This window comes from Saccopteryx bilineata, chromosome 3 (assembly GCF_036850765.1).
Source record: "Saccopteryx bilineata isolate mSacBil1 chromosome 3, mSacBil1_pri_phased_curated, whole genome shotgun sequence".
In the NCBI taxonomy this organism is placed as follows: Eukaryota; Metazoa; Chordata; class Mammalia; order Chiroptera; family Emballonuridae; genus Saccopteryx; species Saccopteryx bilineata.
Window position 1 is genome coordinate 316,386,196 of NC_089492.1, and position 72,089 is coordinate 316,458,284.

A 72,089-nucleotide genomic window follows, 5' to 3' on the forward strand; every position below is an offset into this window, starting at 1 on the left:
ACTTACCAGAGACAAATACTAACTAACTAGTACACATGTCTGAAAATGTGAATTCGGTGACATCGCATTGAAGGAACTGGTACGAGTTATTGGAGCAAAACAGACTGAGATCCGGAACTGGCACATGAAGTATTAACATGCTATACAACCTCTGTAATATGTGGAGCGGGACGGGGTGACTGCTGCACCTCAATTAATGACCACCAGAGGGCGGCAGAGCTACTCTGCAGCCGGACGCCTCTCGCGAGACCTGCCGACCGCCCGTCCCACTTAGCAGCACCCACAGCCCAGCAGGGTCTGACCCTCACCAGCTTCATTCAGTCCACAGGCTCCTTCCTTCTCCAAGTTGCCACGCTGGACACCGTCAGCTCCTCCATGCAACGAAGCAGCTGCTCACCTGGAGGCTGGCCCTCTGCAGAGAGCTCCGCCCCAACACCCTCCGTCTTAAACGGGGCACACGTCCACTGAGGCCCGCTCACACTTCAGGGGCAGCCAAGTGGATCCTTTCCCGGGACAGCTCTATATATGCTCCCACCACAGTAGGTGCTTCCCTTTACACTCCCTCATTATCATTAGCGAGGCTCTTCTATAACGATGCACTGCAGGCCTGGCTCCCTGCTCCAAGCACGGGACCACATCAGGCCTGCCTCTGTGGTGTCCCCAGGCCAAGCCCGGTTCAGACACAGAAGAAATGCTCAAGGTCGGAAAGAAACCCCTCAAGCACAAACAAGACCAAATGGACGGGACACTGGAAGACTCACAGGCACAGCACCATCAAGGGTTCTCCCGTGGACCTGGTCCTGGACCCCCCATGTCAGGAGTCTAGGTGTGCACAGGTGTGAGGGACGAGCTCATTCAGAACCAGGACGCTGACCACACCCATCCTCACCTCTCAGCTGTGAACACCTTCACTCCCCGCTGTGGGCTCCCCCGGCACACCTGTTCTTCCTCCTCTCACACAGGGTCCTGACCAGACCCGGGACCCTTGGCCCCAGATCCAAGGTGATGTCAGCACCCGGGAGGACTGAGCTCAGCCTGACTGCACAGTGAGTCAGGATGAGTGTCCCCTAGCCCAGCTGACCAACCACTGCAGGCGGCTCCTCCCAGGACACAGATTCCCACGTCTCACCTCTAGGAACATTCCTTCTGGGGCACCCAGGTCCTGACAGTCTGTCCCTGGGAGCTGTGGTCATGCTAGAGCCCCATAGAGATAAAATGTAGGTCCCTCTCAGCAGTCATCACCCAGCCTGACCCCTTCTCACCCCCAGAGTCATCTCTGTGACCTTCCTGCTGGGAGGGAGTCCAGCCTCCCCAGAGCATCTGAGAACACGGGATAGAGTTGGTGTGCCCACCTAGGTTTATGTGTCACAGACAGAAATAATCCCCTGGGTTTCAGAACGTCTAGGGTCTCTGTGTGGTGCAGATAGACCCAAGGCCAGGACACGGCAGAGGCCAGTGCTGGAATGGGTGGATGTCATCCTGTCAGGGAAAGGTCCCCACCACAGGCCAGTATGATCAGTGTCCCCTGAGAGCTTGTTAGATGTGGAGTCAATGGTCAAAATCTGCATTTTAACAATATTTTTAGACCCTCCCTGTGCACAGGGAAGGAAGGGCTGCCCCAGCCCTGGGGTCTCAGCCTGGTTGGGCATCCACCGTAGCTGGGCAGGTGCAAAAGCAGCGTTTCCAAAGTGTCATAATCTTTACAAAGTTTCACAGACAGCCCTGGCCAGTTGGCTCATTGGATAGACCATCAGCCCAGAGTGAGGACATCCCAAGATTGATCCCTCATCAGGGTACATGAGAAGCAACCATCTGCTTCTCTCCTCCTCCCATTCCCCTTCTCTCTCTCTTCCTCTCTCACAGCCAGTGGCTTAATTGGTAAGAGTGTCGGCCCCAGGCACTGAGGATAGCTCGATTGGTCCAAGCATCAGCCCCAGAGGAGTGTTGCAGGGTGGATCCCAGTCATAACACATGCAGAAGTCTATCTCTCTATCTCCCCTTCTCTCACTAATAAATAAATAAATAAATAAATAAATAAATAAATAAATATAAAGTTTCATAGGTGATCCAATGCACAGTGGTGGTACAGGCCTGTGACAAGAATTTCTGATGTAGCCCCAGGCACCTGCCCTGAAGGTAAAAACCAGATGAAGTTTGGAGGGGCTGGTAGGGGAGGTTCCTGTGCAGCTTGGAGGGAGCTATAAGGAGCACTCTGGACCCAGACACCTCAGGCTTGAGTTTTTCCAAACAGTGTGTATGTGTGTTTTTGTGTTTGTGTGTGTATGTGTGTGTATAGAGGCCTTAGCCATTCCCAGGGGATAGAAATGTAGGCCAAAGGTAAAGGGCAAGGAGGAGACAAGAGAGGCAGGAATGCAGGAGGGAAAGAGAGAGTCCTGGGCATAGTCCCTGCCCCACCCTACAGCTCATGTTACCATGGAGACCCTCCTGATTTAAGAGTACAGACAACAAGAAGGGATGAGTGACATCAGATCAAACACTTCTATACAGAAGTGCCTGTGAGCTTTACTGGAGAGAAAGCTCTTCTCACAGAGAGAGGGAGGAGCAGGCAGCAGACACCATGGAGTCCCCCCAGCCCACTCCTGCAGGGGAGCCCACCCCTGACAGGGGCTCCTACTGGCTGTAAGAAGAGCAGTCTCTGCGGTGGGTGAGAGGATGGGAGACGGTGACTGGCTGGGGACTCCTGAGGAGGACAACATTCTGAGAGGGATCGAGGGCTTTTGTTTGGGCCTCAGGGGAGAGGACAGGGGAGAGACTAGGGTGGGGGAGGGACTCAGCTACAGGAAAATCTCATGACCTGGCAGTCATGAGGGGCAGGAAGACCTCAATTATAGTAAGATTTACAAGTTATTCATCACTAAGCTATAATTTCTGAAAACTGATGATAATAACAATTTATAGCAAGATGACACAAGAAAAACTGAACTAAGGACACTAAACATTGTCCTTACCACTAACCTTAGAAATGGGCAAATACGTGCCTGACCAGGTGGTGGTGCAGTGGATAGTGCATCGACCTGGGACGCTGAGGACCCAGGTTCAAAACCCCGAGGTCGCCAGCTTGAGTGTGGGGTCGTCGGCTTGAGTGTGGTATCATAGACATGACCCCATGGTCACTGGCTGAGCCCAAGGTTACTGACTTGAGCAAGGGGTCACTCGCTCCACTGAGCCCCCTGGTCAAGGCACATATGAGAAAACAATCAATGAACAAGTGTGAGTTGATGCTTCTCATCTCTCTCCCTTCCTGTCTGTTTCTCTCTCTCTCTCTAGCTAAAGTTAAAAAAAAGAAAAGACGGCCTAGCGTGCGGAGGACCTGGGTTCAATTCCCGGCCAGGGCACACAGGAGAAGCGCCCATTTGCTTCTCCACCCCTCCGCCGCACTTTCCTCTCTGTCTCTCTCTTCCCCTCCCGCAGCCAAGGCTCCATTGGAGCAAAGATGGCCCGGGCGCTGGGGATGGCTCTGTGGCCTCTGCCTCAGGCACTAGAGTGGCTCTGGTCGCAACATGGCGACACCCAGGATGGGCAGAGCATCGCCCCCTGGTGGGCAGAGCGTCGCCCCTGGTTGGTGGGCGTGCCGGGTGGATCCCGGTCGGGCGCATGCGGGAGTCTGTCTGACTGTCTCTCCCTGTTTCCAGCTTCAGATAAATGAAAAAAAAAAAAAAGAAAAGAAAAGAAAAGAAAAAGAAATGGGTAGATGCACCCCCAGAGGTGCCGGGCCCTGGCACACTCCTCATTCACCCACAGGTGTGTGCAGCCTGCTGTGGGCCCTGGGCAACAACAGGAGCAGACAAGCCCCTCCCACATGGAGCTCCTGTTCTATGGGGGGGGAGGGGACAAGGAAAGATCTAGATGTGAGGTCAGCTACCCACCAGTGTCATAGAGGGAACAGAGCAGGGACAGTCAGAAACTGAAGACAGAGGAACTTTAGAGGAGGTGGTCAGCCAAGGTGTCTCCCAAGATGTCCCTGAGTGTCAGCAGGGGTCTGAGGGCAGTGAGGGGGTGAGCTGGGTGACACCTGGGGAAAGTATTCAAAATAAAAAATAACAAGTTTAGAGATGCTGAAGTGATGGTGGCCCTGACTCTTGACCTTGACCACAGGAGACACACTCACAGTCACACAGACACACACACACACACACACACACACACACCAAGGCTGAGCAATGAAGAGACCTGCTCAGGAGCCAGGGCCGCATTCTCCATCCCAATACATAGATCCCAGGATGGATCCATTTCTCTCTTCCCTCCTAGTGTCACTCTGCACCTTCTGGAGCACACCTACCACCATCCAACTCGCTATTGTGCCAGCCATTGCTGCCAAAGGGGAGGATGTGCTTCTCCTTGTCCGCAATCAGACTAAGGATTTTGCAGGCTATTCCTGGTACAAAGGGGAAGGTGTGGACAGCAACCATTTGATTGCATCGTATGCAGTAGCCACTGCAGAAAGTACCCCAGGGCCTGCATACAGCGGCCGAGAGACAATATATCCCAATGGATCCCTGCTGCTCCAGAATGTCACCCTAAAGGACACAGGATACTACACCCTAAATGCCATAAAGAAAATTTTTCAGAATGAAGAAGCAATTGGACAGCTCCGTGTTTACTGTGAGTGATTGCTCTCTGACCCCTGAGTGTCAGGTGGGGAGAATTCTACTTTAAACACAGGACGAACAGCCCTGGGCTCTGCCTCCACCGCCCTCTGCATCACGGCCCAGGTTGGGATTGGGCATTTAGTGCAGGATACACACAGTGGAGACAAACTTCCTAAGATCAGAATCCCCTTCCTGGGTTCCACCCCTGCAGACATTCACCGCAGAGAGAAGGGCCATTCTGACGGGAGTAACTCAGCAGAGGGAGACCAGGCTCATCCACACCCTGAAGACTCTCCCTATGACAATGACCCTGGGAAAGACCCTGCAGGGCTTGGTCAGGGCCTGACCTGTGGGTCCCCTGGGATCCTCACAGAGCTCAGAAAGTGCGGACCCTCTCCAGATCCCTGTTCCAGAGCTCCTGACTCCAGGGACTCTGGGTACCTTGTGTCAATTTGGATTTTACCTGCTGGGAAGGGCTGATTGCAATAAACAGATTCCCGGGTGCCCAAGTCCTGAGGCTCCTGAGCTGGTCACCAGCGGCAGAGCCTGGTTCTTCACTTGAGACTCTGTGTGGAAACCCCAGGTAGACAAGCTCCCTGGACCATTAGCCAGCAGCCCTGGGGGCCTCTGGAGACTCCAGAGGGACTCAGGTCCCCAGAGAGGAACAAGGACGATGCTCCTGGCAGCTCCTTGTCCACCAGGGATCATCCCAGAGGATTATCTCTCACACGGAGGCAAATAATGATTGTTGCCATTTATGTGAGCAGCCCCTCTGTACTGAGCTTTAGGTCAAGTATTTGTGGACATTTTAAGGTTAATTCACAGACACATGGTAATCCAGAATCCTTTTACTCCATTTTTTTCATTTATTCAATTTTTAATCAGGGGAAACTGAGGCACAGTATGATACAGTCATTGATCAGGATCACACAGTCCATGAGCAAATTAGTCACAGCAAGGTCCTTACAGCCAGAGTCCCGCCCTCTCCTCTACCCCAGGATCTTATTAGGTATCTGTGGACCCTGAGGCCAGCCGGGTCCTTTCTTAGGCATCCATAGTTCAGGGTAGATTTTCTTGTCTGAGGAATGAAAGCAAATGGAGAATTGATATGTTTTTACTCCAGAACCAAATTTCTTGCAATAACAATCAGAGTCGGTGCTGGGAGCGCCCAGGCCTCTCACTCAGGGGGCTGATCCATACCTCCCTGCCCTGGACTTGAATCCCTTCCTTCTGTGTTTCCTGCTGTGTGAGTGTCACTCCCACTGGACAGAAAGGAAAGGACTGTGTTTCTCACTCCCCACTCTCTACCTGCAACCAGCTCAAGGACAACACCCAACTGCTCTTTCATGAAGGGAGGGAGGGACAGAGGAAAGGAAAGAGGGAGGGAGGGAGGGAGGGAGGGAGGGAGGAAGGGAAAGAGGGAGGGAGGGAGAGGGAGGGAAGGAGGGAGGGAGGGAGGGAGGGAGGGAGGGAGGAATGATGGTGACTGAATGAATGAATGAATGAGTGAATGAATGATGTATAATCTCTACAGAGACGGGAACCTGGATACAGAGTCACGGGAGGTTTTGGCCACACCTGTTCCCTGTCCCTCCAGGGGCTGAGGCCCATGTTCCATCCTCTGAGCCTAATGCCCCTCCAGGAACCAAGTCCCATGGTGACTGTGGGCTGTTTGGCTGTGGGAGGGTTTTCCGGACTGCACTGGTCCTGCCCTGCAGCAGCCATGTGCTCTTGATCTGTGGGGTCTTTGAAGTCACCTGTAACCCTCACTTCTCACTACTAAGAATATTTCTGACTCTCTGCTCTTCTCATGTTCCTCATTGGCCTCCTTCAGTTCTGCCACACTGTCCTGCTCTGCTCTGCTTCCTCCACCCTGCAGTCTCCCTAGATTGTCCTACTAACATCTGAGTCCAATCCCACACTCCCGTGTGATAGGAAAGGACACAGAAATCAGTGGGAGCTGTAACCCCTGGCTCCATCACAAGCCAGCTTCCCAGGTCACCAGAAAAAAGAGCTTCTGCTGTGTCCCCATCCAGGGCTCCTTCCCTCTGTGAGGCCAACAAGAACAGACCATGTGACAGGGACATGTAAACCATTGATCTACTCTTCGAAACTTTCCCAAGGTGAGGTTGGTGACCCTGCACTATCTGACAGCCTTACTGCCTAGTTCACACACGAGTGTCCTCATGATGACACTTTCACCATAGGGCAAGATCCATTCAGACAGTGAGATCCACCAGCCCTGTCCCTTCTCTTAGATGCTGCCCAGTTTGAATGAGTTTGGGCAACCTCCATTCTGTACTCCTCCCCATTTGCCTGACTGTCCATAGAAATTGGTGACAGGGACCTTCTTCCTAAATTTACTAACGTAACACATCTTTTCAACCCATTTGCGATCATTCCTCCCTTTCTACAACAGACACACCTATACTTGCCCTCCGGTCCCTTCAGTCCTCTTAGCAGGACTCACGTGCTCTCCCCCCAGGGAGTCACTATTTCACACCCGCAGTGGCATCTCCTTTCGGTCACAGTGTGACCCTGGTTGGACTGCAGAACTTGGTCTATGCCCTTCGGGGGTCTCTAGACAGAGATTCCTCCAAAAGCTGGTCTTAGATATTTGGGGCACTATAATGATTTTCGTATGTTCTTTCACAATTTAACTCAAGTTTCTATCTCATAATTGCCAAACACAAACGGTCCGTGAGGGTCATGTTTTCAGCAAGTTCAAGTTCCCACACTTTACACATGTCACCCTTCCGCACCTGCTGTTGTCTGAGTATTTGAGGAGGGTCCCTGCCCTCTGCGGTGGGAGCCAAGACATGAAAGGTCAAGGGCAGAGAGCACAGCTCTGATGCCAAAGCCAGCGAGCTCCCACCACCCTCTCTCTTTTCCGAGTCATTCCTGAACTCTGCTCCCGCCTTCCTGGGGTCACTGTCTCACGCCAGTCACCAGGGAGCCCCTGGGCAGACCCCCCACCTCGTGGCCCTGCAGCCTGAGAACTGACTGACCGCTACACTTGCTTCTGGTCCCGCCCCCCGTGTTGTTCCTGCTCAAACCCCAGTTCCAGGCCGCACTGCTGGTCTCCTCGGGATGTGAGGACTCTGGGATGGGCCGTCACTGCTCCCCTCTGGGATGACCCAGGAATGTGAGGCCTCAGGGCAAACACATCCCCCCCCCCCCCCCCGCCCCTGGCAGACTAGGTCCGTGTGCTCGAAGGGACTCAGCCCCGCGCATTCCGGGTGAGATCCGGAGGTCGCTCAGGCAGTCAGCTGGTCCGAGAAGAACCAGGACCGGTGCTGAGTGCACTCTGATCCCGGTCCTATGTCTTTGTGTGATCAAACCCTGATACTTAATTGTCACCCGAGAAAGTCAGTGCTTTCCCCTGGACGTAGGGCTGGCAGGCTTACGGGCTCTGAGCGCTCAGACCCTCATGCGTTTGTCTTGAGATACACAGACCTAAGGACTCAAGTTAACTGAGAGGTGAGAGGTGCCAACTCTGGTTGAAGGAGCCTTTGGAGGAACAAAGGCACCACACAGAGCAATGTTCTCTCTGTTATCTGCACAGCGGAGTTACCCACACCCAGCATCACAAGCAACAGCTCCAGCCCCGAGGAGCACAAGGACCCTGTCGTGCTAACGTGTGAACCTCATATCAAGACGCCACCTACCTGTGGCTGATCAACAGTCAGAGTCTGCCGGACAGCACCAGGCTGGAGCTGTCCGAGGACAACAGGACTCTCACTTTACTTCATGTCACAAGGAGTGACACGGGACCCTATGAGTGTGAAACCCGGAACCCAGTGAGTGTCAGCCGCAGTGACCCATTCTACCTGAATGTTCTCTGTGAGTAACTGTCCTTACCTGGCCCAAGCTGATGCCCAAATCCACACTCCCGAGGCCAGGCCACATTCGTCCCTCTCAGGGGTAACTTAATGGACCCTCACTCCGAACACCCAGGGTGGCCACGCCTCTGTCCCAGGCAAATCCAGGCAGGGCTCAGGGTTAGGACAAACAGATTTATGTCTCAGATTCAGGTTCAGTGAACACAGAGGGTGATCACTGGGACTTCTTTAAAGACTTTATTCATTGATTTTATGGGGGGGGGCAAGAAACATCAATTCCTGCTGCTTCACTTGAGTGGTTCATTGATTGCTTGCTACATGTGCCTTGACCGGGCAAACCCAGGGCCTCGAACCAGTGACCTCAACACTTCAGGTTGACGCTCTAGCCACTGCACCACCACAGGCCAGACTGGTTGAGACTTTTTAAGACAAGGCTGAGACCTAGCTCAGAGGGACAATGTAGCACTTACACAGACAGGGAGTTTCCCCCTACCTCTGATGACATCACGTGTGGCTTTGTTCTGTTTGCTCCAGATGGCCCAGACACCCCCACCATTTCCCCCTCAGACTCCCATTACCTACCGGGAGCAAACCTCAGCCTCTCCTGCCACGCAGCCTCTAACCCACCCCCACAGTATTCCTGGTTTATCAATGGGAGGCCCCAGCAATCCACACAGGAGCTCTTTATCCCCAACCTCACTGCGAATGATAGTGGATCCTATACCTGCCTCGCCCATAACTCTGCCACTCGCCTCAACAGGACCACCATCAAGAATATCACTGTCTCTGGTAAGTGCCTCCTGGACCATTGGCTCCGAGCTCTGGGGTGGAGGTCTGCCTGGTTTTCAAAAACCCCCTAGACGTTATCTCCCATCCTCTGGCCTCGGACACAAGGAAATCACAAATTCTCCCCCTGAACCCCCCACTGCATCCCTGTGGACTCCTCCCCTTGCTCTTCTGGTTTCTAACCACAGAGCTGGGGCCCAGCTCTGTGGAAAAAGAGGAAAGGGTCTTTTCCTCCTTGGAAAGCGAGGAAGGGGTCTCTCAGCCACAGAGAGCCCCATTTGGTGGAAGGGTCTTCACAGAGGGTTAGAAACAAACACCCTCAAGGTCAAGTTGCTTCTGTCACTAACACATTTCATCTATCATCTCTTTTCTGCTACCTACTCCATGTGCTACAGCAACATGCAAGGCTTTTGTTGGGCAGATAAAATATATTATGCTCACTTTGTAAAGATGGCGCTGCCCACGTGGAAGCCCATCTCCCAGGTGATGATATTAGTTACCCTTATGCTTGGAATGGACATAATTACATTAATGTGTGTTGGGGGTGGGCTATGAGCAGGCAGGATCCTTGTAGCCTAGGGTTTGGTTTTAGGACTAAGCCTTTCTCATCCTTTTTGATGTGGGGTGGTGCAATCCCATCATGCCTCAGATAAGTGACTTTGTGTTAGAGACTTCCCTATTTTGTATATTGGATTAAAGGTTTTGATTTCTACACTATAAAATGGGGGCAGACTGGGAGCTTGCTCTCTTGGTTCCTGAGATTAGCATTAGAGAGCAGAGAAAGGCCACGTGGAGGAGAGGAGAAGCAGCCAAGATGGCAGAGTGCTGAAGGAAAAGCCAGTTTGTGCAGAGAGAAGGAGAGGGGAACAGAGGTGAATAAGTCCGGTAAGCTAGAAACCTTTGATTCTAAGAAACTCGGATAAAGTCAGTAGCTTTGTGAGCACTGTATGAGTGGGTTTTGGAGCCCGGTGTGTGTTTTTACTTGCCTGCCGGGTGCAAGCTAGGATTAAAGCTAATGGCCCATCAGTTTTTGGCTCCACTGTTTCTTTACTGACTGTCTGAATCCAATGCGAACCTGCATGTGAATGGCCCCGATGGCGGCTCCTGGCTCTACACTTTGAATCAAACTCACCTCTTTTTTTCCAAACAAGAGGATGAAAGCACCCCGGAGGTGGCGTGAGCAGGACAGACCCTGCTGTCTGCTCTGCTCCAGGCTCACCCGGTCACTGACTCTGCTCTGCTGCCATCTGTGCTGGGACAGGGGCCCATAGAGTAGTTGCACGGGTGGCCTGTCCTTAATCTGGCCACCACTGACACGAGAGCCTCCTCAGACCAGGCTGCACAGAGATGGGAAGAGAGCAAACCACAGGGTTTCTCTTCTGAGCTGGGTCCTGGCTCTGAAGCCTCCAGCTGCATAACGCTGTGCGTCACCAGCGTGTCCGATATTCCAGAGAGCGGTGAGCGAAGGTGCACACTCTGTGGTGGGATTCAGCCGGCTCACACCGGTTCGGCAGAACCGATACCTAATTTTTTGTTGAGTTTGGCAAACTGGTTCTTTTTTCTTAATTTTTATTAATTTTAATGGGGTGACATCAATAAATCAGGGTACATATATTCAAAGAAAACATGTCCAGGTTATATTGTCAATCAATTATGTTGCATACCCATCACCCAAAGTCAGATTGTCCTCCATCACCTTCTATCTAGTTTTCTTTGTGCCCCTCCCCCTCCTCCTCTCCTTCCCTCCCCCCACCAACCACCACACTCTTGTCCATGTCTTAGTCTCGTTTTTATGTCCCACCAATGTATGAAATCATGCAGTTCTTGGTTTTTTTCTGATTTACTTATTTCACTCCATATAATGTTTTTTTTTAATTTTTTTTAATTTTTATTTTATTTATTCATTTTAGAGAGAAGAGAGAGAGAGAGAGAGAGAGAGAGAGACAGGGGGGAGGAGCTGGAAGCATCAACTCCCACATATGCCTTGACCAGGCAAGCCCAGGGTTTCGAACCGGCGACCTCAGCATTTCCAGGTCAACGCTTTATCCACTGTGCCACCACAGGCCAGGCGTTATTTCACTCCATATAATGTTAACAAGATCCCACCATTTTGTTGTAGATGATCCGATGTCATCATTTCTTATGGCTGAGTAGTATACCATAGTGTATATGTGCCACATCTTCTTTATCCAGTCTTATATATATATATAGAGATAGATAGATATAAGGTCTACCGGAAAGTTCTGTTCATTTTTGGAATAAAACAAAATAAAAATTTTTCTTACCGTCAATAAACTTTATTAAATAATATAATTGCCATTATTATTAATGATTTCTTGCCAGCGTGAGGGCAATTTGTATATCCTATTTTTGAAAATTGTTTTATCTTTTGATGTGAAAAATTGAACCAGTGCTTGTCTGATATCTCCTTCATTTTTGAATTTTTTGCCCTTCAAAAAATTTTGTAAGGACAAAAACAAGTGATAGTCGGAGGGTGCTAAGTTCAGGGAATATGGTGGATGCAACAGACATGCTTCTGTAGCATTTCTTCCTTATTGAAATTCATAAAAATTACAGTGGCGTAAATGAACTTTATCAGTAGCCATGGGTACACTATGGCTTCACACATAAGACTAAAGTGAATCAACTTTGTTTTAGTTCATTTGCTACATCAATATGTATACATTAAGTGATAAAAATAGAGAGGCACACATGCACCAAATAAACATGTGCTTACATGTCAAAACTTGTGATAGAAACGGACAGAACTTTCCAGTACCCATATATATATATATATATATATATATATATATATATATATATATATAATTTTTTTTTTTTTTTTACTGTGACTAAAGCCTCTAAGCAAACTCTTGGCCAATACAGCAAGAATCCATAAAAGATTAGTGTCCTTAACATGTTCACCAAGTCCAAGTTGACACCAACACCATTCCAAATCCCTGCGAATGCAACCCAACCCCAGTTCAGTCTGTTAGGAGCTGTCACAAGGAGCAGGAGTCCAGAAAAAGTCCACATCCAGGAAAAGTCCACATGGCACTGGAATTGTTGTCACAATTCTATACTTTGCAGCTCATGTCCAAGTCCCAATGACCACTGCTTCTAGCTGGTAATGATTCAGGTAGACTGGAAAAGCCATGTGTGGAGCATGTGTGGAGATAGAGCCTCTGTTCTCCTCTGCCTGGAGAGATGAGATTGGGTGCTTTTCCCTGGAGCTCTGCGACTGTGGCTTGGTAAAGAGAACCTTGGGATACACTAAGCTGGGTGGCAAAGGTAAATTCACAATAGAAATTGGCAAAAGGGGGAGAGAGAGCTCTAAATTAGGAGTAGGTCCCAGCCTGAAATATGAGTGGGGCATTGAGGTAGGAGGAATAAAGGAAACACTATATGTTGAACAAAGCAGCAGAAAATAGGACTATCAACACCCACAACAGAGATCTTTGAGGGGAGAATAAAAAACCTGACTATTCAGGAAAGACATAGTTAAGTGGCCCTTGTGCAAATGAGATCAGTTTACCTGCTTCTTGGAATAAATACCCTAGGCTTGTCCACAGTGTCATAGCTGGGGCCAACGGCCCTGGGCACCTTCAGCCTTCAGTGGCAAACCTCAGCATTCTGGGCAAGGTTAGGTCACAGGTGGCTGGAGCAGGGCTGGAAGAGACTGAACCCTCCCTTAGAGGAGCGAGGGGGAAGCTTATCTTCCAGTGTCCCTTTTCCTCGCAGCAAAGGCATGTAAGCCTGGCAGGCTTTAGCTCAATGACCTTCCTTTTCACTACTGAAGCAGGACCCAGATGGATCCCTTCTTTGGGGCGTTGGAGCCTTTAAGGGCATATCCTCAAAGCTGGTAATTCACCTGATCTCTATTGGGATTTTTCTGCCTCTTGTTACTGTTGTTGTGAGTCGGGAGTGCAGAGAGAGAGATCAGCAGATGAAATCATTAAGAACTAGCAAAGGACCACCGCTCGCTCAGGCAAATGGCTCCGCGTTCACGTTGTGTCCTAATTTCATTCACAAGACTTCAAAAAGCTTGTTTACTGAGAAATTGGCATAACATCAAGTGTAACTTTTACTTAAAGATACATGGAGTGGGCCCTAGCCGGTTGGCTCAGCGGTAGAGCGTCGGCCTGGCGTGCAGGAGTCCCGGGTTCGATTCCTGGCCAGGGCACACAGGAGAGGTGCCCATCTGCTTCTCCACCCCTCCCCCTCTCCTTCCTCTCTGTCTCTCTCTTCCCCTCCCGCAGCCAAGGCTCCATTGGAGCAAAGATGGCCCAGGCACTGGGGATGGCTCTGTGGCCTCTGCCTCAGGTGCTAGAATGGCTCTGGATGCAACAGAGCGACACCCCAGAGGGGCAGAACATCGCCCCCTGGTGGGCATGCCAGGTGGATCCCGGTCGGGTGCATGCGGGAGTCTGTCTGACTGCCTCCCCGTTTCCAGCTTCAGAAAAATGAAAAAAAAAAAAAAAAAGATACATGGAGTGCACCTGCAAGATAGCTTAGTAACAACATAATATCAGAAGGCATTAATTGCTATTGCTTCTATGGATCCCATAACATTCCTCTCCTTATCTTAAGGGATAACCTTGGAAAGTACAGAAATCTTATGAGAATGTTTTACTGAGAAAAGCCCAGCAACTGCCTTCAGTCACATAGACCTGTTTCAGTGACTCACCTTCAAGTCACAAAACAATTTTCTTGGCAAAACATTCTTTTCTTGTTGGCTGTGTTCCCATTCAAGGCCATGCAATGAGTTATTTCACTACATTTCCCCCTTTTTGTTTATGCTGAATGTTATGAAGCACCACAGAAAACACAGCCTTCTGTCATTCATCCCTTATTTCTCTTGCTTTGATTTGTCAACAGACTACATATAAAAGAAAACATAGAATTAATACTATTATAAAAAGTCCTATAGTGGATCCCCAAAATCCTTTAATATATTCAATAGGATTTAATTGCGATAAATTATTCATTAATCCCTTCGATATAGGTTGACATGTTAAAATTTGTAATTTTCTTTGAAAAGCTTTATGAATGTCTTCGTAATTTAATGATTTCTTTAGTTACATTATCATGATTTAACAAATGCTTTTAAACATTTTCCTAAGAGAAATAAGTATGATTTTAAGAAATAGGGGTAACACAAAAAGTAGTTACATTCTAATTACATCTTAGCTTAATTTGTCTTTGCAGGCTAACAATTTGATCTCTTAACATAATCATAGTCTGTTCTAAATCAGAATTTAGAATCATAGTCTGTTCTAAATTAACTTTAGTATTAATGTTACTATTTATACATTATTGAGAAGTCCACAGTTGTTCAGAATCTTCATGCCATTTTTGCACAAAGTCCACGGTCTAAATACTTTGATGTAATCTAACTCTAGATATAGCAGCTGCGGTGGTTACAGCTATTGGTCCTATAATGATGGCGATGATCAGTCCAACCAGTCTCTTGGTTCGCTTCAAGGACTTAATAAGATGTTGTAACAGCATCATGGAAGGGGAACCCTGCCACATCCGATGCATCTGTACTGGAATCTAGACTCCTGTTTGGGTTCTTAAAATGTAAAGACTTTGACTATTTTATTAAAAAGAATAGAAGAGTTAATACATGTATAAAAAGCACACTTGTTGCAAGTTATTGAATAATTTTCAGCTGTCTATTTGGTTTCACCTATAACAAATATATAAAGCAATCTAACACAAGCAGATATGAAATGTGTTTCATTTTTCTTAAAGATTAACATAATATGATTAGAAGGATAATTTCTCCAGATTTTTCCTTTCTACACTGACATATGTTTAAGTGCCATGGCTACTTTCCACAAATGATATTGTGTAGGACCAAATTTTATATGAGGAGCTTGAGGTGACATCCCTCCTCTATGCTATATGATAGTATGATTACTTTGATTACCAGCTGTAATTAAACTATTGTTCTTATGCCATCTTAAATCAGCACCCTGTCCTTTAACTTGGGCAGAGCTAGCTATGAGGGCTTTAATCTATAATGTTTTATGTACACATGTATTATTTTTAAATTTATATCCTTGTAACAAACGTGTTTTTTTTTCTCTTTATTTTTGACAATAGAAAGCCAAGCTTGAGTTTCTGTTTTTAAAGAATGTGGCTCATGTCCTATACATATAGGTAATCCCTCAACTCCTGTTGTATAATTTTCTAATTTCATGCCTTCTTCTGAAGGTGCTAAGAGACCTCTATCATTAAACGGTCCTGGAAGCCAATTAGAGTCATTAACAAAAATAGGAAAGGCACTATTTTCCTAATGAATAGCTCTACTTAATGGAGGATTAGGGACATATGCCTAATAACTAAAATTTTCAGCTCTACTTACCGGAATTGTTACCAAAGCAATCATTGATAAAAACAAGTTAGTAGGCCCTGGCCGGTTGGCTCAGCGGTAGAGCGTCGGCCTGGCGTGCGGGGGACCCGGGTTCGATTCCCGGCCAGGGCACATAGGAGAAGTGCCCATTTGCTTCTCCACCCCCACCCCCTCCTTCCATTCTGTCTCTCTCCTCCCCTCCCGCAGCCAAGGCTCCATTGGAGCAAAGAAAGCCCGGGCGCTGGGGATGGCTCTTTGGCCTCTGCCCCAGGCGCTGGAGTGGCTCTGGTCGCCGCAGAGCGACGCCCCGGAGGGGCAGAGCATCGCCCCCTGGTGGGCAGAGCGTTGCCCCTGGTGGGCGTGCCGGGTGGATCCCAGTCGGGCGCATGCGGGAGTCTGTCTGACTGTCTCTCCCCGTTTCCAGCTTCAGGAGAAAAAAAAAAAAAAAAAAACGGTTAGTAGCATTTTTTTTTCTAGTAGCTTGTAGCATATTTTTACCATTAAAGATCAGCTTTTTAAGTTGAACCCAACTTGGTATTTTAGCCTTTTCAATACCAAGCAGCAGCACCTTTAAGATTCTTTTTTTGAAATTCATTTCTTCCATTTCGACAGTGGGCAGATATGGAAAGAATCTATTGTTCTTATTCATGTTGTTAGTTTAATTCTGCAAGCAGGACTCCAAAGGACTTCACTGGATTCTGCAATGACACAAGCAAACCCTCTTCCCCAATGTTGCACTACACTAGGTACCTATTGATTCAACTCACTTTTATAATGTATACGTTGATTAATCTTAGAACTGTTACTTTTCGTCTAATGTCTGCAGCAGTCGAATTATCTTCTCCTTTATTTAACAAATTTAAAGTAAATAAAGCTTTGTGTAACATAATTCTAGGGAATAAAACTCCTTTCTTCTCCCCCCTTTTGTTTAAGTAACATATTTTTCAGAGTACAATTACTGTATTCAATAATTGCTTGTTCTTGTGGATTATATGGAATTCTAGTAGTATGTTTAATATTCTAAAATGCTAAGAATTGTTGAAATTTAGTAGATGTATAGGCAGGACTATTGTCAGTTTTAATTGTTTTAGGAATGCCTATAACATTAAAAGCTTCAATAAGATGTTGAATGACACAATTAGCCTTTTCTCTAGGCAAAGGTGTGGCCTATCGAAAGGAAGAATAAATATTAATAAAACCATACATAAGATAGTTTTTTAAAAGAAGAAATATGAGCAATATCTTTTTGCTACAGGTTATTACTGTGTTGCCCTCTAGGATTCATTCCTCTTGGTAATGGAGGAGCATTTATAATAATATACTGAGGACAGTTTTTAACAATATTCCGAGCTTCTTGCCAGGTTATTTTAAATTTTTGCATAAAATATTTTCTATTTGTATGAGTCTTTGTATGAAATTTAGTAGTTATTTCTATTGATTTAATGAGTAATTGATTAATTTTATTATTTGTAGTAGACATAGGTCCTGGTAAAGCTGTATGAGAACCAATGTGAGTTATATAGACAGGCGAATTTCATTCCTACAATAAAAGTTGTAACTCTTGAAACAATTTGTGCAATCTAGTACTATTATTTGAAACATAAACAGTTTCTATAAGTTTAATTGTATGTTCTACAATATGTGAATCAGTAACAGTGTTAATAGGACAAGATGTTTGAATTTTGTCTTCAACTACAATCAAACTACACTGATTTAAGGTTTCAGAAGCATTTTTAAGGATGACTGAAAGTTCAGTATTATTTTTATAAGCTATTAATATGCCATTTATATAATGGATTATTAAAGATTGAGGATATTTTTGATGAATTTTTTTTTTTTTTTTTGTATTTTTCTGAAGCTGGAAACGGGGAGAGACAGTCAGACAGACTCCCGCATGCGCCCGACCGGGATCCACCCGGCACGCCCACCAGGGGCAAAGCTCTGCCCACCAGGGGGCGATGCTTTGCCCCTCCGGGGCATCGCTCTGCTGAGACCAGAGCCACTCTAGCGCCTGGGGCAGAGGCCAAGGAGCCATCCCCAGCGCCCAGGCCATCTTTGCTCCAACGGAGCCTTGGTTGCAGGAGGGGAAGAGAGAGACAGAGAGGAAGGAGGGGGGGTGGAGAAGCAAATGGGCGCTTCTCCTATGTGCCCTGGCCGGGAATCGAACCTGGGTCCCCCAGCACGCCAGGCCGACGCTCTACTGCTGAGCCAACCGGCCAGGGCTGATGAATTTTTTTAAAGGTTGATTTACATAATGTTGATACAGTGTCTGACTATTCAACATTGCTTATTTAAGTAATATAAACTTAGTAAGAATAGTTATGCTTATTGTTATAGACACAACAGCTAGCATTACTAGAAACAGAGTCAATGATGTTTTTTGAAGTCTTAGTCTTAATTTAAAATTTTTTTGCCTGCTAGGTAAGTTTATTTAATTGTCAAATTTCTCTTTTTTCTATTTCCAACTTATGCCGAGACTTTAATTTTCTGGAAGGTATCTACTAGCCCCGTATCTGTAGAGATAAGAGCAAATCCTCACCCCTATATTTTGTCTACATTGCTATTGTAAATTAGCAAACTGTCCATTTAAAAAGTTCATCTTGTATAATATTAATAAGATGGTTAGCATTAGCATTTTGATTAGCTTGAATACAAGCTTGATTTTCTTAAGTTATAAATTGTAACTTTTTCGCTTTTGAAAGAATAGTCCAAGCTAACATTTCTAAATTTTTTGAAATAAAATATTCAGAATCTATGAAGGAGGATAGCAGTTCCTGCATATAAAGACAGTTAGTTTTATACTGGGAGCAAGTCGTTCTTAACTTTTTAAGAGCTTTGACAGAAGTTTGGTCATAGTGAGTATAAAAAACTCCTTGTCAGAAAGTTTAGACTGTAATTTAAAAAGTTGCTCTTTTAATTATTTATAAGATAAATGTTTTTCTTTATTAGAGGCCAAATGACCCTTGTTATTTTTCTATTGTAAAATAAATTTTAGAGTTTTGTTAGGGACTTTTCCTAAGCCATGCAGCTTAGTGACTACTGCCTAAGTGGGCTAAAAAGAAAACTAATGTTGCTTAGTAATAAGAGATGAATTAGCTTCTATATCTAAAAGTCTTTTGTATTGTTAAGTCTATTATAGGGCATCAGAGGAACTAAATTCCCACTTTCCTCAGTGCCTCCTTTTTCAGGATGTTGCCTTACAAGCAGCCAACTGTCTGAAGCAGCTTGAGATAAATTCTTAAAATGACTTAATTTTACTTAATTCTTTAGTTTTACAAATTTGAGTATATTTTACACACAAATAAGACAATTTTCAACACAGAAACACAAGTATAATATATAACTTTAATTAATCCTAATACTTGAATTCTTATTTGATTTCAACTTTAAATATACCTTACAATGTATTAACCAAATTAGTAAGTCTTAAGGATTCATATTCTATTTAATTTAAATTTAAATGAGCGTTTCTTATAATTTCTCATTTTAAAGCAAAAAATATATGGATGAAACTTTTTTCAATATAAAAGCCGGCATTTTATTTTTTTTTTTTTTTGTATTTTTCTGAAGCTGGAAACGGGGAGAGACAGTCAGACAGACTCCCGCATGTGCCCGACCGGGATCCACCCGGCACGCCCACCAGGGGCAAAGCTCTGCCCACCAGGGGGCAATGCTCTGCCCCTCCGGGGCGTCGCTCTGTTGCGACCAGAGCCACTCTAGCGCCTGGGGCAGAGGCCAAGGAGCCATCCCTAGCGCCCGGGCCATCTTTGCTCCAATGGAGCCTTGGCTGCAGGAGGGGAAGAGAGAGACAGAGAGGAAGGAGGGGGGCAGGGTGGAGAAGCAAATGGGCGCTTCTCCTATGTGCCCTGGCCGGGAATCGAACCCGGGTCCCCTGCACGCCAGGCCGACGCTCTACCGCTGAGCCAACCTGCCAGGGCCTAAAAGCCGGCATTTTAAATTTTTGTATGTAAACACAATTCAGGCCTTAAAAATCACATTTTGGACAACATCAAACAAAAACTAAACAGAAATTAGAATCAGACAAACCAGACCAGACAAACCAAAGAGAAACCCGGGATTTCAGAGCACAGTCAGATTAGAAAGATGCCTCCCTGATTTTTTTTTATTTATTCATTTTTAGAGAGGAGAGAGAGGGAGAGAGAAGAGAGAGAGACAGAGAGAGAGAAGGGGGAGGAGCTGGAAGCATCAACTCCCATATGTACCTTGACCAGGCAAACCCAGGGTTTCAAACCAGCTACCTCAGCATTTCCAGGTCGACGCTTTATCCACTGCGCCACCACAGATCAGGCCCCTGCCTGATTTTAATCAAGGCATTTTCTGACAGAGGGACTGATGATGGATGAGACTAAACAAAATTTCCCCAAGAAAATTCTCTTGGCAGCTGCTGGGATATTTTCTATAGTCAGATCCAACACATGTTCCCTGCCTCAGTTTCCAGGCAAAGAATAAGAAAGAAACAAAATGATAGTTGAGAGGACCATAGCTAAAACACTAAAGAAAATTAGTATTTATTTATTTTATTTTTACAAAGACTAGAGAATTCTAAGGACTTCATGATTCTTCTATATGTCCTAATTCTAACTGAGTTTGTATTAACTGATGTAAAGCTGCAAGCTTTTTTCCCTTGTCTCTATTTCCAGTGATTTGCATCCAGGCTTTAAGACAAGCGATCTAATCTGAGCTATAACAGCATTGGTATAATCAGTTTGTTGTCCCACAACTGCAAAAGCGCCAATGCCAATGAGCATTTCAAAAGTAACTCCTGGGGGATTAATTTTGGCGTTCATGCAAGACATTAGAAGAGCCTCCTCTCTCCACCAAGATTTGAATTGTAAATATTGTCCTGGTTCCAAAACCATACTAACAAGTAAGTCCCAATCTAAAGGCATCATTAAATGATTATTACAATAGGAAGAGATAAGACCTTGAATATATGAGGACTGAGGTTCATACGTAGTAACAGATTGTTTGACTAGCTTTAAGAAAGTAAATTCAGGCCCTGGCCAGTTGGCTCAGCGGTAGAGCGTCGGCCTGGCATGCGGGGGACCCGGGTTCGATTCCCGGCCAGGGCACATAGGAGAAGTGCCCATTTGCTTCTCCACCCCCCCTCCTTCCTCTCTGTCTCTCTCTTCCCCTCCCACAGCCAAGGCTCCATTGGAGCAAAGATGGCCCGGGCGCTGGGGATGGCTCCTTGGCCTCTGCCCCAGGCGCTAGAGTGACTCTGGTCTCGGCAGAGCGACACCCCGGAGGGGCAGAGCATCACCCCCTGGTGGGCAGAGCGTCGCCCCCTGGTGGGCGTGCCGGGTGGATCCCGGTCGGGCGCATGCAGGAGTCTGTCTGACTGTCTCTCCCCGTTTCCGGCTTCAGAAAAATACAGAAAAAAAAAAAAAGAAGCAAAGACAGTATTGTCCAAATCATCATTCTGTTCATTCTGTGCTGAATCAAATTCTTCAGGCTCATTAAAAATAAGCTCACTCACCTACCAGGCGGTGAAGCAGTGAATAGAGCGTCGGACTGGGATGCGAAAGGATCCAGGTTCGAGACCCCGAGGTTGCCAGCTTGAGCATAAGCTCATCTGGTTTGAGCAAAAAGCTCACCAGCTTGGACCCAAGGTCACTGGCTCGAGCAGGGGGTTACTCAGTCTGCTGAAGGCCCGCGGTCATGGCACATATGAGAAAGCAATCAATGAACAACTATGGTGTCGCAATGAAAAACTGATGATTGATGCTTCTCATCTCTCTCCATTCCTGTCTGTCTGTCCCTGTCTATCCCTCTATCTGACTCTCTCTCTGTCCCTATAAAAAAAATAAAATAAAAAAACAAACAAACAAAAAATAAGCTCACTCAAGTCTTTAACAGAATCTCCATCTGATTGCAAAGGGCCAAGGGCTGTAGCAATAAGATTATAAGCAGCCCACATTTCAGCATCAAGTGGATCTCTGTGCTGATGAACATGAACACAGCGTAAAGATTTTCCTACTTGTTGCCAAACATTCAAATTCAATTGATTACAATGTTCAGGAGTATATCAATAACAGTGTTTCTGAATAGCATTTAAAAGATGTAACAAAACCTTGTCTTTTTTCTGAATCCCAGATCCTCTTGAGAGGGATTTTAAAACTTGTACATAATTGTCCCATAATGAATGGGAATTTCCCATGACTTTGCTAGTTATCTGAAAGTTTCACGTACACAGCGTGTCCAACTTACCCTTTCGGGGTTCCATCTGTTCCCAATCTCTTCTTAAGGCCCACGGTAGGTGCCAAATGTTGTTGTGAGTCAGAAGCGCAGAGAGAAAGATCAGCAGACGAAATCATCAAGGACTAGCAAAGGACCACCACTCGCCCAGGCAAATGGCTCCGAGTTCATGCAGTGTCCTAATTTTATTCACAAGACTTCAAAAAGCTTGTTTACTGAGAAATTGGCATAACATCAAGTGTAACTTTTACTTAAAGATACATGGAGTGCACCTGCAAGATAGCTTAGTAACAACATAATATCAGAAGGCATTAATTGCTATTGCTTCTATGGATCCCATAACATTCCTCTCCTTGTCTTAATGGATAACCTTGGAAAGTACAGAAATCTTATGAGAATGTTTTACTGAGAAAAGCCCAACAACTGCCTTCAGTCACATAGACCTATTTCAGTGACTCACCTTCAAGTCACAAAACAATTTTCTTGGCATTCTTTTCTTGTTGGCTGTGTTCCCATTCAAGGCCATGCAATGGGTTATTCCACTACATGGTACCTTAAAGGCCATGCTCAGAAGATCTCGCTGAGGGGTTTGAGGATCCCCACCTGCCTATATAAACCTTTTCCATATATCTGGAGCTATTTGGAAAAAGACAAAACAGTGTTATTAGCTGGATCAAATAAAAGAAGGTAGAAGTTTGCAGGAGAAGATTTGGCGTCTCCTGTTCATCAGCATTCAAAAGAAATTTAAATTTTTTTAAGTAAAAAGCATGATATGGTAGACCGTAGGAGTTCCAGGATATGACTCCCCCCTTTTAAATTTTTTTTAAATTGACCTTAAAATATTTGCTGGGTACACTTTAATAATACCTTGATTTTAACGATTGTAAGAGATAACCATAATTCGAAAGGTTTGACAAAATACAGTAAATGCTTTTGCTACATATGCAGGAACATTGTCAGTTTAACCAGTTTAGGAAATCCAATAATAAAAAAATGCATACAGACAATGAGCTATAACATGCTTAGCTGCCTCTCCTGTTTTGACAGAGGTTACTATAAATCCAGAATAGGTATCTACTGTAACGTGGACATAGGACTGTTTGCCAAATGAAGGTATATGAGTAACATCCATTTGCCAAAGTTGTCCTGGTAGGGGTCCTTGAGGGTTAACTCCAAATGAAGGGACAGATTGTAGTATAGGACACCTTGGACAGGATTTCCCAATCTGCCATGCTGCTTTCCGAGAAAGATGAAACTGTTTATACAGGGCTGCAGCGTTCTGGTGATGAATAGAATGAGACTGAATTGCTCTGTCATGGTTGCTCTAAATAATTTTCTTTTGGGTAGCTTGATCAACCAGGGCATTTCCTTGTGCTAAAGCTCCAGGGAGCATGGAGTGAGCTCAAGTATGTCCTATAAAACATGGAGCTCTATGTTAACATACAAGTCTTCGAAGCAGGAGGAACTGCTGAAATAGTTCATCAGCAGTTGCCCCTAAGACAGCAGTCTTTATAGTGGAAACAACCATAAGTAAATATTTGCTGTCTGTATATAGATTAAAGGAGGAATATGGCAAATGCTGAAAAGCCATGATAATGGCATATATTTCTAGTCTTTGAGCTGATTTAAGTTGACTGTTTCAGTATAAAGTTGTCCATTGATTTGCAAAAGTGATTTGCCATTTAGTGAGTTTCCCAGAGCCATTGTTGTTGATTTTTTGAAAAAAGGAACAACAATAATTTTGAGGCTCAAAACCTACAAGCTGTAAGGGTTGCCTATGCCCCTTGATAATCAAGGAGGCGACAAGATCAAAATATGGAAATGTATTCCATGGGCTATTAGATGGTTCAATGTGCCCAAGCTGTAGCTGCTCTTGTACCAATCGAGCAGCTGCCCTAAGTTTCTCCTGAGAACGCGGCCATTGGTCTACCCATACAGGATTATCTGATTTCCGAGTAATTGGGTCTGCACAATGCATTACTAGGGTAGCAGGAGCTACCAAGGCCTCCATGCTAAATTTGATATCCTAATCCACACCTTCTGGTATTGGGTGCCACTTCTATGGAGGTGAGAATTTCTCTCTGTTCTTTCCCTAGTCCCTTAGTGGCTTAGTGGGCAAAAATCCCCAATCACGCATCTGAGTACTGACTAAACCATTAGGACTGCAAGAAATGCTCCCATGTTTTTCAAAATGTCTCTACCCCACAAATTAACTGGCCATCCAGGGAGCACATAAGGCTTAAAAAATCCAGAATGACCTTCTTAATCTTCCCAATGTAGAAAACTAGAACTTTGTTGAGGGGATTTACTCTGTCCTATACCTTGTAATTCTGTGGCTGCTGCATGAGTGGGCCAGGAAGGAGGCCAGTGTAGCTTAGCAGTAACAGATACATCAGCTCCAGTATTAAAAGTCCTTTAAATTTATGCCTTTGTATTGTTAGTTCCATTTCAGGGCATTCCTGACCTATTTTTTTTTTAATCCAATTGGCAAAATCAGAAGAACCAAATCGCCAGTTTTCTTGGGGCCCCTTTTGCAGGATGTGGCCTGAGAAGCAGTATTAGCATCCTTATGCTATTCTTCTAACTGCCTGAATTAGCCGTGAGACAAATTCTTTTTTTATTATTTATTAATTTTAATGGGGTGACATTGATAAATCAGGGTACATATGTTCAGAGTAAACAGCTCTAGGTTATTTTGCCATTTGCTTATGCTGCATTCCCATCACTCAAAGTCCAATTGTCTTTCGTCACCTTCTAACTGGTTTTCTTTGTGCTCCTCCCCTCCCCCACCCCCTCCCTCTCCCCCCCCCCACCCCGTAACCACCACACTCTTGTCCATGTCTCTGAGTCTCATTTTTATGTCCCACCTATGTATGGAATCATATAGTTCTTAGTTTTTTCTGATTTACTTATTTCGCTCAGTATAACGTTACCAAGGTTCATCCATGTTGTTGTAAATGATCCGATGTCATCATTTCTTGTGGCTGAGTAGTATTCCATAGTATATATGTACCAAAGCTTTTTAATCCACTCGTCTTCTGATGGACACTTGGGCTGTTTCCAGATCTTCGCTATTGTGAACAATGCTGCCATAAACATGGGGGTGCATTTCTTCTTTTCATACAGTGCTATGGTGTTCTTGGGGTATATTCCTAACAGTGGAATAGCTGGGTCAAAAGGCAGTTCCATTTTTAATTTTTTGAGGAATCTCCATACTGTTTTCCACAGTGGCTGCACCAATCTGCATTCCCACCAGCAGTGCAGGAGGGTTCCCTTTTCTCCACATCCTCGCCAGCTCTTATCCTGTGTTGTTTTGTTGATGAGCACCATTCTGACTGGTGTGAGGTGATATCTCATTGTGGTTTTAATTTGCATTTCTCTAATGATTAGTGATGTTAAGCATTTTTTCATATGCCTATTGGCCATCTGTATGTCCTCTTTGGAGAAGTGTCTATTATTTCTTTTGCCCATTTATGGATTGGATTGTTTGTCTTCCTGGTATTAAGTTTTACAAGTTCTTTATAAATTTTGATTATTAACCCCTTATCAGACGCATTGTCAAATATATTCTTCCATTGTGTAGTTTGTCCTTTTATTCTGTTCTTATTGTCTTTAGCTGTGCAGAAGCTTTTTAGTTTTATATAGTCCCATTTGTTTATCCTGTCTGTTATTTCACTTGCCTGTGGAGACAAATTGGCAAATATATTGCTGTGAGAAATGTCAGAGAGCTTACTGCCTATGTTTTCTTCTAAGATGCTTATGATTTCATGCCTTACATTTAAGTCTTTTATCCATTTTGAGTTGATTTTTGTGAATGATGTAAGTTGGTGATCTAGCTTCATTTTTTGCAGGTAGCTTTCCAATTTTCCCAACACCATTTGTTGAAGAGGCTGTCTTTACTCCAATGTATGCTCTTACCTCCTTTGTCAAATATCAATTGACCATAAAGGTGCGGGTTTATCTCTGGGTTCTCTGTTCTGTTCCATTGATCTAGATGCCTGTTCTTATGCCAGTACCAGGCTGTTTTGAGTAAATGGCCTTGTAGTATAACTTGATATCTGGAAGTGTGATACCTCCCACCTTATTCTTCCTTTTCAGGGTTGCTGAGGCTATTTGTGTTCTCTTTTGGTTCCATATAAATTTTTGGAATATGTGTTCTATATCTTTGAAGTAAGTTATTGGTATTTTAATCGGTATTGCATTGAATTTATAAATTGCTTTGGGTAATATAGACATTTTAATGATGTTTATTCTTCCTAACCATGAGCACAGTATATGCTTCCACTTGTTTGTATCTTCCCTGATTTTTTTATCAATGTTTTATAATTTTCCAAGTACAAATCTTTAATCTCCCTGGTTAAATTTATTCCTAGGTACTTTATTTTTTTGGTTGCAATGGTAAAGGGGATTGATTCCTTAATTTCTCTTTCTGACAGTTCATTGTTAGTGTATAAAAATGCCTCTGATTTCTGAGTATTAATTTTATATCCTGCCACCTTGCTGAATTCATTTATCAGGTCTAGTCATTTTTTGACTGAGACTTTAGGGTTTTCTATATACAATATCATATCATCTGCAAATAATGACAGTTTTACTTCTTCTTTTCCAATTTGGATGCCTTTTATTTCTTCTTGTCTGATTGCTGTGGCTAGGACTTCCAGAACTATGTTGAATAAGAGTGGTGAAAGGGGGTATCCCTGCCTTGTTCCTGATCTTAAGGGGATTGCTTTTAATTTTTGCCCCTTGAGTATGATGTTGGCTGTGGGTTTGTCATAGATGGCCTTTATCATGTTGAGGTATGTTCCCTGTATTCCCACTTTGCTGAGAGTTTTGATCATGAATGAGTGCTGGATTTTATCAAATGTTTTTTCTGCATCTATTGAAATTATCGTGTGGTTTTTCTCCTTCCGTTTGTTTATGTGGTGAATCACATTGATTGATTTGCGAATATTGTACCAGTCTTGCCTCCAAGAATAAATCCCACTTGATCATGGTGTATGATTTTTTCCATATATTGCTGGATCCGGTTTGCTAATATTTTGTTGGGAATTTTAGCATCTAAATTCATCAGGGATATTGGCCTATAATTTTCTTTCTTTGTGTTGTCTTTGCCTGGTTTTGGAATCAGAATTATGCTCGCCTCATAAAAGGAGCTTGGAAGTCTTCCTTCCTCTTGAATTTTTTGAAATAGCTTGAGAAGGATAGGAGTTAGTTCTTCTTTGAATATTTGGTAGAATTCACTTGTGAGGGCATCAGGCCCAGGACTTTTCTTTTTTGGGAGCTTTTTGATAACTGTTTCAATCTAATTTGTTGTAATTGGTCTGTTTAGGTTTTATGATTCTTCCAGATTAATTTTTGGAAGATTATATGTTTCAAGAAATTTGTCCATTTCATCTAGGTTGTCTAGTTTTTTGGCGTACAGTTCTTCATAGTATTTTCTTACAATATTTTGTATTTCTGTTGTGTCAGTTGTTATTTCTCCACTCTCGTTTCTAATTTTATTTATTTGAGTCTTCTCTCTTTTTTTCTTGGTGAGTCTGGTTAAAGGTTCATCGATCTTGTTTACCTTTTCAAAGTACCAGCTCCTGGTTTCATTGATCCTCTGTATTGTTTCTTTAGCCTCTGTGTCATTTATTTCTGCTCTGATCTTTATTATTTCCTTCCTTCTACTAGCTCTGGGCTTTTCTTGCTGTTCTTTTTCTAATTCTTTTAGATATAGGGTCAAGTTGTTTATTTGAGCTTTTTCTAGCATCTTGATGTATGCCTGTAATGCTATGAACTTCCCTCTCAAGACTGCTTTTGCTGTGTCCCATAAATTTTGAGATGATTATGCTCATTATCGTTCGTTTCTAGGAATTTTTTAATTTCTTCTTCTTTTTTTTTTTTTTGCATTTTTCTGAAGCTGGAAACAGGGAGAGACAGTCAGACAGACTCCCGCATGCGCCCGACCGGGATCCACCCAGCACGCCCACCAGGGGGCGACGCTCTGCCCACCAGGGGGCGATGCTTTGCCCATCCTGGGCGTCGCCATGTTACGACCCTCCTGGGTGTTGCCATGTTGCGACCAGAGCCACTCTAGCGCCTGGGGCAGAGGCCACAGAGCCATCCCCAGCGCCCGGGCCATCTTTGCTCCAATGGAGCCTTGGCTGCGGGAGGGGAAGAGAGAGACAGAGAGGAAGGCGCGGAGGAGGGGTGGAGAAGCAAATGGGCGCTTCTCCTATGTGCCCTGGCCGGGAATCAAACCCGGGTCCTCCACACACTAGGCCGATGCTCTACCGCTGAGCCAACCAGCCAGGACTAATTTCTTCTTTGATCTCATTGTTTACCCATTTGTTATTTAATAACATGCTATTTAGTTTCCATTTGTTTGAGAATTTTTGAGCTTTTCTGTTGTGATTGATTTCTAATTTCATGACATTGTGATCAGAGAAAGTGCTCGATATGATTTCAATCTTCTTTTTTTTTTTTTTTTTCCTTTTCATTTTTCTGAAGCTGGAAACAGAGAGAGACAGTCAGACAGACTCCCGCATGTGCCTGACTGGGATCCACCCGGCACGCCCACCAGGGGCGACGCTCTGCCCACCAGGGGGCGATGCTCTGCCCATCCTGGGCGTCGCCATGTTGCGACCAGAGCCACTGTAGCGCCTGAGGCAGAGGCCAGGGGAGGGGAAGAGAGAGACAGAGAGGAAAGCGCGGCAGAGGGGTGGAGAAGCAAATGGGCGCTTCTCCTGTGTGCCCTGGCCGGGAATCGAACCCGGGTCCTCCACACGCTAGGCCGACGCTCTACCGCTGAGCCAACCCGGCCAGGGCCGATTTCAATCTTCTTAAATTTGTTGAGACTGCTTTTGTGCCTTATATGTGGTCTATTCTACAGAATGTACCATAAGCACTTGAAAAGAATGTATATTCTGCTGCTTTAGGGTGAAAGGTTCTGAAGATATCTATTAAATCGAGTTGATCTAGTATGTCCTTTAAGTCTGCTGTTTCTTTGTTAATTTTCTTTCTTGAGGATCTATCTAGTGATGTTAGTGGGGTATTGAAATCCCCTACTATTATAGTATTGCTGTTGATCTCTCCCTTTAAATACATCAAAGTCTGCTTTATATATTTAGGTGCTCCTATATTAGGTGTGTAGATATTTATAATGGTTATATCTTCCTGTTGGATTGCTCCCTTTATCATTATGTAGTGACCTTCTTTATATCTTTTAAAGTCCATTTTGTCTGATATAAATATTGCTACCCCAGCTTTTTTTTATTTCCATTTGCATGAAATATTTTTTTCCATCCACTTATCTTCAGTCTATGTGCATCTTTTTTTTTAAGGTGTGTTTCTTGTAGACAGCATATGTATGGGTCCTGTTTTCTTATCCACGCAGCTACCTTATGTCTTTTGATCAGATCATTTAATCCATTTACATTTAAGGTTATTATTGATATGTAATTGTTTATTGCCATTTTATTCTTTAAAATTGTATTCCTCTTTTGCTATATTCTTTTTCTCCTTTGATCTGTTTACAACAGGCCCCTTAGCATTTCTTGCAGCCTTGGTTTGGTTGTAGTGAATTCCTTGAGGTTTGTTTTTTTTTGTCTGGAAAGCTTTTTATTTCTCCTTCAATTTTAAACGATAGCCTTGCTGGATAAAGTAGTCTTGGTTGTAGGCTCTTGTTCTGCATTACTTTGAATATTTCTTGCCATTCCCTTCTGGCCTCAAGTGTTTCTGGCATCCTTATGGGGGCTCCTTTGTAGGTGATAGTCTTTTTTTCTCTAGCAGCTTTTAATATTTTCTCTTTATCATTTAGCTTTGGTATTTTAATTATGATGTGTCTTGGTGTTGATTTCTTTGGGTTTCTCCTTAATGGAGTTCTCTGTGCTTCCTGAACATGTGAGATGTTTTCCTGCCTTAATTGAGGGAAGTTTTCAGCTATGATATGCTTTAACAAAGTCTCTATCCCTTGTTCCTTCTCTTCTTCAGGAACCCCTATGATGCGAATGTTATTTCTCTTCATGTTGTCACAGAACTCTCTTAGAGTTTCCTCAGAATTTTTGAGTGTCTTTTCTTTTTTCTGCTCTGCTTCCGTGCCTTTATTTTTTATTTTTTATTTTTTCATTTTTCTGAAGCTAGAAACAGGGAGAGACAGTCAGACAGACTCCCGCATGCGCCCGCCCGGGATTCACTCGGCACGCCCACCAGGGGCGACGCTCTGCCCACCAGGGGGCAATGCTCTGCCCATCCTGGGCGTCGCCATGTTGCAACCAGAGCCACTCTAGCGCCTGAGGCAGAGGCCACAGAGCCATCCCCAGCGCCCAGGCCATCTTTGCTCCAATGGAGCCTTGGCTGCGGGAGGGGAAGAGAGAGACAGAGAGGAAAGCGCAGCAGAGGGGTGGAGAAGCAAATGGGCACTTCTTCTGTGTGCCTTGGCCGGGAATCAAACCCGGGTCCTCCGCACGCTAGGCCGACGCTCTACCGCTGAGCCAACCGGCCAGGGCCCGTGCCTTTATTTATCATGTCCTCTAACTCGCTGACTCAATTCTCAGCTTCACCCATCCTGCTTTTAATTCCTTCCATTGTGTTCTTCATTTGTGATATTGTATTTGTCATTTCTGACTGATTCTTTTTTATAATTTCAATGTCCGTTTTTATATTTGCTCTCTCTTTATTTAGGTGTTCATAATGACCATCTATTGTTGTTCTAATATCTTTGAGCATCCTAATAATCATTATTTTAAACTCTGCATCTGGTAATTTGGTTATATCTGTTTCATTCAGGTCCTTTTCTGGGGATTTCTCTTGACTTATTTTTGTTGCATTTCTCTGCCTTTTCATCTTCTCTGTATAAAAGAAGGTCTTGGCCACTGGAGTCCACTGGGTGTAGCCTCTGTTCCCTAGGTATGATCTGTCTGCAGGCCCGCCACCCCCTCTGCTGGCGCTGCATAGGGCGTTTGAGTATGGGCATTGCCAGTGCCTGCCCAGTGGGGCTGTTGCTGTGATTTCCACCTTTCCTTCACGGGGTGGCTGTGATCATGTGCTCGGGTGTACAAGCTTTGGTGGCCTTGGCCTTTGCCCCACCCCCGTGGGTGGTGTTATGCTCAGCTGAGGTCAGTGGCAGCACCTTTGCTCAGTTGCGGGTCTCTGCCTGTTTCCAGGCTTCCGCCTCACCCTTGCAGGAGGAGCCCACTCATGGGACGGCTGCAAGCCTTGGCTCCACAGGCCAGGCGGGACTGCATGCCCATGCTCAGTAGCAGGTCTCTGCCTGTTCTGGGCTTTTGGCTCCACCCCCGTGGGAGGAGCCGGCTCCCAAGTCAGGCCACAAGCCTCGGTTCCACGGGCAGGGCAACGCTGTGCTCCTGCGCCCTTGCTCAAGGGCCGGTCTCCACCCTTTCTGGGGTTCCTTCCCTTCTCCCACAGGCTGGATTACAGGCGGCCCGCAGCTGGCTTGACCACTTTTGTATGCCCCCTCCTCCCCAGCCGGGCAAAACTGAGCTCACACCTGGGCCCAGTGGTGGACACCCAGCTTCCACCCTTGCCAACAGAACCACACTTCCGCGTCCTGCCACCACCTGCCCTTGGGCGAGCCCTCAGCCGTGTGAATGGGCGCACTGCAGCTCAGACCCTAAGACTCACTACTGTAGCCCTGAAAGCTCCCTCCTTCTAAACATCTCTGCTCTGGGTGCCGCAAGAGAGCTTGTTTGGCTGGTGTCCTGCTTCCCTTTGCTGGTATTGCTGTTTCCAGGGGAAATATTCACTTCAGATTTGGGGAGTGACTCATCCCAGGGGTTAGGGTGGCTGTCTCCCAAAATGTTTCTCCCTGTGCCTCCTAGATTACACTCTCTTCCTGCTACTCTGGTCCTCTCCTCTCTCCCCATTCCCTGGAGCCCCAGGTGAGTGGTTGTGAGAGAGGTGTTCTGCGTGATCCCTCTAAGAAGAATCCTGGGTCTGAGAAATCAGTCTCTTTCTCACAAACAGTATCCTGTCTTGTTTCCAGCTAAATACTGTCCATACACCTCTTCTAGGCTCTGGGGCTGCAGGCTGGGGTTTTGTTCCTGGGATTCAGGACCCTCCCCTCTCTGCTAAACTCACTTCCCACCACGCAAGTCTCTTCCGGCTGCTGTTCGCTCCGCTTTTCCTACCAGTCTCAGTGTGGCTTCTTCAGTGTTCCTTGGTTGAAGAGTCCTCTTAGTTTAGTCCAAAGTTCATTTTTCCAGATGATAGTTCTTAAAATTAGATTGTAATCCACTTTGGTTCTGGCAGGTGAGAGTTGGTACATCCGCCTACTCCATCGCCATCATGACTTCTCGGCAAACTGGTCCTTAAAATGGCACTTGTAGTCTGACCTGGCAGTGGCACAGTGGATAGAGCATCGGACTGGGATGCCGAGAACCCAGGTTTGAGACCCCGAGGTCACCAGCTTGAGTGCAGGCTCATCTGGTTTGAGCAAAAGCTCACCGGCTTAGACTCAAGGCTGCTGGCTCGAGTAAGGGGTTACTCAGTCTGCTGAAGGCCTGTGGTCAAGGCACATATGAGAAAGCAATCAATGAACAACTAAGGTGTCACAATGCGCAACGAGGGACTGATGATTGATGCTTCTCATCTCTTCATTCCTGTCTGTCCCTGTCTATCCCTCTCTCTGACTCTCTCTCTCTGTCTCTGTAAAAAAAAATGGCACTTGTAATCAAGGTTCTCTTTAAGGTGGGCACCTGGGCAGCCGCCCAATGTGGAAATCACTAATTCACATTCCTTACTCTTTTTTTTTTTTTTTTTCATTTTTCTGAAGCTGGAAACAGGGAGAGACAGTCAGACAGACTCCCGCATGCACCCGACCGGGATCCACCTGGCACGCCCACCAGGGGGCGATGCTCTGCCCATCCTGGGTGTCACCATGTTGTGACCAGAGCCACTGTAGCGCCTGAGGCAGAGGCCACAGAGCCATCCCCAGCGCCCGGGCCATTTTGCTCCAATGGAGCTTTGGCTGCGGGAGGGAAGAGAGAGACAGAAAGGAAAGCGCGGCAGAGGGGTGGAGAAGCAAATGGGCGCTTCTCCTGTGTGCCCTGGCCAGGAATCGAACCCGGGTCCTCCTCACGCTAGGCCGAGGCTCTACCGCTGAGCCAACCGGCCAGGGCTCCTTACTCTTTTTTAACATTCACCTGCCCTACAGAGTATTCTAAGCACCTATAGTAATGTTCATTGTGAAAAAAATATGACAGAATTATGCTTGTGATACTTATTTATTCATTTCATAAAACTCACTATACCTTTGATAAAATACTACATCTTAATTCCCTCACGTTTGTTACTTTAGTAGAAAGTGAGTACACCAATCAAGAAGCAATATGGAATTATCTTAAATAACAGCTTTACTGTTTTTTGTCAGGTATTATTTAATATTTTTTCATTAATATTTTAAAACTCTTATAACAAATCTAGTTTTGTGTACCTCTTTTATTGTTCTTATTCAAGTATTAAATGCATGAAATAATAAACTACTTTTTGGTATATCCTTTTTTATACTTAAAACGGTCATTAGGGCAGAGAATCCATTGTTAAATTATTTGAATCGCACCACTGTGCACACTTGACAGATAGATAGATTCATCCATGAAGTCCCTTTTATGGGACAGAAGGAGCAGTGCCACGAATTTCTAGTTTATGGAGGAGACTAAGATTACCGGCCTTTTGTTAAAATCATACCTACTCTTCAGTGACTTCCTTTCTTCTCTGTGATACTCAATCCACAGGCCAGGAAGTGAAAGTCCTACTCAGATTTAAAAATTCTTTAGATTGGAACTTCTCCAGCTCCTAAAGTGCTGGTTGGGTTGTTCTTATTCTCTAATAAATTCACTAGTGAACAATTTTTTTCATTTTTTGTTGCATGAGGTTTTAGAACTGTTTCTGTATATTTCTGCATCACTGATTCCAAATCTAAAATCTGTTTTTTGGTGCATGCTCTAGTTTTTATGCAATTTTAATTTCTTTTTGTTACAGTTAATGGCACTCATTGGTTTTTAAATTGGAGGTAAAGTGCAACAACTCTTGGATTGAACATAATCACAAGGCAATTAATGTTTTACAAACATCACTTTTACATAATTGTAGTTGCTTTTATTTTTTATTTTTTTTATTTTTGTATTTTTCTGAAGCTGGAAACAGGGAGAGACAGTCAGACAGACTCCCGCATGCGCCTGACCGGGATCCACCTGGCACGCCCACCAGGGGCGAGGCTCTGCCCACCAGGGGGCGATGCTCTGCCCCTCCGGGGCGTCGCTCTGCCGCAACCAGAGCCACTGTAGCACCTGAGGCAGAGGCCACAGAGCCATCCCCAGCGCCCGGGCCATCTTTGCTCCAATGGAGCCTCGGCTGCGGGAGGGGAAGAGAGAGACAGAGAGGAAGGAGGGGGTGGGGGTGGAGAAGCAAATGGGCGCTTCTCCTATGTGCCCTGGCCGGGAATCAAACCCAGGTCCCCTGCACGCCAGGCCGATGTTCTACCGCTGAGCCAACCGACCAGGTGTAGTTGTTTTTAAATGTTAAACATTATTATCTGAGCCTGACCAGGTGGTGGCACAGTGGATAGAGCATTGGACTGGGATACAGAGGACCCAGGTTTGAGACCTGAGGTCGCCAGCTTGAGCGCAAGTTCATCTGGTTTGAGCAAAGCTCACCAGCTTGAGCCCAAGGTCACTGGCTCAAGCAAAGGGTCACTCAGTCTGTTGTAGCCCCCTGGTCAAGGCACATATGAGAAAGCAATCAATGAACAACTAAAATGCTGCAATGAAGAATTGATGCTTCTCATCTCTCTCCCTTCCTGCTTGTCCCTCTCTCTGACACTCTCTGTCACAAAATAAATAAATAAATAAAATTTTAAAAAGAAAAAAAATTATTATCTGATAAAAACACCCTCTTATTTTGTTTTAAGATTGAATCATGGCTTCTTCAAGTAGGCATAAATGTAAGAATAGTCCTGACACCTTCTGTTATATATGTGGCTGTTACACACTTCGTCAATATTTCATCATTTGTGACACGTGCATATATTGCCTATTTTCAAGTTCCCCTTGGCAGTCAAAACAAGAATTGGGCTCCTCATATTGTGTGTCATCATTGTGAGGAAATGCTTCATGCCTGGACAAAAGAAAAACACGAAGGAATGCCTTTTGGTATTCCCATGGTTTGGCGTGAACCTAAGGACCACAGCAGTGACTGTTATTTCTGTCTGATCCATACAAGGGGCATCGGCAAGAAAAAATGGCATATGATCGCATATCCTAATATTCCTTCAGCAATACGACCTACCCCACACTAGGAGACACTCCCAGTTCCAGTTTTCAATGGTTTTATTTCTTCTAAGGATAAAGAAAGTGAACATGGTGATCAAGAGTATTTTGATAAGATGCATGAAGAAATGGTAGTAGAATCTGAAGGGTCTTCTTCTGATGCCAAGTAGTCATTAACCCCTCAGCAGTTTAGCCAACCTGAATTGAATGACTTAGTAAGAATGACATAAAAATTGTACTTGACTTTCTGAAGTATGGGGAGCATAACTGGATCATTTGTGTGGATCTTAAAATGGTAAATTTCTTGCTAGGACAACAAAGAGGTTTCACAAAGTATCCTTGCTTTCTGTGTTTGTGGGACAGCCAAGCTCAGGGGAAACACTGGACACAGAAGGAGTGGCCAAAACATGAAGCTCTGGAAGTAGGGATGCAAAATATTGTGAATAAACCTGTAGCTAATCGAGACAGGATCATTTTCTCCCACTTCACATCAAATGGCTTAATGAAGCAGTTTGTTCATTCAGACTTTGAAGAGAGAAAGTGAATGCTTTCAACATATTATTTCTACTTTTCCTGCCTTGTTTTTTGAGAAAATAAAAGCAGGTATATTCAATGGACCTCAAATTCAAACCCTCATACGTGATGAAGAATTTGCCAGGAAGACGAATAAGGAGGAGAAAGCAGCATGGCAGTCTTTTGTGGCAGTTACAAAGAACTTTCTTAGCAACAAAAAAGCAGAAAACTATTAACTTCTGGTTCAAAGAATGCTGTTGGCTTTCTGCGACATTGGATGTAATATGAGCATTGTTTCACTTCCTGAACAGTCACCTTGATAAGTTTCCCAAAAATCTTGGAGCTGTTAGTGATGAGCAGACTACTGCTGGAGCATCAAACGAGACTGTCCTCAACAAGTACACAAACACAAGAGCTACAAACGCAAATTTTTGCCTGAATAGAATTTAAATAAGTTTTGTGCAAATTTTATGATTAAAATAAGTTTTTAATTTTGAAATTGTAGACAAATTCTGATGCAATCATATCTTTTAGTGTATTAGTGTATTTACTGCATTATATAAATTATTATATTTTCACAAAGATGATGCCCAAGAAGACATTCTACTTCATTATGTTAAACTAAATGTTGAAAATTTTACAATAAGATGAAAACCTAAAATCTTGAATTGAAAAAAAAAATGTAGTTTGCAGAGAAAAACTAATGTCAGAGTTGAGATCAGCACTCTCGAATTAGGTAAGAACAAGTGTTTTTGTGGATGCAACAAAAATTTTGTTCCCCAGTGTATTTAACAAAAGGGAAATGCCTTCCCATCTCTATGTATGGCCACCAATCAAGAGGGGGGTCTGACTTTCTAGAAATTCACAGGAAGCTCTAGGAAAGAATCACACAAAAGTCAATGGGGCCCTGGCCAGTTGGCTCAGCGGTAGAGCGTCAGCCTAGTGTGCGGAGGACCCGGGTTCGATTCCCGGCCAGGGCACACAGGAGAAGCGCCCATTTGCTTCTCCACCCCTCTGCCACGCTTTCCTCTCTGTCTCTCTCTTCCCCTCCTGCAGCCAAGGCTCCATTGGAGCAAAGATGGCCCGGGCGCTGGGGATGGCTCTGTGGCCTCTGCCTCAGGCGCTAGAGTGGCTCTGGTCACAACATGGCGACACCCAGGATGGGCAGAGCATTGCCCCCTGGTGGGCAGAGCTTCGCCCCCTGGTGGGCGTGCTGGGTGGATCCCGGTCGGGCACATGCGGGAGTCTGTCTGACTGTCTCTCCCTGTTTCCAGCTTCAGAAAAATGAAAAAAAAAAAAAAAGTCAATGGGTAAAAAAATTCCACCAGGTGATGAGGATGCTGGACATGTGGGCTGAGAGGAGGTTCCGATGCTAATACTCCAGATGCCCAGAGAGACAGGTCAGGGGTCATCCTGAGGTAATCTAGAGGTAAGAGGGGGAGATATGGTTCTATCATTATAGATTGTCACCTGAACAGAGATACTTGTCCTGAAGAGGTGAGGGTCATCCTCTGGTGACCACTACAGCGCTCGCTGGGACTGTGAGTGGCTGAGATCTCTGAGGAAGGAGCCGTCTCGGTCAGTCACCTCCTCTGTGTCTTCACAGAGCCTGTGGGGAAGCCCTCCATCCAAGCCAGGAACAACACAGTCACAGAGCATAAGGACACCGTGGTCCTCACCTGTCTCACAAATGACACGGGGATCTCCATCGGGTGGATCTTCAATAACCAGAGTCTGCGGCTCACGGAGAGGATGAAGCTGTCCCAGGGCAACAGCACCCTCACCATCGACCCCGTCGGGAGGGAGGATGCTGGGGATTATCAGTGTGAGGTCTCCAACCCCGTCAGTTCCAGCAAAAGTGACCCCTTCAGGCTGGGCGTGCTTTGTACATGACCCTCGACCTCTCCCACTTGCTCCCTTGTATATTTCACAGGTGGGGGGTGAGATGGATGAAAGCCTTGAGGAGGTGGGAGCCTCCTTTAGAGCTTGTAGAGCAACATGGGTAAGAACCTCAGAATTAGACTAATCTCATTGCCTCGGTTCTATGCACATGAGCTGTCTAACCTTGGGTGGGACTCTCACCCCACTGAGCCCCGGTCCTTGTCTATAAACTGGAATAAAACAGCTCGGCCTTAGGACAGTTGCGAGGATGTTCATTTCGAGGTGAATAATATTAAAGCTCGTAGACTCAGTCATTAACAGTCAGGGCTCAGGACTATCAATTAGTGTTATTATTTTTATGAACATTGTTGTTATTAGCTGTAAAGTCAACCAGAACTTGGTGAAAATGTTGTTTATCATTTACTCGTTCTCTGGCCTCCAGTGATTTATTAAGCACTTTTTATCCCAGTGCTGTGGGGCTGCTCAGTGGGGGTGACAAGCCCGTCCCTCGTAGGGATGGAAGGATCAGATGACATGAACACAGAGTATTTCCCACCCTGCCTGGACCACTGAAAACAGTCAGCACATTCTTATTACTTACTAATCAGCTCCGAGTGACAGGTAAGGGCCTTCCTCTGAGACTGTCAATAGTGATGAAAAAGAGGAAACAGGAAAGAGACAAAATGTGAGAGGTAAAGAGGAACGAACAGCACACGGGAAGGTAGGTGTGAGAATACATGCAGAGTTAGAGCAAAGGGAAGGTTTCAAATGTGAAATACGGGAAATGATGCAACCAGCCGGCAGGGGCTGTGGGAGGTAACGTGATGACCACACTCCCAGACTGCAGACGACTGGGTGACGGTCCCTTGCTCCCTGGCAGGCCTACCCCCTCCACGGCCCCTTGTGGTTTCCCCTGATGGACTTGGGCTTTCTCCTGTCCCCTTTCCCTTCTCCTTTCAGCAGAAAATAACTTCACTGGCTGCACTGTGGGGACCATCACTGGCACCATGACTGGCGCCCCTGTCCTGGTGGTGCTGGGGTATTTCCTGTACCTCAAGAGGACTAGAAGGCACGATGGCATTTCCTTCACCACGACCCCTCCCCGCCCAGGCTAACCCCAAGCTTGCTCCAGGCCAGAAGGGATTCTGGGCTGGCTCTCTGTGACCTCCCAACTTCCTCATGGATGTTCCTAACTCACCCTATCCAGCTCCTCCCTCACCAGCTGCTGCCAGGGCAGCCTCCTTAACAGTGCACTCATCTAGAAGTTAGGCACAATTAAGGAGCTGTCCCCTCCAGATGGCCGATGGCCAATGGTCGGTTCGCTCCACTCACCTGCAGCGAGGCCGGCAGGTAGGAAGTGCTCAGTAAGGCGCCTCCTCTTGTTTATCTCAATCGACCCTCCCTCAAGGGGAAGGTGCTGCTGCCTCAGGATCTGAAGGTCCTCCTGGCCAAGGTCACACAGCTGAGGGTGGCTGAGTCTGGACTGGTCGGCTGGGGTCAATTGCCGCCACATGGCCAGTTTGGTCACCACAACCCTGGTGTGTGAGACAGGAGACCTGAGCCAGGACAGGACAGCAGATGCTGTACAGGTGTTCAGGCAGATGGAGACACAGGACAAGCCCCTGTCATGGTTTAGCTCCCGTGGCTTGAGGAGCAGGTCTGGCCAGAGCACAGCACCACATTCATCTAGATGCAACATGCCTGAGGCCGCCCAGGGGCCTGCACCCATGCTGGTCCTGCTTCCCCTGAGGCCTTGACCTCTCCACTTAGTCAGACCCTCGGGGTTGATTCCTGTCCTGGGTCCTCGGTCCTTTCCCTGATAAGAGGACCCCACCTGCCTGTGAATCCTTCCCCTGTTGGCTCAGGTCAGCCTTGGATTCTTAAGGCCTTGCCTCCGTCCCCCTCTTCGGAGCCCTCCCCCTCCTAAAGAGTGGAGAGAGGTCCCCCCCTCTGCTGGGATAGGCGCTCCTCCTTATTCCCTGTTGTGACACCAGAGTGTCCCCTGTCCCCTCACAAATAAGTCCGACCTTTCCTGGGACCGGTGACACACACGGTCTCAGAGAACACTGAACCCCAGTGCCCCCCACCCCACCCCAGTGAGTGTTTGTTCGGCCTGGGAGCACTGGAGCCCCTGGGTCTGCCCCACAGTGTCCACTCCCGCCTGTCCCTCCTTGGGCTCTGACCCTTCCCTGGGCTTCAAGAGGGGTTCTCATCAAGCTCCCAGCAGAAGGACCCCAACTCGCCGACCAACTCTGACCTGTAGGGCTGTGTCATGTGTCACCACCTCACCCTCCTTGGACCCTGAAATGGCCAGAGGGTGAGAAGCTCTTTCACCTCTGGTTCTCGGAGCTAAAGAAACTTCACCCCCACTCCCAGGAGACCCGAGGACAGCCTCCTCACCCCCAGGTGTAACTGCTGTCTCTGCTCCCAGGCTAGGGTCCCTCTGGAAACTCAGCCTCCCTGGTAAGTCCCTTCGCTCCCATCCCTTTCCCCAAGGCCCCCACTGCACAGCCTCAGGGCAGCGCAGCATCCAACCTCGCAACACAGTACAGACCCCTACCCAGGACAGCCCCGTCCTGCCCTGGAGGGGGCACCCACCTCAGGGGCAGGACACCCCCACCCTGTCGTGAGTCTGCTCTGGTCCCCTTGGCCAGCCTGAGGAGAACCCTGGAGTCCAGTATAGAGTGGAGCGGGCGCCAGGAACATCAGTCAGGAGGCCTGCTAACAAGGGCGAGGGAGGAGCAGTATGGACTGAAATTGGGGTGCAGGGCTACAGCTGTGGAGACAGCTACTCAGGAGGCAAAGCTGTCACTTCTGTGGAGAAATGACACTCCCTTCCTGTCCTCCAATGCCCTCTCTCTCCCCACTACCCGGCCCCATGACAGCCCACCCCATCTACGAGGTGAGGTGTGGGCAATGAACATTCTGTCCTGAAAGTCCCAAGGGGCCCAGGATCTGCCCCCAGCCCAACCCTGGCTGTGCTCCCAGGTTCAGGAAATGGCGTTAAGTGAAAACAGAGGGCAGGGGGGATGGAGGCACCGAAGGACAGACACCTCCAGCACATTCAGGCCCCCTCAGTGCCTGCAGAATGCAGCACTTGTTCTGAGAAGGCCGCAGGGCTCAGAGGTCTCTTCTTTCTTTTGCAGGAATTACTAAATCCAAACACAGACATATACTGCTGGATCAACCCCAAAGCAGCTGTAACTTCTCAGTTCCTTCGGGACCTGCTCCTTCAGAGCTGTGGGGAAGGGATAACCTGAGACCCAGACCCTGTGGGGGTCAGGCCTGAGCCAGAGAACTAACTCTGGGTCCTGAGGATGTTCAGGGACCTGGGCCCGAGGTCAGGCCCCACCTGATGACTGGAGACCTGCCAGGTTTCCCTGAGTCCTGACAGACCAGAATAGAAGTTCTCATCTTCCAGAAAGCAGTCGGGCCAGTGAGCCAGCATGGACCACCCGAGTGATTGAAATAAAGAGGACCTTCCCCTCCTTTGCTCTTTTTTTCTATGAATAGGAACTTTTAGCAGAAATTCACCTGAAACTCTGCATGCTTTCTCTCCAGGGTCATGCAAGGAAAACTACCTCGAAACTAGCCCAGTCCCGCCTCTGTCCTCAGAAGAGAAGAATAGGCATGGGTGTGGAGATGGGAGGCATGGTGAAGGAAGAGCAGGGATGCGAGCAGCTGCGTCCCAGCCAGCAGAGCACTCAGCAGTTCTTACCAGGCCCCGGGCCAGGCAATGAACACCTCCCACCATTTTCCCCTTTGCACAGAGTAGCAGCCATCTTGTTTCCTCACAAAGATGAGCACATATCCTGGGTGGGCCCCTTCTGAGTCTCCCAGTGTCCTGTGTCCTTCCTTCTTCCTTACCCAGGCCCTGGTGGCCTCCACAAATAAACTTGCTTATCTCCAGATCCAGAATCCAGGGTGCTGGGCTCTGTCTATAAGTTTCTGCTGTGACCCAAAGGCTAACCCTCAGGACATCTTTACATCTGGGGGACACAGAGAGAGGCTTTTGGAGTAACCAAGGTGAGGAGGACCCAGGATTCCTGCCCTGAGTAAGGCCCTCCTTGGCATTACCCATGACCTCTAATCCCCTATTTTCCATCAGCTCCCACTTTTCTATTTGACATGGACCTCATTGAAACAGGCCTCTTTCCCACAGGTGAGCATCCAGGTCTTCCACCAAACTAACTCTCACCCAGGCTCCCCTGGTGCCAGGACGAATGTCTCCTCCTCCACCTGGGCCACAAGTCTCCTTTTATGCATGCCTCACCTGCAGCCCCCTCTACACACCTGGGCCAGCAGTTCTCACTGCTTTTCTGAGAGCCCACGATGGGTGCTGTTCCCATGTAGTTTCACTCGGATCAGGGTGTCCATGTTCGCACAGACGAAGCTGGTCCGCCACAGCAGCGCAGAGCCACAGTTCAAGAGGGTGTTCCACATTGCCCGAGCATTGCCTGTCATGAGGTGAGAGATAGTAAAAACCTTGAAAGTTTCACATTGTGATTTAGCTCTAACTCACTCCTTATCCCAATGCATACGAGGCTGGATAACACTAAATGATGCCTTTTGTTGGTTTTCCACGGCTGCTATAGAAAATTACCATAAACTCAGTGGAGTCAGACAACACAATCCAGGTGTCAAGGTCTTTCTGATGCCCTTGCCCTTTCAAGCTGTTAGAGGCACCTGCATCCCATGGCTTGTGGCCCCTCCTCATCTTCAAAGCTGGCAGCACAGCATCTTGAAGTCTCTGTGCTTGGCTTCCACCATCACGTCTCCTCCTCCAGCTCTGGCTCGCCTGCTTCCCTTGTAAGGGAGGCCCTGGTGGTTACAATGGGCCCACTCGCTGAACCACCATGATCTCCCAACCACATGATCTTTCATCTGTAAAGTTCTCTTTATCAGGTGACATATTCACAGATTCTAAGGACGAGACTGTGGACAGCGAGAGGGATGCTTGTTCCGACAACCACCTGTCTCCAGGCCTTGCTCATCATTTTCCTTCACCATAAACTGCTTGTGGGCAGCCTGCACTTGGTCACACTGACCATGGCGTCAGCTCCTGCAGTGATATCCACAACACCCTCATGTCCCCACGTGATGGAGACAGAGCCCATTTCACATTCCCGGCAGCCCTCTCCACCTCCTCCTCATTAGTAATGCTCATTGTTAAAATGTCAAAAAAAAGCAGACACAACTCACAGTTCCAAGATCACAACTCACAGGTCAGAAGCCGTAGTGCGTCGCAGTCAGCACCACAGACAGTCTGGGCAGTGCTCCTCCCTGGGGCTGCCGCAGGGCAGCCACAATGAGAAGGGGCTGCTGGAAAGGCCACTTGCTTCTGTTCTACATGGAAAGACACAGTGAGGGAAATGTTATAGGGATAACCCGGTTCTGCTCTAATTTATAAATCATGAACCCATTGCACTGTCTGGACATTAGTTGTTGGCGCTGCCCACATGGCCAAGTGCTGCTCCGACCTCTCAGGGAATCACCCTGCCCCTGAGGGTCAGGCCACTGCCTTGCCTACCACACAGAGGGGATGCTTCATGACTAACCTCTGACTCTCAGTGCCTGACCTTAGAAACGCACCCATCACCCAGCCTGGAGCACCCCTGAGCACAGCATTGTCTCCCTGAGCCCCAGCTGAGCCCCCAGGCACCAGGGTTGAGGGAGCTCCTGGACCACAGCTTCTCTAGGCCGAGTGCAGCCTTGCTGTGAAGTCCTTTTCCATTTTCCCATTCTTCCCAGAAGAGGGAATGATAATCACTGGAATAACTGGGACATAAGACCAATCTTCCAAGGTAGGACCCAACATCTGAGAACTTGTCTATCTGCCTGTGACCCCGCCCCCAGGAGAAGCTAAAACACTGGGACCCTCACAGTCACTTCCACCTTCCTCATCCTCAGCCTCACCCACAAAAACAATTCTGACCCTGAAGACTCAGCTCTGCCTTTCCCAGGGGGTTAGTTCTAGTCTGTCCACTCAGGGTACACATTATAAAGTCATCCATGTGCTCTTCATCATTTGTTTCCTTCTGCTTTGAGCTGAGTTCATTTTAATCATGGTTTTCTAGTTTCTTGTGGTCAGACCTTTGATCTTTGAGAAAAGTTCTCTTTTCTAACATAAGCATTCAGCTCTATCATTTTCCCTCTCAGCACTGCATAGGCTGCATCTCATTAATGGTGGGGGGGTATTTTTACGTAATGAATTTAATTTAAGTCTGTGTATTTTTTTATTTCCTTTAAGACTTCCTCTTTGACCCATAGATTTTTTTTTAATATTAATATTTTTTTTATTAAATTTAATGCAGTGACATTGATAAATCAGGGTACATATGTTGAGAGAAAATATCTCTAGATTATTTTGACATTTGATTGTGCTGTATACCCCTCCCCCAAAGTTAAATTGTCTTCTGTAACCTTCTATCTGGTTTTCTTTGTGCCCCTCCCCTCCCCTAACCCCTCTCTCCTTCTTCACCCCCTCCCCCAACCCCCCCCCCCCCCCGTTGCCATCACATTCTTGTTCATGTCTCTGAGTCTCATTTTTATGTCCCTTCTATGTATGGATTCATCTCAGTTTTTTTTCTGATTTACTTATTTCACTCCTTATAATGTTATCAAGGTACATCCATGTTATTGTAAATGATCCGATGTCATCATTTCTTATGGCTGAGTAGTATTCCATAGTATATATGTACCAAAGTTTTTTAATCCACTCGTCCTCTGACGGACACTTGGGCTGTTTCCAGATCTTCGCTATTGTGAACAATGCTGCCACAAACATGCGGGTGCATTTCTCCTTTTCGAGCCGTTCTATGGTGTCCTTGGGGTATATTCCTAAAAGTGGGATAGCTGGGTCAAAAGGCGGTTCAATTTTCAGTTTTTTGAGGAATCTCCATACTGTTTTCCACAGTGGCTGCACCAGTCTGCATTCCCACCAGCAGTGCAGGAGGGTCCCCTTTTCTCCACATCCTCGCCAGCACTTATTCTGTGTTGTTTTGTTGATAAGCGCCATTCTGACTGGTGTAAGGTGATATCTCATTGTGGTTTTAATTTGCATTTCTCTAATGATTAGTGATGTTGAGCATTTTTTCATATGCCTATTGGCCATCTGTATGTCCTCTTTGGAGAAGTGTCTATTCATCTCTTTTGCCCATTTTTGGATTGGGTTGTTTTTCTTCCTGGTGTTGAGTTTTACAAGTTCTTTATAAATTTTGGTTATTAACCCCTTATCAGACGTATTGTCAAATATGTTCTCCCATTGTGTAGTTTGTCTTTTTATTCTGTTCTTGTTGTCTTTAGCTGTGCAAAAGCTTTTTAGTTTGATATAGTCCCATTTGTTTATCCTGTCTTTTATTTCACTTCCCCGTGGAGATAAATCAGCAAATATATTGCTCCGAGAGATGTCGGAGAGCTTACTGCCTATGTTTTCTTCTAAGATGCTTATGGTTTCACGGCCTACATTCAAGTCTTTTATCCATTTTGAGTTTATTTTTGTGAGTGGTGTAAGCTGGTGATCTAGTTTCATTTTTTTGCAGGTAGCTGTCCAATTTTCCCAACACCATTTGTTAAAGAGGCTGTCTTTACTCCATTGTATTTCCTTACCTCCTTTGTCAAATATCAGTTGTCCATAGAACTGTGGGTTTATTTCTGGGTTCTCTGTTCTATTCCATTGATCTATATGCCTGTTCTTATGCCAGTACCAGGCTGTTTTGAGTACAATGGCCTTGTAGTATAACTTGATATCAGGAAGTGTGATACCTCCCACTTTATTCTTCTTTTTTAAGATTGCTGAGGCTATTCGTGTCCTTTTTTGGTTCCATATAAATTTTTGAAATATGTGTTCTATATCTTTGAAGTATGTCATTGGTATTTTAATTGGTATTGCATTGAATTTATAAATTGCTTTGGGTAATATAGACATTTTAATGATGTTTATTCTTCCTAACCATGAGCACGGTATATGCTTCCACTTGTTAGTATCTTCCTTGATTTCTTTTATCAATGTTTTGTAATTTTCCGAGTACAAGTCTTTAGTCTCCTTGGTTAAGTTTACTCCTAGGTACTTTATTTTTTTGGTTGTAATTGTGAAGGGGATTGTTTCCTTAATTTCTCTTTCTGACTGTTCATTGTTGGTGTATAAAAATGCTTCTGATTTCTGAGTATTGATTTTATATCCTGCCACTTTGCTGAATTTATTTATCAGGTCCAGTAGTTTTTTGACTGAGACTTTAGGGTTTTCTATATACAATATCATATCATCTGCAAATAATGATAGTTTTACTTCTTCTTTTCCAACTTGAATGCCTTTTATTTCTTCTTCTTGTCTGATTGCTGTGGCTAGGACTTCCAGGACTATGTTAAATAAGAGTGGTGAAAGGGGGCACCCCTGCCTTGTTCCTGATCTTAAGGGTATTGCTTTTAATTTTTGCCCATTGAGTATGATGTTGGCTGTGGGTTTCTCATAGATGGCTTTTATCATGTTGAGGTATGTTCCCTGTATTCCCACTTTGCTGAGAGTTTTGATCATGAATGGGTGCTGGATTTTATCAAATGCTTTTTCTGCATCTATTGAAATTATCATATGGTTTTTCTCCTTCTTTTTGTTTATGTGATGAATCACATTGATTGATTTACGAATATTGTACCAGCCTTGCCTCACCAGAATAAATCCCACTTGATCATGGTGTATGATTTTTTCCATATATTGTTGGATCCGGTTTGCTAATATTTTGTTGAGGATTTTAGCATCTATATTCATCAGAGATATTGGCCTATAATTTTCTTTCTTTGTGTGGTCTTTGCCTGGTTTTGGAATCAGAATTATGCTCGCCTCATAAAAGGAGTTTGGAAGTCTTCCTTCCTCTTGAATTTTTTGAAATAGTTTGAGAAGGATAGGAGTTAGTTCTTCTTTGAATATTTGGTAGAATTCCGTTGTGAAGCCATCGGGCCCTGGACTTTTCTTTGTTGGGAGTTTTTTGATAACTGTTTCGATCTCCTTTGGTGTAATTGGTCTGTTTAAGTTTTCTGATTCTTCCAGATTGATTTTTGGAAGATTGTACGTTTCAAGGAATTTGTCCATTTCATCTAGGTTGTCTAGTTTTTTGGCATACAGTTCTTCATAGTATTTTCTTACAATATTTTGTATTTCTGTTGTGTCAGTTCTTATTTCTCCTCTCTCATTTCTAATTTTATTTATTTGAGTCCTCTCTCTCTTTTTCTTGGTGAGTCTACTTAAAGGTGCATCAATCTTGTTTACCTTTTCAAAGAACCAGCTCCTAGTTTCATTGATCCTCTGTATTGTTTCTTTAACCTCTATGTCATTTATTTCTGCTCTGATCTTTATTATTTCCTTCCTTCTACTACATTTGGGCTTTACTTGCTGTTCTTTTTCTAATTCTTTTAGATGCAGGGTTAAGTTGTTTATTTGAGCTTTTTCTAGCTTCTGAAAGTGTGCCTGTAGTGCTATGAACTTCCCTCTCAGCACTGCTTTCGCTGTGTCCCATAAATTTTGAGTTGTTGTATGCTCATTGTCATTCGTTTCTAGGAATTTCTTTATTTCTTCTTTGATCTCATTCTTAATCCATTCATTATTTAACACCCTGCTATTTAGTTTCCATGTGTTTGAGAATTTTTGAGCTTTTCTGCTGTGATTCATTTCTAGTTTCATGCCGTTGTGATCGGAGAAAGTGCTTGATATGATTTCAGTCTTCTTAAATTTGTTGAGAGCACTTTTGTGCCCTAACATGTGGTCTATCCTAGAGAATGTACCATGAGCACTTGAAAAGAATGTATATTCTGCTGCTTTAGGGTGAAAGGTTCTGAAGATATCTATTAAATCGAGTTGATCTAGTGTTTCCAATAAGTCTGCTGTTTCTTTGTTAATTTTCTTTCTTGAGGATCTATCTAGTGATGTTAGTGGGGTATTGAAATCCCCTACTATTATAGTATTGCTGTTGATCTCGCCCTTTAAATCCATCAAAGTCTGTTTTATATATTTGGGTGCTCCTATATTAGGTGCATAGATATTTATAATAGTTATATCTTCCTGTTGGATTACTCCCTTTATCATTATGTAGTGGCCTTCTTTATCTCTTACTATATCCTTTGTTTTAAAGTCCAATTTGTCTGATATAAGTATTGCTACCCCAGCTTTTTTTTCATTTCCGTTTGCATGAAACATTTTTTTCCATCCTTTTACCTTCAATCTGTGTGTGTCTTTTGTTCTAAGGTGTGTCTCTTGTAGACAACATATGTATGGGTCCTGTTTTCTTATCCACGCAGCTACCCTATGTCTTTTGATTGGATCATTTAATCCATTTACATTTAAGGTTATTATTGATATGTAGTTGTTTATTGCCATTTTCTTCTTTAAAGTTGTATTCCTTTTTCTTTTTTTTTTTTCTGTATTCTTTTCCCACTTTATCTGTTTACACCAGGCCCCTTAATATTTCCTGCAGCATTGGTTTGGTTGTAATGAATTCCTTGAGTTGTTTTTTGTCTGGGAAGCTTTTTATTTCTCCTTCAATTTTAAACGATAGCCTTGCTGGATAAAGTAGTCTTGGTTGTAGGTTCTTGTTCTGCATTACTTTGAATATTTCTTGCCATTCCCTTCTGGCCTCAAGTGTTTCTGTTGAGAAGTCAGATGTCATCCTTATGGGGGCTCCTTTGTAGGTGATAACTTTTTTTTCTCTTGCAGCTTTTAATATTTTCTCTTTATCGCTTAGCTTTGGTATTTTAATTATGATGTGTCTTGGTGTAGGTTTCTTTGGGTTTCTCTTTAATGGAGTCCTCTGTGCTTCTTGGATTTGTGAGAGTTTCTCTTGCATTAATTTAGGGAAGTTTTCAGCTATGATATGATTGAACAAAGTCTCTATCCCTTGTTCTTTTTCTTCTTCTTCAGGAACCCCTATGATGCGGATGTTATTTCTCTTCATGTTGTCACAGAGCTCTCTAAGAGTTTCCTCTGACTTTTTGAGTCTTTTTTCTCTTTTCTTCTCTGCTTTCATGCCTTCATTCCAGTTGTCTTCTAACTCGCTGATTCGATCCTCTGCTCTATCTATCCTGTTTTTAATTCCTTCCATTGTGGTCTTTATTTCTGATATTGTATTTGTCGTCTCCAACTGATTCTTTTTTATACTTGCTATTTCTTTATTTAGGTTTTCAAACTCCCCCTCCATTGTTGTTCTAAGATCCCTAAGCATCCTTACAATCATTATTTTGAACTCCGCATCTGGAAGTTTGATTATTTCCATATCACTCAGTTCATCTCTCGAAAGTGTCTCTTGTGGTTTCATTTGGATTGCACTCCTTTGTTTTCTCATCTTTTTCTTCTTCTTTTTTTTTTATTTGTAGAGTTGATTGAGTCTAGGCTTGGTGTTATCTGCCTCCAGTTTTCAGTTGTGTTATTTTTAGGTCTTCGTGGGTTGGTATCAGCTATTATTTGTAATCCACTTTCGGATTTGGGCAGCTTTGAAGTCTTGATTTGTTTGTTTTCTTAACAGGTGATAGTCTTGTTAACTGATCTCAGCAGGGGGCTTCCTTGAAACTGTATCCAGGAATGCTGTGGGTGTAACCTGAGACGCTGAAGGTCTCTTCCTCCAACTAATCTCACTGGGGGCAGGGTTTTTTCTCTCAGCTTCAGTAGGGGGAGGTGTATCTCAGATCTCCATGGAGACCTGAGTTACTGCCCCTCCTCCCCACTTCTTGTTTTCAGCTGTGTCTTGTTTCGCTGATTGGAGCTGGATAGATGTCCGGAGATCTCTGATCCGGAAGCAATTCAGCTCTGTTTTGTGAAAGGTTCAGTCCCTCCCCCAGCTATGGCCGCCTCCAGCACGAATGAGTCAGCTTTTTTATTTTGTTTCTTGCATACCTTAGCCCCTCACAGTCTGTCCCTCTCCCTGTCTTTTCCACTTGGGAGATAAGCTGGTCTTTTCAACCCACCTTGCTCCCTGGTCGCCAGGTAAGTGGCTGTGAGCAGTAGTTTCTGCTCTTTTTCCTCTGTGAAATCCTCTCTGGGCTCTCAGCCTCACCCCCCTCCTTCCCTTCCTGTAAGCAGAGGAGATTCAGGCACTCCTTACCAGGATTATTGTGGCTTCCTCTTTGCTCCTTGGTTTTTGAGAGCTGTTCTTGCAGTTCAGTGTTGGTTTTTCATGCTGATTTTTTCTAAATTGATTTGTATTCCAGTTTGGTGTTGAGAGCTGGGTGTCTGTGCATCCGCCTACTCCGCTGCCATCTTCCTGGCATCTGAAGAGCTAGATTTTGATACTCACTTCGACCCATAGATTATTTAGAAATACAGTGTGTTGTTTACTTTCCAAATGTTTTAGATTCTCTTGTCATCTGTTTTTGATTTCTAGTTTGATTCTATTATTGTTGGAGAACATACTCTGTTTTTTTATTATTTTAAATCTGGTCCCATTTTAAATATGGCACCAAGCATAAGCAACAAAAAAGGATGACTTGGACATTCCTTACTTTTAAGGCTACTCTTTAAGGCTAGGTTGGCTAGCAAGAAATTCTCATAGTCTTTTATCAAAGAATTTATTTATTTTATCTTAACTTTTGAAGTATAATTAAAATGGATACAGAATTCATTGCTGACAGTTCTTTTCTCTCAGCACTTGAAAAATATTATGCCACTTTGTCCTAGTCTTTATGTTGCCACATTCAAAATCTACTGTCTCACTGCTTCTCAGCCTTTAGCATAAGATCAAGTGCAAAATCTACTGTCCCTTGACTCATAAATAGAAAGAGCCTGACCTGTGGTGGCACAGTGGGTAAAAGCGTCGGCCTGGAATGCTGAGGTCGCCAGTTCGAAACCCCAGGCTTGCCCGGTCAAGGCACATATGGGAATTGATGCTTCCTGCTCCTCCCTCTGTTCTTTCTATCTCTTTCCTCTCTCTGTCTCTTTCTCTCTGTGTGTCTCCTCTCTCTAAAAAAATGAATAAATAAAATGTAAAAAAAAAAAAAAAGAAAGCAGACTGACAGCTGTTGAGGGGGACAGGAGTGGCTGGCTGAGCGGGATAGAGAAATGGAGCAAAAGAGAGGGAAAAAACTACTGTCCTTTAAATTAGTGTACGTTAATAGGTAATGGGTTGTTTCTCTGGATTATTTTTTTCTTTTTGGAGAGAAAGGGACAGTGAAAGAGGGAGACAGGAGTGAGAGAGAGGGTGAGAAGCATCAACTTGTAGTTGTTTTCACTTTAGTTGTACATTGATTGCTTCTCATATGTGCCTTGACCAAGCCCAAGCCAGTGTCCCCTTGCTCAAGCCAGCAACCTTGGGCTTTTCATGCCAGCGACCTCTGGGCTCAAGCTGGTTTTTTGGGATGTGTTGACAATCCCCAACTCAAGTCAGTGACCTAGTGCTGATGAGCCAGCGACCTTGGGGCCTCAAACCAGTGGCCTCTGCATTCCGAGTGGCTGCTTTATCCACTGCATCACCACCAGTTCGGCTGGATGTTTTTAAAGATTTTTATTCCTTTGTCTTTAGTTTTTAGAAGTTTTCTACCTGTCTCACTGCGGATTTGTTTGTTTATTCTGTTTTGGATTCGCTCAGCTACTTCAGCCACTTTTTCAAATACTTTTTCAGTCCACATTTTTATTTTTTTCTTCTACCTCTGATGCAATGGTACAAGTGTAGATCCTGTGGTTATTGTCTCACAGACAATAACAACTCTGCTCAGGTTCTCTCCATCTATTTCCTCTCTATTCTTTGGAATGAGTTTCTATTGCTCTGTCTTCAAGTTTATTCTTTTTAGCTCGTTCATTTTTTTAATGGCGGATAATGGCACCTCATTTTTTGGTTTGTTTGTTCATTCTGGGATGCAATTACTGACCTCGGTGCCATTTTTTCAAAATCACTGATGTAATCTAAAAGTCTAAATAAACTTGGTATTCTACACAAACAACCTGCTTAGGAACAATATACTTACTAATACTTCATGCATAAATAGCTGATTTTAAGAAATAGCCGCCCTAGCCGGTTGGCTCAGCGGTAGAGCGTCGGCCTAGCGTGCGGAGGACCCGGGTTCGATTCCCGGCCAGGGCACATAGGAGAAGCGCCCATTTGCTTCTCCACCCCTCTGCCGTGCCTTCCTCTCTGTCTCTCTCTTCCCCTCCCACAGCCAAGGCTCCATTGGAGCAAAGATGGCCTGGGCGCTGGAGATGGCTCTGTGGCCTCTGCCCCAGGCGCTAGAGTGGCTCTGGTTGCAACATGGCGACGCCCAGGATGGGCAGAGCATCGCCCTCTGGTGGGCAGAGCGTCGCCCCCTGGTGGGAGTGCCGGGTGGATCCCGGTCGGGCGCATGCGGGAGTCTGTCTGACTGTCTCTCCCTGTTTCCAGCTTCAGAAAAATGAAAAAAAAAAAAAAAAAAAAAAAAAAAGAAATAGCCAAACACATAAAACTAACTTAAGCTACTAAATTAAGTATGGCTTTCTCTACTTTTTTATTTTTTTCTTTATTTTTTTATTTTATTTTTTTAATGGGGTGACATCAATAAATCAGGGTACATATATTCAAAGAAAAAACATGTCCAGGTTATCTTGTCATTCAATTATGTTGCATACCCATCACCCAAAGTCAGACTGTCCTCTGTCACCTCTATCTAGTTTTCTTTGTGCCCCTCCCCCTCTCCCTTTCCCTCTCCCCCTCCCCCACCCCCCGTAACCACCACACTCTTATCAATGTCTCTTAGTCTCGCTTTTATATCCCACCTACGTATGAAATAATGCAGTTCCTGGTTTTTTCTGATTTACTTATTTCACTTCGTATGATGTTATCAAGATCCCACCATTTTGCTGTAAATGATCCGATGTCATCATTTCTTATGGCTGAGTAGTATTCCATAGTGTATATGTGCCACATCTTCTTTATCCAGTCATCTATTGATGGGCTTTTTGGTTGTTTCCATGTCCTAGCCACTGTGAACAATGCTGCAATGAACATGGGGCTGCATGTGTTTTTACGTATCAATGTTTCTGAGTTTTGGGGGTATATACCCAGTAGAGGGATTGCTGGGTCATAAGGTAGTTCTATTTTCAGTTTTTTGAGGAACCACCATACTTTCTTCCATAATGGTTGTACTATTTTACATTCCCACCAATAGTGAATGAGGGTTTCTTTTTCTCCACAGCCTCTCCAACATTTGCTATTACCTGTCTTGTTAATAATAGCTAATCTAACAGGTGTAAGGTGGTATCTCATTGCAGTTTTTTTTTATTAAATTTAATGCAGTGACATTGATAAATCAGGGTACATATGTTGAGAGAAAATATCTCTAGATTATTTTGACATTTGATTGTGCTGTATACCCCTCCCCCAAAGTTAAATTGTCTTCTGTCACCTTCTATCTGGTTTTCTTTGTGCCCCTCCCCTCCCCTAACCCCTCTCTCCTTCTTCACCCCCTCCCTCCTCCCCCAACCTCCCGCCCCTGTTGCCATCACATTCTTGTTCATGTCTCTGAGTCTCATTTTTATGTCCCTTCTATGTATGGATTCATCTTAGTTTTTTTTTTTCTGATTTACTTATTTCACTCCATATAATGTTGTCAAGGTCCATCCATGTTATTGTAAATGATCCGATGTCATCATTTCTTATGGCTGAGTAGTATTTCTCTAATAACTAAAGAAGATGAGCATCTTTTTACATATCTGTTTCTCCACTTTTTTAAAAGACACTACTTCCAAAGACATATTTTAGAGAGAAAAAAATTTGTCTTTCTAATCCACTTTGGAAAAAAATATGGAAAAAATAACCAGTTTAATACATATCTTTTTTTAAATGAACATCTAATTTATATGAGGATAAATTAACATTTCCACTTCTCAAGTGTCAGATTCAGAAGGCACTTTGTCATCTTGTCCAACTCCCTACCAAACACAATAACCCTCTTCTTACAGTCTGCCTTGGAATCAATTCCCCATCTGACTGAACAGCCTTCACTACTCACTACTACTGTATTCAAGTCTCCTCGTGGTCCATGCCATTAGACCAAAGAAAAACTGATGAGTTTTCAATTCCTCTTAAGTCCTTTAAAAGCAGTGTATATATTATTCTCCTAGATTCTGAAAATACAGGTTTGGAAAGGAAATAACACATTTACTTATCATTAATTATTTCAATAGTCCTAATTGTCCATTTATTGATATACTCAACTAGAAAGCCCGGCGGTCATACGAAATGACCGCTGTTCTAGATATTATAAATTGTAATTAAAATGATTTGTGAAAAGGTGTCTGCTAATTCAAGCTGAATTACCCAGGGCAGGTGGCGAGGATGCCCCTTTGCTTAGTGCCCCACGGGGTTTCCCCCTTCTACTTGCTTAATTGCTTAAAGTAGAGTGCAATGAAGGAAACCACTGGCGGTACATTTCTTAAGAGCCACTGCTAGCTCAATAAATAAAGGTGATTTAAATAATAAAATGTTAATTCACATGTCAAAGATCTCTTTGTACACAACATTTCTTGTGTAGATCTTTCCATCATTTTTAAGCTCGCCTTGCACTTGAAGTTTAAGGACTGACAGTGTTCACATTTAATATTCATGTCACCAGAGGAATGCTCAAAAATTAAAGTTTCTCCATTTGAAACTGTTTTAATCCTTTTTGTGTTTCGGTCAGCATTACTCTGTCGTTTTTTTGCATTTCTCTCCTGCCTTTGTTCAAGGGACTCATTTTGTCGAGACAGGCTTTTTTGTCTTGCATCTGAGGCAAGCCTTGTTTCTCTATGCTCATCAGTCTCATTTTGCCGAGAAAGACTCATTTGCTCTGCGACTGAAGCAAGCCTTGTCTTTCTCTGCTCAGTGGTTTCTTTTTGTCGAGAAAGCCGTTTTTGTGCAGCTTTAGCTCCTTTTCTCTCCTCTTCAGTGCTGTATTTTCTAGGAGGCATTCTTAAAAGAAATTACATTAAGACATAGTTTTTATGTAAAACAGATGATTGCCAATGCAAACAAATGTTCACCTTCCCCCTGACCCACTCAATTTGCATTCAGCCATGGCAACTTCACCCCATTGGCTACTATAGTTATGCAAGCAACCAATAAGCTATCGGCGACAAACAGATACTTAAGCTGCATATAATAAAAATAAGGCCCTGGACTACTATGCAAAGTTTTAGAGTTTGCCTAAAAATCAAAAAAAGCACAAAAATCAGAGAATGAAAGCAATACTAATAATAAACAGAATCTGTTTACTCAAACAAACTAAATTTTCTCAACTTACCAAGTTCAAATTCTAAAGCTGAAAAAGTTTATAACCTCTTTAAAATTGAAATTAGATTGTCTTTACCTAAAATGAGTATTGTAACTCTAAAATAATACCGAGTACTGTGGCAACAGATGAAACGCTGTCCTTGACAAATTCATTTTGAGTTACAACAGAATCTCTCTTGGAACTACCTCAGTTTTGAAGGTACTCTTGCAGGTACCCTTGTCTACCTTACCAGCCGGAACCTGTAACAGAAACAAGTCATAATACGTAATAGACAATGAAAGAGTTGACCCTCACAAGAAATTAGGTTAACGCTTCTAAAATGGGGCATAGAGGAAAAAGACTATTTAAATAAATCCTTTACCTCAGTCTGGCTTCATTTTCACATCCCATTTCCACCCTGGGTGCTGTGAAATGCACGCGTGGGTTCTTTCAACAGGCTCGCCCTGATTCTGCAGCTACTACTGTTTCCAAAATGATCACACTCCAGCCTCAACCCGAGGCTCCAAGTTGTGAAAGGGTGGCGAAAGCCGAGCGTGGTGCGCAGCGCTCCCGGGGCTGTGGTAGGAGACCACGGGGGCCCAAAGCGACAAGTCTGAAGCGACTCCCCGGTACCCCTGTGGCCATCCAGCGCTGCCTCAGCTGCCGCCTCGCTCGGCTCCCAGCACTCTGCCCCTCGCTCTGGCCCAAATGCACCTGAGCCCTGCGGCCCCCAGCCGGCACTCCTGCCCCGCATCTCTGCCAGTTCTTGGCACGCCCACTGTCTTTAGCTCTGGCGCCCAGCTCTCCGACCCTTTGCTTGCAGGCACCTTATGTTTTAGAAGTACACACAGATGTCTTTACAAATAATATTCTATAATTTCTGGAGTTTGTATATGTCTGTATACAAACTCTCTTTGTATATATTTAAATTTTCCCATGTGAAAAGTTTTTAAAGGAAAAAGAACAAATACTCAGCCCAGTTTTATCAGGGTGTTCTACAAAACTTTCCAGAAAAATTATCTCAATCTTATACAAATTCTTGCATAGAATAGAAATGGGAACATTCCCCAAACTCAGTCTAAGGTAAATATAACCTTGACATTGAAAAGAGAACAAAAAACCTTACTAGAAAAGAAAGTATCAGGCCAATTAAGCTCATGAACAGAAATGCATAAATCCTAAACAAAGTAGCCTGACCAGGAGGTGGCGCTGTGAATACAGCATCAGACTGGGCCCCGGAGGAGCAGTGTCAAAGCACCAAGGTCGCCAGCTTGAGCGCTGGCTCATCTGGTTTGAGCAAGGCTCACCAGCTTGAGCCCAAAGTCGCTGGTCTGAGCAAGGGTACTCGGTCTGCTGTAGCCCCCCCACCCCCCAGTCAAGGCACATATGAGAAAATAGTCAATGAACAACTAAGGTGCCACAACAAAGAATTGATGCTTATCACTCTCCCTTCCTGTCTGTCTGTCTCTATCTGTCCCTCTCTCTGTCTCTCTGACTCTGTGGGGTGGTCAGCAATAGGGAATGATCACATGAGGAATCCAGACCCAGGAACTTGGCTAGAACCACCCACATCCAGGCGCACCAAAAGAAACTTCCCAGGAGCCCTTTGGAAAAAGTGACTGTCCATCAGCCAGTGAGATTTCACCACATCATATTAGCTTAACCATCCTAGAGACCCTTTAAATATCCCCCACGCGGGTCACCCTATGTGACTTCCTTAGCCTCTGTCCCTGGGGCTAGGGAACCTTGTTGGGCAGGATGTACTCTGTACCCAATAAAGCCTTTTATTATTCCACACTTCATGGCTCCGGCCCCTTCCTTCTTTCTTGGTGGGGAAGAACACCTTACATTTTGGTGCCGGAAACCCAGGAGGAGTTGAAGTCCCAAGGACCACTCTTCTTCCCTTCCTCTCTGAGAAAGAACCAGGACCTCCAACCTTCCACCCACTTCGGCACACGGCACGGTAAGTCCCCTGCCTCCAGCCTCCCCTCAGTTCTTTCCACCAAGACTCCTTGTCTGAAACTGCAGCTGTGTCAGGGACCTCTTTCCGTTCCGAGTGTGTGTGTGCCCATGGAGACGTCCCGAGCACATTCACATTACTTATCCATCCAGTGGCCAGAGCTTGAGTTGCAAATGCCAATGTTCAACTCTGACCACTCCAATAATTGAGGATGGCTGTGGGGGCACAGGAATCTAAACCTAATCCAAAAACACTCCTGGAGTTGCCTTATCTGAACTCTCTCCCTCCCTAAAGAAGAAACTGTTCTTCTTCTCCACTGTGGCCAGGCCACAGAACCCAGGTAGCCTCCTGAAGGGACTTTTGGTTTTAAAACCCTCACCAATTTAACTATCACCAAAAAAGCTGGGAATTGGTTGGAGATCCCTTACATTCAGGGCTTCTAGTTATTTGCACTCCTGTCCTAATTTCTGAGCTGCCTGTTCTACATGCAGGCCCTTTTTTTGGCCAGAGAAACATCACCTAAAACCTCTGCTCCTAATCTTTCCTTCTCCGTGGACTCCCAACTCTCGCCCCCTCCTGCTTGACCCCCGGGGGCACCCCTCTCTTGGGACCTCTCTCTGGTCTCTCAGTGGACCTCTTTTGCTCAGGTCTCTTCCCTCCAAGAGCCCCCTCTCCTCCCTTCACAGAATCCTGTTTCTCATTCACCTGCAAATACCAGTTTCTCTTTCTCCTCCCCTTCTGGCCAGAGGCCCCTCCCTTCTCCACTGTATTTTTAAACCTCTCCTCCATCCGGCCATTCTCAGCCTGCCATTGTCTCTTACACCAGTTTTCAGGACCCCAATGCCCAACCCCAATTTTCTTGCAAGAAGTTCTGGCCTTGTCCTGCCTCTGGCTCCAGTGTTTCTGACTGGATCTGGGTGCTAGACTCCCTAGGAGCCCCCTCCTCTTATTCTCAAACCCCAAATCCCTATCCTGAACCTGTGAACACAGCATTTAAAGTTTTTAAAGGTCCCAACTAGTAGAAACAGGCCAAGGCTGTTTGCCAGACCCACATGCAGGAGAAGGTAATGCTCCAAACCCAAGCTCTTGTGGCAGCCCTGAGGCCAGCACAGCAACAGAGCATAGAAAGTGCTCGACCCAAGTCCAAGCCACAAAGAGGAATCCCACCAGCAGCTTGCTTTAAGTGTGGCAAGCAGGGTCACTGGTCCCGGAAGGGCCCCTGCCCTTAGTTGCCCACTGAGCCCTGCCCTGACTGCAAGCAGCCCAGTCACTGGTGGAGCTATTGCCCCTTTGGGCAACAGGCTTTTCCTCAGCGTGGCTTTTCCTACATGGAGGATGAGCCACTCAGATGGGAGGCCAAGCTAGCCAGATGGGCCCATAGTTTGAACTCCTAGACATCATGGACGGCTAAAACAGCCTGGACTCAGAGACCCCCCCTCATCCTCAGAAAACTCAGGGTAATACCACAGGAACGAGTAAGTCCATCTCATTTCTTGTGGACACAAGAGCTGCCTTCTCTGTTTTGCCATCACACTCTGGACCTCTAGTTCCCTCACAGGTCTCGGTTATGGGAGTGAATGAGAGCCCTTCTTTTCCTCTTCATACACCACTCCTAACATGCAGTTTTACCTCAAGCTTGCCTCCATGCAGGACCACTGGCAGTCGGAACCACTGGACTCTACCTATCTCTGGCTCACTGAAAGGCTGGACCCTGCAGATCCCCCTATTACTCCTCTTTTTTTTTTTTAAATCCTTACAGGACCACATCCACGAAGTTTCTCCAGTCATGGCCAAACAGATGCTCCTCTTGACACCCCTCAAAGCCACCACCTTCTGATCTCCCCCTCCCCACGATGCCCCTAATCAGCAGGAAGTAGCCAGACAAATAAATGGCACCCCTAATTAACACAAAAGATCAGAATGTAGGGTGGTCAGCAATGGGGGACAGTCACGTGAGGGACCCAGACCCGGGAACTTAGCTAGAACCATCCACATCCAGGAGTGCCAAAAGAAACTTCCCAAGAGCCCTTTGGAGAAAAGTGACTGTCCTCCAGCCAGTGAGATTTCACCACGTCATATTAGCTCGACCACCCTAGGGACCTTTTAAATATCCCCCACATGGGTCACCCTATGCGACTTCCCTAGCCTCTGTCCCTGGGGCTAGGGAACTTTGTCGGGCGGGATGCCCTCTGTACTCAATAAAGCCTTTTATTATTTCACACTTCGTGGCTCCAGCCCCTTTCTTCTTCAGCGGGGAAAAATACCTTACAGTCTCTGTCACACACACACACACACACACACACAAAATCCTAAACAAAGTATTAATAGACCACAATATAAGAAAAAATTATGCACCATGACTAAGCTTTGCTTTTCCCAGAAAAACAATGCTGAATTAATGTTAAAAATTTATCAGTGGTGCCTGACCAGGCAGTGGCACAGTGGATAGAGCGTTGGACTGGGATGCGGAGGACCCAAGTTTGAGACCCCGAGGTCGCCAGCTTGAGCTCAGGCTCATCTAGTTTGAGCAGAAGCTCACCAGCTTGAACCCAAGGTCGCTGGTCGAGCAAGGGGTTACTCGGTCTGCTGAAGGCCCACGGTCAAGGCACATATGAGAAAGCTCTATGTGCACATATGAGAAAGCTCAATGAACAACTATGGTGTCGCAACAAAAAACTGATGCTTCTCATCTCTCTCCATTCCTGTTTATCCCTATCTATCCCTCTCTCTGACTCTCTCTCTGTCTCTGTAAAAAAAAAAATTATCAGTGGTGATGACTTCAGAGTATTGGTGGCATGAGAGCTAACCTTGATCTCTCCCCTTGAAATTTCAACAAATTGAACAGCTGTAACTCAGCTAAGGAACCTCATCTAGGCTTGCAGGTTTGCCTGAAAGGTCCACACATGGAATGGACTAAAGGTGGGAGGAGTAGAGACCAGTGGGGGTGGGGGTGGGCGCAGGCTGTTAAAGATAATTAGCATTCATAGTGGGGCTCCAGAGAGAAGAGAAGCCTAGAGTGTCTGGGACTTCTTCTACCAGAAGGATTGGAGAGATTGGGGAGAACTTAAAAAAGGGGTAAACCAAAACAGTGGTTGAGTGCAGGAACACTGACAGTGCTCCATCATCTACCAGCAGCTTGTAATTGGGACAGAGTGTTGTAAAGTACCATACCCCAGATGCTGTAAAGTACTATACCTCACTTCCATGGGTTTATGTAGAGACACCAAGTCCAGATGAATTTTGAAGGGTTTTATTAAAGGAGGAGATTTATTAAATATGCTGGCCACATATGGCTAACACAGGGCATAGCAGACCCAAATCGTGCAGCCCTGAGTATATTTCAGAGGCTGGTTATATGCCAGGGGTTGGGAACTTATGACTCACGAGCCAGATGTGGCTTTTTTGATGGCTGCATCTAGCTCGCAGATAAATCTTTAATAAAAATAATAATAACATTAAAAATATAAAACTTTCTCATGTATTACAATCCATTCATTTTCTACTGCTTGTGTTCATGGTTGTGGGTGACTGGAGCCAATCACAGCTGTCCTCCAGAACAACTCCAAATTTTTATTGAATAATGCACAACATACACGGGTCGTTGTATGGCTCTCATGAAATTACTTTTTTTTTTTTTTTTTGCACTTTTCCGAAGCTGGAAACGGGGAGGCAGTCACATAGACTCCCGCATGTGCCTGACTGGGATCCACCCAGCACACCCACCAGGGGGCGATGCTCTGCCCCTCTGGGGCATCGCTCTGTTGCATCCAGAGCCATCCTAGCACCTGAGGCAGAGGCCACAGAGCCATCCTCAGCGCCCAGGCCATCTTTGCTCCAATGGAGCCTCGGCTGCAGGAGGGGAAGAGAGAGACAGAGAGGAAGGAGAGGGGGAGGGATGGAGAAGCAGATGGGCGCTTCTCCTGTGTGCCCTGGCCAGGAATCAAACCCGGGACTCCTGCACGCCAGGCCGACACTCTACCACTGAGCCAACCGAACAGGGCCCATCATGAAATTACATTTTAAAATATGTGGCGTTCATGGCTCTCAGCCAAAAAGGTTCCCGACCTCTATTATATACCCTTTGACTACATACAGGTTGGGGGGGGGCAAGACAGCATGACACAATCATTAACAAGATTATAACATTTGTCTAGGGGATTTACAAAAAACGTTAAAACTTTCAAAGTAATACAATCAAAGACATTCATAAACCTTTTAGTATCTATCTCTCCTCCTTTGCCTAGAGGTACACATTAATCTCAGGGTTCCAGGAAGGGAGGGAGAGCTAAAATCAGTGTAGGGTGGTATGTAAATTTTGCCTCTTATTGAAAGGGAAAGGGAGTACTTCAGATAACCTTAATCCTTTCAGAGAACTTAAAACCAAATGACCCTAGTCGTCCTTGTAAATCAGGAAATTTTTATATTCTTTTCCCTCCATTTTCCAAAGAAAAGACAGGACAGAAAGCCTGACTTTCCCTCTTTAAAATGGTATTGCCAATATTAAGTTTTACAGTTCTCCGGCACCTTACCATGAGATAGAAGAATACAAAGTGTGGCAGCTCTCTCCTTTTGCAAAGAACAGAGAGTAACAGTGATATACCCCAGAACTCTACAGAACCACTATTTCCCTTGAAAAACAGGAGTGTTCTCTGTCTGGTTCATGGTTTGTCCAGACACATAGAAGGACATGCAGAGGCTCAAGATCCTCACTGAAAGAGAACAAAAAATCTATAAAGCCCTCACAGCACATCCACCCCTATTATCGGGACTACATCATCTCAGGGGAGGTCAGACTGGGGATTTTACACAGCTAAAACTTGTAATCCAGTGCCACCTACTGGAAAATAATAGAAAAATCTCTTGCAATATCACTCTTTTTAATATTTTGGGGGTATTTGTTTTTCTCTTGTTTTCTGTTTTTGTTTTTTTCTTTTTCTTCTTTGTGGATTTTCTTTTATTATTTATTATTTTATGTTTACTTTTACTTTTTATTCTTTATTTTTATTTTTGGTTGTTGTTGTTTTCTTTGAGTTTTTAATTCCTAAGTGCCATCTAAGGAGAGGAAAATATATACAAAGAATAACAAAGAAAAATACACAATTCAGGCAAAAAATAGAAAATCTCAGAAGCCAATTTCAATCAGATGGAAACATTAGAGTTAAATAATAGATAATTCAAAATTGAAGTTCTGCAAATACTCAATGAGATTCAAGAGAACACTGCTAAACAATTTAATGTGCTCAAAAAACAAAATAATTTTGTCAGATATTACTTGTCATATTTGTCAGATATGAACAAAATAATTACTTCATCAAAGAGACTGAAACTTTAAAACACTGAGATAAAGAACTCAATACATGAATTAAAAAATAAGCTAGAAAGTTTAGCTAAAATAACAGGCCAGATAGAGGAGAAAAATCAATGACATCAAAGACAAGCATATACAGTTGATACAGAGGGAAAAAGAGAGAGATTCAAGAATTTTTAAGCTCTATGAAAATTGTCTGACTCTATCAGAAAGAGCAGTATAAGGATAATGGGTATATCAGAAGAGTAAGAGAGGTAGAAGGGAATGAAGTTTTTTTTTCTTTACAGAGACAGAGAGAGAGAGTCAGAGAGAGGGATAGACAGGGACAGACAGACAGGAATAGAGAGATGAGAAGCATCAATCATTAGTTTTTTATTGTGCATTGTGACACCGTAGTTGTTCATTGATTGCTTTCTCATATGTGCCTTGACCGTGGGCCTTCAGCAGACAGAGTAACCCCTTGCTTGAGCCAGAGACCTTGGGTCCAAGCCAGTGAGCTTTTGCTCAAACCAGATGAGCCCGCGCTCAAGCTGGCAATCTCAGGGTCTCAAACCTGGGTCTTCCGCATCCCAGTCCAATGCTCTATTCACTGCGCCACTGCCTTATCAGGCCGGGAATGAAGATCTTATTCAAACAAATAATGGATGAGAATTTCCCAAACCTATGGCAATAGTTAAATTTTCAAAACCAAGAAGAAACAGAAAACCTGGTTACTTTAACCCAAACAGACCTTCTCCAAGGAACATAGTAACAAAATGGTATAAAACCAATGAAAAAAAAGAATGCTCAAGGCAGCTAGGGGGAAGAACATAATATACAAAGGAAGACCCATTAGGTTATCATCAGATTTCTCAGTATAAATTCTACAAGCCAGAAGAGAGTGGACACAAACATTCAAAGTACTGAAAGAGATCAATTACCAGCCAAGAATACTATATCCATCAAAGTTATCCTTCAAATGTGAAAGAAAAATAAAAAAATTTTCAAGACATACAGAAGCCGATGAAATTTATCACCAGAAAGCCCCCACAGTAAGAAATAATCAAGGAGGTTATTCTACCTGATACAAAGAACAAACCAACACAAAACTACAAGTAAAAGCTCCAACAAGTTTACAATATAAATAGGGTAATCTATGATGACAATAACATAAAAAGAGAAAAGATAAAGATCTGAAGTAGCAAAGGAGAAGGAGGGAAGAAGCAACTCTTGCATATATAAAACTTTTTTCTTAATAAGCAAATGATAACAACCCACAAAAATAACCCTGAAATACATAGCTTAAAAAAGAGGAAACAGAAGAAAGAAGTATGGAATACCACCAAACAAAAACAATTCACAGAAACACAAAGGAAAAGAACCAAAGGAAACACAGAGCTACCAGAAAACAAAACTTAAAGTGGCTATAGGAAATTGTCATGTGTCAATAATTATCCTAAATGTAAATGGACTAAACTCACCAACAAAAAGTCACAAAGTAGAAGATTGGACAAAAAAATAAAACCCAATTATATGAAGCTTTCAGGGGACACATCTAAGCTACCAAATCAAAAGTAAACTCAAAGTGAAAGAGTGGGAAATGACTCCTGAAGCAAATAATATCCAAAGAAAAGCAGATGTAGCCATACTCATATCTGACAATTCTGATTTCAAGACAACAAAGGTAAGAAAAGATAAAGATGGACATTTCATAATGATAAAGGGGACAGTATATAAAAAAGACATAACACTCCTTAATATATATACACTGAATAAGGGAGCACCAAAATATATAAGACATCTGCTGACAGAACTAAAACAAGAAACAGACAAAAACACAGTCACTAGATGGTGAAAAACTCAAACCCTTTCTTTTAAAGTCAGGAACAAAACAATGGTGCCTACTCTCTCCATTCTTATTCAACATAGCTCTGGAAGTTAGAGCCAGAGTGATCAGTCAAGAGAAAGAAATAAAAGGCATTAATATCGGGAAAGAAGAAGTAAAGGTTTCACTTTTTGAAGATGACATGATCCTGTATATAGAAAACCCAAAAGACTCCACCAAAAAACTATTAGAAACAATAATCAAATACAGTAAAGTCACAAGGTAAAAAATCAATATACAAAAGTCTACTGCTTTCCTATACACCAACAATAAAATTTCAGAGAATGAACTAAAAAAAACAATTCCTCTTACAATTGCAACAAAAAATATATAATACTTAGAAATAAACTTTTTTTTTTCTGAAGTTGGAAACAGGGAGGCAGTCAGACAGACTCCCGCATGCACCCAACCAGGATCCACCCGGCAAGCCCACCAGGTGGCTATGCTCTGCCCATCTGGGGCTTCACTCTGTTGCAACCAGAGCCATTCTAGCACCTGAGGTAGAGGCCACAGAGCCATCCTCAGTGCCCAGGCCAACATTGCTCCAATGAAGCCTTGGCTGCGGGAGGGGAAGAGAGAGACAGAGAGGAAGGAGAGGGGGAGGGGTGAAGAAGCAGATGGGCGCTTCTCCTGTGTGCTGTGGCTGGGAATCGAACCCGGGACCCCTGCATGCCAGGCCAACACTCTACCACTGAGCCAACCGGCCAGGGCCTTAGGAATAAACTTAACAAAGGATGTGAAAGACTTATATACTGAAAACTACAAAGCATTATTGAAAGAAATAAAAAAAGACACAGTGAAATGGAAAAATATTCCATGTTCACAGATCACAAGAATCAACATAGGTAAAATGGGTATATTACCCAAAATAATATACAATTTTTTTAAATTTTATTTAGAAAATTAAATTTAACACAGTGCTATTAATAAGAGTACATAGGTTTCGAGTAAATATTTCTATAAAATTTAAACTGTTGATTATGTTGTATACCCATTAGCCGCAGTCAAATCATTTTCTGTCACTATATATTTGTCCCTCTTTAATATGCAAATTGAATGCAATCTCCATTATGTTCCCAAATTAATTCTTTAAAGAAATAGAAAAAAATCACCAATTTTGTATGGAACCATAAAAACCCTGAATAGCCAAAGCAATCCTGAGAAAAAAGCCAAAGGTATCACATTATGTGACTTAGATTTATTCTACAGAGTCACAAAAATCAAAACAGCATGGTATTGCCTTGGCTGGTTGGCTCAGTGATAGAGTGTTGGCCCAGTGTGTAGAAGTCCCGGGTTCGATTCCCAGTCAGGGCACACAGGAGAAGCGTCCATCTGCTTCTCTGCCCTTCCCCTGCTCCTTTCTCTCTATTTCTCTCTTTGTTTCATTGGAACAAAGTTGGCCTGGATGCTGAGGATGACTCCATGGCCTCCACCTCAGGCATTAGAATGGCTCAGATTGCAGTGGAGCAACACCCCAGAGGGGCCGAGCATCGCCCCCTGGTGGGCATGCTGGGGGAATCCCAGTTAGGGGCATGCAGGAGTCTGTCTGTCTGCCTCTCCCCCCTTCTCACTTCAGAAAAATACAAAAACAACAACAACAACAACATGGTATTGGCAGAAAAACAGACATGCAGACAAATGGAAAGGAATCAAGAGCCCTGAAATAAAACCACATATACATGGACAAATAATGTTTGACAAGAGTGTCAAAAACACACAATGGAGAAAAGAAAGCCTCTTCAATAAATGGTGCTGGGAAAATTGAAAAGCCACATGCAAAAGAGTGAAACTCGACTACAGTTTGTCCCCCTGCACAAAAATTAATTCAAAATGGATCAAAGACCTAAATATAACACCTGAAGCTATAAATTATGTAGAAGAAAACATAGGTACTAAGCCGAACATAGGACCTTGGCCAAGGACAACAATTTATGAATTTGACCTCAAAGGCAGGGGAAGTAAAGGCAAAAACAAATGAATGAGGCTATATTAAACTAAAAAGCTTCTGCACAGCAAAAAAAACAAACAAACCAAACTGACAACAAAACAAATAGTCATCCAACTAAATGGGAGATGATATTTGCAAACAGCAGCTCTGATAAGGGGTTAATATCCAAAATATATAAAGAACTCACAGAATTCAGCCACAAACAAGCAATCCAATTAAAAAATAGGAAGAGGACCTGAACAGACATTTGTCTCATAAAGACATACAAACAATAAATAGATATATAAAAAGATGCTAATCTTCTAGAGATTTGTAAATTAAAACTATAATGAGATACCACCTTACACCTGTTAGATTGGCTATGATCAATAACAAGTGTTGGAGAGGCTGTGGGGAAAAAGGAATCCTCATTCACTGCTGGTGGGAATGTAAACTAGTACAGCTATTACGGAAGAGAGTACAGTGATTCAACAAAAAAAAATAATAGAGCTACCATATGACCCAGCAATCCCTCTACTGGGTATCTACCTGAAAGCTTAAAAACAGTGGAACTCAAAGATGCATGCATCCATATGCTCACTGCAGCATTATGCATAATGACCAAGACACAGAAACAACCAAAGTGTCCAACAATAGAGAATTAGATAAAGAAGATGCGGTATGTATGTACAATCGAATACTACTCAGCCATAAGAAATGATGATATATTTACATCTATGACAACATGGATGGACTTTGAGAACATTATGTTAAGTCAAATAAGTAAATCAGAAAAAGATAAGAGCTATATGATTTCACACATAGGTAGGATGTAAAACTGAGACTCATGAACATAGACAAAAGTCAACTGATTACCACAGAGGGGCTATGAAGGAGTGGAGTAAAGAGGAATAAATAAATGGTGACGGAAAATGATTTAACTTTGAGTGATGGACACACAACGCAATCTACAGTTCAAATGCTATAAAGATATTTACCTGAAACCTATGTATTATTATTGAGCCATTAAATCAAATTTCTAAATTAAAAAAAAAAAAGAAATCTATCATTGGAAGGGAGCAGGAGCTTCTAGAGTGCTGACAATGCTTCGTTTCCTGATCTGTCTTCTAGATACATGGGTGCATTTAATTCTTGAAAAGTCATTGTAGTTGGTTCAGCAGTAGAACATTGACCCAGCGTGTCCTGGGTTTGAATCTGGTCAGGGCACACAAGAGAAGCAAACATCTGCTTCTTCACCTTTCCCCTCACCCATCTTTCTCTCTCTCTCTCTCTCTCTCTCTCTCTCTCTCTCTCTCTTCTCCTCCAGCAGCCATGGTTCAATGACTTAAGCAAAGTTGGCCTCGGGCACTGAGGATGGCTCCATGGCCTCAACCTCAGGCACTAAAATAGCTCAGCTTGCCAAGCAATGGAGCTGTAGCCCAGCCAGGCAGAGCATCACCTGGTAGAAGCTTGCCAGGTGGATCTCAGTTAGGGTGCATGCAGGAGTCTGTCTCTGCCTCCCAGACTCTCATTTAATTAAAAAAAAATAAAAGTCATTAAGCAATATACTTACAATTTCTATACTTTTCTATATGTAAGTAATACATCAGTACTTTTTACAAATTATTTTTAAATTTTTATTTGTAATTTATTGTGTTGACATGGTTTCAAGTGTCAAGTTCTCTACCCGTTGTTCTCTTGTCCTTCAGGAACCCCTATGATGTGGTTGTTTCACTTGATGTCACAGAGGTCTCTTAGAGTTTCCTCAGCTTTTTGAGCCTCTTTTCTTGTTACTGCTCTGCTTCTGTGCTTACATTTGTCTTGTCTTCTCACTCGCTGATTCAAGGCATTTCTGGCTGGTTTGCTCAGTGGTAGAGCACCGATCCCGTATGTGGAAGTCCTAGGTTCAATTCCCAGTCAGAGCAAACAGGAGAAGTAACCATCTTCTTCTCCTCCTCTCCCCTCTCCCCCGCCCATTCTCTCTCTCTTCTTCTCCCACAGCCATGGCTCAACTGATTCGGGCACATTGGCCCCAGGCACTGAGAATGGCTTTGTGGATCCTCCACCTCAGGTGCTACTTAGCTTGGTCTCAACCCCAGATGGGAGTTACCAAGTGGATCCTGGTCCAGGTGCATGCAGGATCCTGTCTCTCTATCCCTCCTCCTCTCACTTAAATTAAAAAGAAAAAACAAACAAAAACAAAAAACTGAATTGCCGATTTAATCTTCTGTCTCATCCAACCTGCTGTTGATTCCTTCCAGGGCAGTCTTTATTTCTGATGTATTTGCCATTTCTGACTGGTTCTTTTTATGGTGTCAATGTCTTTTTTAATGCTTACTATTTCTTTATTTAAGTTTTCATCCATTCTTACTTTAAGATCCTTGAGTGTCCTAGTAACCATTACTTTAAACTCTGCATCTGGTAGTTTGGTTGCTACCACTTCATTTTATTCTTTTTCTGGGGATTTCTCTTGTTGATTCATTTGAGTCATAGTTTTTTTGTCTTCCCATTTTGTATATTACATATCTCTGCTCTGACTCCCAAATTTATTGTAATGTCTTTATGAGAAAAGTGGGTTCAGTGGTACTAACCTCCAGGCCACCTGAGCTTCTTGCTCTAGGAATGTTTCTCAGGGGTTATATTTACCCTACTGTTATATGTGAGCCTAGAATGCAGTTTTCCCTTTTGTGGGAGGAGTTAACCCTTCATGTGGGCTGGCTCTAAGGGTCAACCTTGACCACGTGTACTAGACGCAGTGCAGTGTATGACCTATGGAGTATAGTTATTCTCTGCAGGGTCTGGTGCCTGCTGGACTCCTCCTTTGGGCATGCCACTGTGTGGCTAATTACATCTAACGTTAGTGTGGTCTGCAACACACTACTGGCTATGTAGGTTCTGGGTCATTTTGAGCAGGCTTTGGATACGGGTTGATGTCAGATGTTGTTTATAACCTACTGTGGGCTACCTGTCTGGAGCTACCACTCTGTTCACTGCCTGTGTCTACATTTTCTGTATGTGTGTGTGTTGGAGGGGCCAACCTGTACCTAAGGATCAAGTTCCTCTTGCTTAGAGCTAACAGTGGCTTCATAAAAAAAAAAAAAAGCCTGAGTTCCTTAAGATTTGCCTCCACTTTTCAGCTGCTCCACCTACTCTTGCAGCTGCCTGGTCTTCCTCAAGTCTTCTGTAGAAAGACTGTAGAGTGGGTACAAACTGGCCTTCCCCACCAACCACTCCACAGGTTGCAAGCTTTTTGGGTTAGGGAAACTGAGGATGACAACATTTGTAGAACCCTTCCTTGGGGGGGGGGGATCTCTTGGTCAAGAGCTCAGTACAGGGAAAGTGGCCCCTACTCCAGAGCCTAATTTCTCAGCCCCTGCTGAATACTCCAATTCTATTTCTCCCCAGTGAGGTGGGCAGCAGGTTCATGTTGGGTGGTGCTGACAGTCCCTTCTGAAAAAGTTATTTCAGCTGGGAAGCCCCTGGTCTCAGGGAGGGAAATTGAGTCTTCCACTGGGGCTGATTGTGACTCTCTAAAAGGTGGCTGAGCACCTCAAACTTTCCTAACAATAGGCTCCAAGGAACTCACACTTTGAATGTCTGTGATCTAAGCCCCTCTCCCTTCCCCCTGTGGTACTTAGCCCAATGGGGCAGGGTATCCACGACTTGGGCCAGCTGACTATGAGGCTCTACCTCATCAAATGCACGTGAGCTGCTGTGCAGGTGTTAGCCACAGAAGGTGAGATTTGCCTCAGCTAGGTTTGCTGCCTGATGAGCTCTCCCTTTGGCTATGCTGCTAGTAAGGCTAGTTGAGTCCTGCTCTGATGTCCTCTGTAGCTGCCCACTGAATGTGTTGGTTCTGGGCATTTTAGGAGGGAATCTGGTACAGACCAGTGTAAGACACTGCCTGTGACTGGCCCTCAGCAACCTTTCTGGAGCTATAAGCAACCCAGAGTTTGTGGCTGCCTTTGTGCTGGGCTTAGGTGCACATGCAAGGACCAAGCTTCACACCTAGGCTGGATTTTACCAGCACCAGGCCTAAGGGAAAGACAGCAAAAGACCCAGGTTCCCTGAGACCTGCCTCCTGCTGCCTCTGTGTGCCGACTGCTTGTTGGGCTCAGCACCTGACAAAACCTCTGGTAGAATGTAGAGCCTGGGACAATTCAGGGATTAGGAATGGTGGTGGATGTAGTTCCCATTCCAGAGTTCCAGGTGTCGGTCTGTCATGAATTTTTTCACATACCTCAGGGTGTGGCACTACAGTCCAGTGGGGATTGCCTCTGGAACCCAGAGATTTGGTCTGCCCACAGTCTGGACAGTTTCTACTGAATCTCCTGTCAGGCAGAAGCACCAGTCATATTCTCAGGAAAATGGGGGGAAAGCTCTGACCTCAATGCCAGACAACTGAATCTCTGTAACCTCCTGAGTCTTTTCAGCCCCCTGCTTCCTGGCCAAGGCTACTTACTTCTCAGTTGGGCCCAAACTTCATACAGTTGGCCAAGAAAGAGGGTGGAGCAGTTGCCTTCCCCCAGGCTGATGCCACAAGGAGGGGACTTCTTCATCCAAGAAAGATGTTGACTGGTACTGGCACAGGGGTTGCAGTGGCTGTCCCCCACCATGGCTCTCTCTTTGAAGCTGCCAATTTTATCCTCTCCTTATGTGACTTAATCCTCTCAGCCCTCCCTCCACCAGAGCCCAGGGTAAGTGGCTGTGAATGAGGTTTTCTGCATTGGCCCTTTAAGAGGGTGCCTGCATCTCTGAGATTTTCTGTCTCTTTCTCACAGACAGAAACCTCACCTCTTTTCATTGCCAAATGCTGTATAGGCACCTCTTCTAGGCTCTGGTGCTCTAGGCTGGGGCACCTGGCCTGGGGCTAAGGGCCCACACCTCTCAAGAAAACTCCCCCAGGTTCGAAACCCTGGGCTTGCCTGGTCAAGGCACATATGGGAGTTGATGCTTCCAGCTCCTCCCTCCCCTTCTCTCTCTCTCTCTCTCTCTCTCTCTCTCTCTTTCTCTCTCTCCCCCTCTCCTCTCTAAAAAACAAATGAAAAAATAAAAAAAAATTAAAAAAATTTTTTTTAAATTAAAAAAAAAAAGAAAACTCCCCCAGCAGCTGAAGCATCCCATTGGATCCTCAACCTCTGCTCACATCCTGGGAGCAGAGCAGCCCTCTTCACATCTCCACCACCCTACCAGTCTCAATGTGGCTTCTTCTGTGAATCCTTGGTTGTAGACTCCTCGTGTAGACCTAAGTTGATTTTTCAGGATGATTGTCCTTAAATCTAGGGCTTTTGTTTTGTTTTTCTTTTTCTTTTTTTTCTTAGTGGGAGGAGAGGAGGTAGAAAAACAGACCCCCGCATGCGCCCTGACCAGGATCCACGGGGCAAGCCCACTAGGGGTCAATGCTCTGCCCCTTTGGGGCCGTTGCTCCCTTGCTCAGCAATGGAGCCATTTTTTTAGCACCTCAGGCCAAGGCCACGAGCCATTCTCAGCACCTGAGGCCATCTCACTGAAACCAATCTAGGCATGGCTGCAGGAGGGGAAGAGAGAGAGAGATAAGGGGAGGGAGAGGGGTGGAGAAGCAGATGGTCACTTCTCCTCTGTGTCCTGACCGGGAATCAAACCCAGAACATCGCCTGACCAGGCGGTGGTGCAGTGGATAGAGCATCGGATTGGGATGCAGAGGACCCGGGTTCAAGACCCGGAGGTCGCCAGCTTCAGTGCTCATCTGATTTGAGGAAAAGCCCACAAGCCTGAACCCAAGGTCGCTGGCTCCAGCATGGGGTTACTCAGTCTGCTGAAGGCCCGCGGTCAAGGCACATATGAGAAAGCAATCAATGAACAACTAAGGTGTTGCAACGCGCAATGAAAAACTGATGATTGATGCTTCTCATCTCTCTCCGTTCCTGTCTGTCTGTCCCTGTCTATCCCTCTCTCTGACTCACTCTCCATCTCTGTAAAAAATTAAAAAATTAAAAAACAAAATTCATCATATAAAAAAAAAAAACCCAGAACATCCACAATCTGAGCCAATGCTCTACCACAGAGCCAACCTGCCAGGGCCCTTAAATTTAGTTATAACTCCAGGTTAGTCCTGGGAGGAGGCAAGTGGAACATCCATCTGCCTACTCTGTCACCATTTTGGACACCTCTTTTAGTTTATTATTTGCTAAACAGGTATTCTTTAAACATTTGGCATAAATGGAAGAGAGTCTTTGGCTTATGTTGTGAGATTGGTCCAGTACTGACTTCCTGTTATTGATAGGTTTCTGAGGGTTTTGAAAGACAATGTCCTGTTATTACAAAATGCACACCAGAGAATTTAAGCCAGAAGGATCGTATCACCACACACAAACCACT

The 72,089-nt window shown here is 44.6% G+C and overlaps 1 protein-coding gene across 1 annotated transcript; it reads left to right on the forward strand.

Annotated features, from left to right (window-relative positions):
• The first annotated feature begins 4,241 nt into the window (after positions 1-4,241).
• Positions 4,242-38,595, forward strand: LOC136330210 (carcinoembryonic antigen-related cell adhesion molecule 1-like). The gene is given in 6 exon segments (XM_066266701.1): positions 4,242-4,623; positions 8,176-8,259; positions 8,262-8,453; positions 8,987-9,241; positions 37,206-37,484; positions 38,441-38,595. Coding segments are annotated over 6 exon segments (1,347 nt in total).
• The last annotated feature ends 33,494 nt before the right edge of the window (positions 38,596-72,089 follow it).